Source organism: Nelumbo nucifera, chromosome 6 (assembly GCF_055504915.1).
Source record: "Nelumbo nucifera cultivar China Antique chromosome 6, China Antique-T2T, whole genome shotgun sequence".
In the NCBI taxonomy this organism is placed as follows: Eukaryota; Viridiplantae; Streptophyta; class Magnoliopsida; order Proteales; family Nelumbonaceae; genus Nelumbo; species Nelumbo nucifera.
Window position 1 is genome coordinate 24,484,404 of NC_142654.1, and position 53,409 is coordinate 24,537,812.

Sequence of the window (53,409 nt, forward strand, 5' to 3'; positions counted from 1 at the left end):
AATTTAGATATTTTTGCGTGGTCTGCGACAGAGATGCCTGGTATAGACCCCGAACTCATAACTCACAAACTGAACACTAATCCTGTAGTTAGGCCCGTTAGACAGAAGAAACGCAACCTAGCCCTGGAGTGGTGGAAAGCGGTTGACAAGGAGGTCGAAAAGCTCCTCGCAGCTGACTTCATAAGAGAAGTCCACTACCCGAGCTGGGTAGCCAACCCCGTCCTGGTAAAGAAGGCCAACGGCAAGCGGCGCATGTGCGTCGACTACACCGACCTGAACCGGGCTTGCCCAAAAGACTGCTTCTCGCTCCTAGAATCGACCGCTTGGTGGACGCAACCTCGGGGCACGAGTTGCTAAGTTTCTTGGATGCCTATTCAGGCTATAACCAAATCAAGATGGACCCGACGGACGAAGAAAATATTGCCTTCATCACGGAATTCGGCCTATACTGTTACAAGGTTATGCCCTTCGGGTTGAAAAACGCAGGGGCAACCTTTCAAAGGCTTGTAAATAAGTTGTTTGCGCCGTTGATCGGCAGAAAAGTAGAATGTTATGTAAACGACATGGTCGTCAAAACTCAATTCTCACATGAATTAATACAAGATTTGCATCGTTAACCAGCGCGACATCGAAGCCAACCCAAATATGATTAAGGCCATTATAGATATGAGGCCACTCCGGAAGCTGAAGGAGGTTCAGAGGTTGAATGGCCGCATAGCCGCCCTGAGCCGCTTCATGTCTAAATCGGCGGACCGCTGTCTGTCGTTCTTTAAGGCAATTAAGAGCAAAGGGTTCGAATGGACCCAAGACTGCCAGCTCGCGTTCGACGAGCTCAAGAAATACCTCGCTAGTGTGCCGACCTTAACCCGGCCCGAGAAGGGCGATTTTTAGAACTGTACCTCTCGACGAGCGACGAAGTGGTCAGTTCGGTACTAATAAAGGAAGTAGGTCGGGTCCAACGACCCATCTATTATGTTAGTAAAGTATTGTAGGGAGTAGAAACGATATACCCGGAGATGGAAAAGCTAGCATACGCACTGATAATCGCAGCTCGGAAGCTCCGCTCATACTTCCAAGCTCATACTATTATCGTCCTCACCAACAAACCTCTGAGGCAAGTGTTGCTTAAACCCGAGGTCTCTGGTCGGTTGACGAAGTGGGCCGTTGAGCTCAGCGAGTACGACCTCCAGTACAAGCTGCGAACTGCCATTAAGGCCCAAGCTTTAGCAGATTTTATAGCCGAATGTACATTCAGCTCCGAAGTTCCCAAGCCGGTTGAGCACGAGGCTCCCAGCTCGGATGAGCCCGAAGCTCCCAGGCCGATCGAGTCCGAACCCCATGAAGTAGCAGCCAGTGTGGCATCTCTCCTAGCTCGGCCAATCGCGAGCTGGGATGAGGAGCCCTGGACCCTTCACGTAAATGGCTCCTCAAACCAATAGGGCAGCGGAGCCGGAATAGTTCTACACGACCCAAGCGGCATGAAACTGGAATACGCACTACGCTTCGAGTTCGCAGTGTCTAACAATGAAGCAGAGTACGAGGCGTTGATAGCTGGACTAGCCCTAGTCAGAGAAGTAAAAGCAAAGCACATTGTTATCTGCAGCGACTCCCAGCTTGTGGTTAACCAAGTCACCGGCGAGTATGAAGCTCGCAAGCCAACCATGATTGCCTACTTGACCAAGGTTAGAGAGGCCCTACTCGACTTCCAGTCACACTTCATCAGACAGTTATTTGGCTCGACCTTGTAGTTCAGGTACACGTGGGCGTGACCTTACTCAAACAGTGACAGCATGACAGCGCAACGGACGTGAGCACAACTCGGAGGGAAAATCCCGCCGAGTTCAGCACGGCAACTCGACAGGCAAACTACTCACCGAAAGCCACCTTGCCCGCACCTCCCCGGGGTTAAGGCACTTCAAGGGGTCCCGTGGTCGGGGCACCCTGACCCCTTTTGAGGCCCGAGCTCCTCTCAATGGACCTCAGGCCACTCCCAAGCAAGAACGCACCGATTCTTCTTCGGACGCCCCAAGGCACAAAGACCTCGGGTCGGCTAGCTCGGCATAACCGGCTACAGGCAGCCCGTCACTCAAAGGACAGCCCAGTTCAAGGTAATTCGCAAGAGAACAGTTTGGTATACCATAGGAGGGCTTCCTGCCCAACCGTTGTACCCAACAAACCTGTGGACAACAGGCATGTCCCCCTCGCTGTGCCTACCACCTTTAGAAAGGCATCCCACACCTGACAGACACGTACCCTGCACGACGGCCCCGCACGTGCCACCTCAGCCCTGCCTGTAACGGCTGTGGCAGACAAACAATGGTGGTTATACCTACCCTGTCAGAAGTAAGAGGGCCTGAAGCAACGGAATTCAATTATAAGGGGCTTATTCTAAAGGAACAAAATATCTTCGAATCACCTGCGTAACCTACACTCTTAGCCTTCGTTCTCCTTTTGCTTCTTACACTCAATACTAACTTAAGCATCGGAGCGTTCCCGCCGAAAAACCCCCCGAGAGTTCTTCCTCTTTCCTCTCGTCTCAGGTACCTCTCACGAACCACGCAAGCGCCAGATAGGAGTGACCGGATTGCACTACATCAACATCTTTTGAGTTTTGACTGAAAAAAGAAACCACCACAACCAGAATTCCGAGGGGCTCCCATCAGGCGCGCTCCACAGCACTGATCTGATTTCCTGCCCACAACTCTCTACCCGCCTTAAATTGCAACCATACCCCCCTAAAAGGTGACAAATTTAATTCCATCCCCATACAGGTGTTAGAATCATTTTCCTTTGCCATCTTAAGACCTGCGTGTGTTCTTGTCATGCGGCATGCTATTGTCAATGTCATACATGTAGCTACTTATGCATGCACTCACACAAAATGATTGGTGGGATGCTTCCTTAATCCTTAATGAGCCATGACCATAACCGAGTATTCTTATGTCGTATATATCCAATTATCAAGGTTATATGAATTCCTTGGCCATTAGTCGCCATCCTTCCCATTGTGGAGGTGTGGGTTCAAACCCGCAAATGTCTAATTCTTTGCATGCTTAGATATAATATTATACTTTGGAAAAGGTTTTCTGTCTTAACTTGGCTGCCTATAAACCACCTCCCTTGTTCAAATTTGCCCAAGAGCCAACCATGTTTAATCATAAACATACAGAAACCAAGTAATCCTTAGGATAACAAATATGTCTAGATGGAAACAAGTCCAAACTGTAGTCAACACCTACTTATATGGCTTTAGCTGTTTCCCGAACCAAAGAAAGCTTAGCCAAGAGACCAGAGAGCTGAAGGAGTGAGCCAACTCCATCGCAGATTCTCATGTGAGCAAACCCAGTTTCCTGTAAGTACAAGCAGAAGAGGTATTGTTTGAAACGGTGGCAGAACCGCAGAATGTTGCAGAGAAATATATGACAAAATAAACATTTGACCGGCGATATATACAAACCTTCAAAAATTCCAATTTTAGATACTCAGCCATGTCGTAATTTTTTATTATCCGGAAAAGAGTTGTAATTATGTCAGTCGGGGAATAACCCAAATCATATAGTTGCTTCAGACCAGAACAGGCATCATCAAATTTCCCTTCAAGTATATTGCGCACCATATTCTTCACATGCAAAGGGTGAGGCTGGTCACAGACCTGCAAACCAATAAAATGTTAATTGGGAAGTTCCCCACGGTGCAAGTGTTGTCATCCAACAATGAGAGGTTAAAGATATTTCTAGTTCTTACCTTGAACACATTTTCTTGATTAACAAACCGGAAGCCACTATATGTAGCTTGCAAGTTGTTTAATGCTTGCCTCATGTCACCATCAGCCGTGAAAATGATGGCTTCAAGACCTTCAGGCACATAGGGAACCTTCAGTTGACACAGGAGCAGATGAAATTAATCATTTCATCATTTTGCTCAGACTAATATTTCTGCTGAGTACATGAAGAAAATAAAATCATAGAAATTTAATAAAAGAAACTGCACCGGCAATTTCCTTATAGACAACATGATAAGGTCCAGGTACAAAAACTCCTTTGTTAAAAGTCCATGCTCGATTTCAAAGGAAAGAAAAGGAGAAGAGAGGTTTCAACAGCACCTCACATGGTAGGAATTAAAAAAGAAAAGAAATTCATTTAGTAGTTAAACCATCAATTCATAAACCAAAAAGGAGAAAATATAAATAGGAGACAAAGGGCCCAATTGAGGAGGTGAGCATGCAAGAACTGCATTAAACCCAGACCATGAGGTGGAGAAAGACTCACAAGTCACAAGTTGTAATTGGGTGAACGATAAACAGGATTTTGGGTCCTCCGCAGCATCACCATACCATGAGAGGAGCAAGATCCTTAGCTAGAGGCCTGAATGCCTCATTCAGTTGGTGCTAAGGTTTGCAAATTCCATGACAGCTTCACTTTCTAGAGATGTAAACAAACAGGAATTGTATTGGGGACCATATCCCCTGGGGTATTATAATTCTGTATGGTAAGGGACCAAGCTTCAATTTGAGTTCAGCAGCCAATTGACTGGCTCTATTTAGTATTTATCTGCTTCTTTGGGATGGGTGGAAGCCTATTTTATTGCCTGTACTTTATCCTCATTTTCATTTTTTAATAAAACTCTGATTAGTTGCTAATCAAAACACTACTGATTATATTGAGGATAGGAGCTAGGCTAGCCCTAGGAATACAGAAGCATTTTATGCCATTGAATGATTGAACTAAAGAAAACCAGCCAAGAAAAACTGTCATTCAACTGGGCTAACAGTCAGCAGTTCTCGACATGGATTAAGATTTTGGCACATGCATCCTCCTGCCTTTGGTTAGTGTCTCCAACTTTCATGCAAATCCTTCATCAGTACCCTAATACAATTCAAAAGCTTGGAGGTGAATTTTCTGGTGAAAGAGATTTGGAGCAAACCTATCCCACCTAAAGTTCAAGCTTTCTATTGGGAAGTGTTCCTTGGAAAGATCAATACCTACTGCATGCTCCAAAAAAGAAGGCCCAATAAATGCCTGTCTTTTCATGTGCATATTACGCAAAGAAAGCGGTGAGACCATTCCCCTTTGTGTTTTTTTTTTTGATGAATTACCATTCCCCTTTGTGTTTGGGAGTACCTCTGCTCTCTCTTTGGTTGCAAGTTGGCTCCTCCTCGAAATGTGGTAAGTCTCTCTAGTCTAAGCTTCCTAAAGCAGCCTAAGAAGAGAGGGAGAATTATGTGGAGGGCAGTTAAAGCAGCGGTGGCAAGGACTGTATAAGAAGAAAGGAATGAGAGAATATTTAATGAGAAAAGCATATGCAAGTAAGAGATATTGGAGAATATAAAGATTAAAATTGTGCATTGGATAAAAACGTTGGAGTTCTTTCATATATTTTTAGTTGATGATATAATAAATGGGCTCAAGAGGCACTCATCCAAAGCAATACACAGAGTGATCACGGAACAGAAATCTCCAGCAAACAGCAGAATAAAGCTGAATTTTGATGGAAGTTTTATGGGTAATCCAGGTTCAGCAGGCATAGGAGTCTAGGGGGTGTGTTCAGATATTCTTTAGGCAAGGTGGTGGCTACATGCTTAGGACCAGTTGGAATTGGGAACTTGATGAGAGCTGAAGATTTGGCTCTGATGCAAGGATTAAGTTCAGATGGACATGGAAGAAGATTCTAAGCTAGTTATTTTATGGACAAGATGTAGTACTTCAGTTTCCTGAGTTTACAGGCATATATTTAGGAAGATAGAAAGCCTACCAAGGAAGACGGATGTCACATTCAATTGGGTTAGAAGGACAGAAAATGGGATGGCAGACTCATTAGCTAAATAGGGGGTTCACAGACAGCAATTGTTTTCGGCCAAAGTGCAATCCAATTTATGCCATGAAACATGGGTTGTTGGAATCTTCTAACATGCTTGTATTAAGTTTTGAACTAAATCAATTAAGAAAGTTTCTTCTTTACTGATCAAGAAAAGGAAATATGATGAAGCTGGGATTTAATAAGGGTATGTTATTATACCCCAAGTTAGCAAACGGAATAGAGATAGGAATAGATTTTCTTGGTAAACAATATAGGAATAGCTTTTCTTGGTAAACAATATAGGAATAGCTTTAAGTGAATTCAATTTCTAGAATTTTAACTTAAAAATGACTGGACAAACAAGTATAGTTATGGAAAACAGCGCATTCTGGACTTCTTGCATCAGTAGCAAGGCATAGGCTTAAGTAAAAGGGGTAAAGATTATTGGTAACCTGTGCTACATGCAGTAATGTGGGGAGTTTGGGATGAAAGAAATAAACGCCCCTTTGACAATAAATTCAGGCCCCTTGAAGAGTTAATTTCAGACATTACTTACCTTTGCAACCTCTGGCCTGTCAATTCAAATCTGTTCAAAGGACTCTCAGTCAATGACCTCAATAGAGATGCTCACCCCTTTCTGTTTCTCCCTCACCCTCATCAAATAACCTTGAGACAACCAGATTTTCTCAATGATGGAGTGGTGACCCTAAACTTCGATGGAAGTGCTTTTGGAAACTCTGGCTTAGCTGGAATTGGAGGCATAGTAAGGTGTTAAAAGCTGTTATTTGTGTAAGTATAGTACCGCAGGGGTGCTATTGTAATTCTACCCTTTTATTTTTTAGTTGCTGTCGCCCTAGTTTATATAACAAAAAGCTAGCGCCGCCAGCAACCTTTTGAGCTCTCACATCTTTCTCCTTTCTTCTCCTCTCTCTCTTCTTTCTTCCTCTCTTCTTCTCTCCTGCATCACAGCACTGATAACATGGTATCAGAGCGGGACCATCAGATCTGAAAAGGAGAGATCGCACCAGACTTCGCCACCATCATCTACAGATCGAGTGATTGAAGATCAAGTCTCCTCACGCCTGAAATAATCTCTCTCCTTCCCTCTTTTTTTTCTGGTCGTGCGCCAGGGAAGAACCTGTACTAGGTCTGCTGGTTGGATGTGAGGTGACTAGCACCTCTGTCTTTCCTTTTTTGTGGGGTCGGCTGACCCCTGTAAAAATCTGTAGGTCGGTGAAGACCTTTTATGTGCTGCAATAGCAGTTTTTTTTATGCTGAATCTGAAGGTCAGAGTGACCTGTACTTGCTATAACAGCATCTATGTTTGATGTGTAGATCAAGAATTGACCTGTCCGCCCTGTAACAGCACCTGTATTTATCAAAAAAGGGGCCTGTCAATACTGTAACAGCACCTGTGTTTTTCAAAAAGGGGGGTAACAGCACCTGGTGTTATCAAAAGGGGTTGTGTTTCTGAAGAAAAAAAGGGGGTTTCCTTTCTCCCTTGGTGTTAGCCTTTTTTTAAAGGTTTTGCTCCCACCTTACGCTTTTTTTGAATCTGTAACCATGAGCGGTGAAGATTCTGCTACGTCCGGTGTTTCCTCAATGCAGAATGGAATGAATGGGGATGCGGACCTATCATTTCCCATGGCTGTTATTCCTCTCGATGGTTCAAATTATTTGGAATGGTCAAGAGGGATCAAGTTGTACATTACTGCAAGGGGAAATATAGGTTATATAAATGGGAGAATCAAAAAACCCAATTCTGGGAGTGTTGAATATGACAGATGGAACCAAGAAAACAGCATGGTCATGTCCTAGCTTTTAGTGTCTATGCAACCCCAAATAAGAAGGAACTTTATGTGGGCTGAAACGGCAACTGAAATCTAGGAACAGGCAAAATCAACATATTCTGAGTTGTGTCACTATGCAAAGATTTATCAGTTATAGGCAAAACCGTCCACTTGTAAACAAGGGGAGAGGTGCCTTTCTGTGTACTACTCAGACTTGACCTCTGTCTAGAAGGAGTTAGATCATTATCAGAGTGTGGACTAGAAGTGTGATGAAGATGCAAAGTAATACAAGAAACTTGTTTCTCAATAGAGAGTGTTTGTTTTCCTACATGGCTTGAATCCTACATACAAAGTTCAGATCCTAGGTAACAAGGATCTTCCCTCCGTCCAAGAAGTTTATGCTCTTGTACATTCAGAAGAAAGTAGAAGGAATTTGAGGAACAGTTCTAGAGGGGATGTTAGGTTGGTAGCAAAAGGGAGTGTGATTACAGGTGGTGGAAATACCTTTAAGAGGGGGGACTCTCAAAAAAGGGCGGATGACAAAGACAAATTATGGTGTACTCATTGCTAGAAACCCCGACACACCCGAAATACATGTTGGGATCTTCACGGGGAGCCGAAATGGGCTCAAGATTTGAGTAAGAAGCAAGGTTCAAATCTGAATAAAAAGTTAGGACAGCAAAGTACAAGAAAGAACACAGTTGCAAACATGGCTTCTCAGGAAAATCAGCCCCCCATTACTACTATGACTCCGACTCATGCCTCTGGATTTGACCCAAGGGAGGATATTATTAATTCCTTTCGTGACCATTTAGAGATCTATGGTAGAGCAATTCGTCAGATGGATGCCCCTCCCTCAACTTCATTTGCGTCTACATCAAGTAACTCAGCCACAGCTTTCCATGTAACATCTCAGACCCCTGACACCCCTTGGATCATTGATTTTGGAGCGTCTAAACACATGACTACTACGTCCTCTTACTTTCAAACCTACCACCTTCTTTCTGGAAGAGACAAGGTGAGACTAGCTAATGGATCATACACTACCATAGCTGGTCAAGGAACCATTTCTCTTCCTTTTAGCCTTACCTTGTCTAATGTTTTACATGTCCCAAAATTTCCCATTAATTTGTTCTCTGTTAGTAGTACTACTAATTCCTTAAACTGCTTAGTGACCTTTTTCCCTTCTTACTGTGTGAGAAACAAGTTTCAGACTTGACCTCTGTCTAGAAGGAGTTAGATCATTATCAGAGTGTGGACTAGAAGTGTGATGAAGATGCAAAGTAATACAAGAAACTTGTTTCTCAATAGAGAGTGTTTGTTTTCCTACATGGCTTGAATCCTACATACAAAGTTCAGATCCTAGGTAACAAGGATCTTCCCTCCGTCCAAGAAGTTTATGCTCTTGTACATTCAGAAGAAAGTAGAAGGAATTTGAGGAACAGTTCTAGAGGGGATGTTAGGTTGGTAGCAAAAGGGAGTGTGATTACAGGTGGTGGAAATACCTTTAAGAGGGGGGACTCTCAAAAAAGGGCGGATGACAAAGACAAATTATGGTGTACTCATTGCTAGAAACCCCGACACACCCGAAATACATGTTGGGATCTTCACGGGGAGCCGAAATGGGCTCAAGATTTGAGTAAGAAGCAAGGTTCAAATCTGAATAAAAAGTTAGGACAGCAAAGTACAAGAAAGAACACAGTTGCAAACATGGCTTCTCAGGAAAATCAGCCCCCCATTACTACTATGACTCCGACTCATGCCTCTGGATTTGACCCAAGGGAGGATATTATTAATTCCTTTCGTGACCATTTAGAGATCTATGGTAGAGCAATTCGTCAGATGGATGCCCCTCCCTCAACTTCATTTGCGTCTACATCAAGTAACTCAGCCACAGCTTTCCATGTAACATCTCAGACCCCTGACACCCCTTGGATCATTGATTTTGGAGCGTCTAAACACATGACTACTACGTCCTCTTACTTTCAAACCTACCACCTTCTTTCTGGAAGAGACAAGGTGAGACTAGCTAATGGATCATACACTACCATAGCTGGTCAAGGAACCATTTCTCTTCCTTTTAGCCTTACCTTGTCTAATGTTTTACATGTCCCAAAATTTCCCATTAATTTGTTCTCTGTTAGTAGTACTACTAATTCCTTAAACTGCTTAGTGACCTTTTTCCCTTCTTACTGTGTGAGAAACAAGTTTCAGACTTGACCTCTGTCTAGAAGGAGTTAGATCATTATCAGAGTGTGGACTAGAAGTGTGATGAAGATGCAAAGTAATACAAGAAACTTGTTTCTCAATAGAGAGTGTTTGTTTTCCTACATGGCTTGAATCCTACATACAAAGTTCAGATCCTAGGTAACAAGGATCTTCCCTCCGTCCAAGAAGTTTATGCTCTTGTACATTCAGAAGAAAGTAGAAGGAATTTGAGGAACAGTTCTAGAGGGGATGTTAGGTTGGTAGCAAAAGGGAGTGTGATTACAGGTGGTGGAAATACCTTTAAGAGGGGGGACTCTCAAAAAAGGGCGGATGACAAAGACAAATTATGGTGTACTCATTGCTAGAAACCCCGACACACCCGAAATACATGTTGGGATCTTCACGGGGAGCCGAAATGGGCTCAAGATTTGAGTAAGAAGCAAGGTTCAAATCTGAATAAAAAGTTAGGACAGCAAAGTACAAGAAAGAACACAGTTGCAAACATGGCTTCTCAGGAAAATCAGCCCCCCATTACTACTATGACTCCGACTCATGCCTCTGGATTTGACCCAAGGGAGGATATTATTAATTCCTTTCGTGACCATTTAGAGATCTATGGTAGAGCAATTCGTCAGATGGATGCCCCTCCCTCAACTTCATTTGCGTCTACATCAAGTAACTCAGCCACAGCTTTCCATGTAACATCTCAGACCCCTGACACCCCTTGGATCATTGATTTTGGAGCGTCTAAACACATGACTACTACGTCCTCTTACTTTCAAACCTACCACCTTCTTTCTGGAAGAGACAAGGTGAGACTAGCTAATGGATCATACACTACCATAGCTGGTCAAGGAACCATTTCTCTTCCTTTTAGCCTTACCTTGTCTAATGTTTTACATGTCCCAAAATTTCCCATTAATTTGTTCTCTGTTAGTAGTACTACTAATTCCTTAAACTGCTTAGTGACCTTTTTCCCTTCTTACTGTGTGATCCAAGATCTGGCCTCGGGGAAGACGATTGGTAGAGGATGTATGGTGAATGGACTTTACATGCTGGAGAATAAGGCTGGTCTTCAAGTCACAGAGTTTAAGGGTCAGTCTTATAAGAGTTAGGTCTATTTATGGCATTGTCGTCTTGGTCATTTATCTTTTGAATCTTTAAAAGTGGTGTTTCCAGAGTTGTTTAAGTCAGTGTCAGTTTCAGATTTTTCTTGTCAAACTTGTCAATTAAGTAAGCAATGTAGAACTCATTTTCCTTCAAAGAATAATAAATCTGAATTTCCTTTCCACATTGTTCATTCTAATGTTTGGGGCCCTATTACTTTACCTTCTGAGAATGGCTACAAGTATTTTATTACCATTATCGATGATTATTCTAGATATACATGGGTATATCCCATGCGAACCAAGGACAAAGTACCAAAAATTATCCAAGATTTTCAGCGGATGATCTTCACCCAATTTCAAACTGAAATCCAAATATTTCAATCAAATAATGCCAATGAATATTTTCATAGTGATCTCACGGAATTTTTTGCTTCACGTGGTTCACTTCACCGTAGTTCTAGTGCCCGAATACCACAACAAAATGGTGTGGCTGAAAGAAAGAACTGACACCTCCTTGAAGTGGCTTGGAGTTTACTAATTCATATGAATGTCCCGAAATGATTTTGGCTTGAGGATGTCCTTTGTGCTACCTATCTCATCAATCGTATGCCCTCTCGTTGGTTAGAGTGCAAAGCCCCACATCAACTTATTTTTCCTAAGGCTCCCCTTCTTTCCATTCCTCCTCATGTGTTTGGTTTTCGTTGTTTTGTTCAAAACCTATCACCCACTCATGGAAAATTAGATCATCGTGCTATTCCTTGCATCTTCTTGGGGTATTCTTTCACTCAAAAGGGATACCGTTGGTTTGATCCTATTTCTCAGAAATCGGAAGTTTTATGTTTCCATGGACGTCTCTTTCTTTGAAAATGAGCCTTTTTTTCCCTGTTTCTCCTCAGGGGGGTGTAGGAATGAAGAGAAACCGGTTCAGCCCCCTCCTCTTCCTGATCCTCCTCCTTTTCGTGTCTTCTTTCGTCATCACAAAGGCCAACCATGTTCAAGAGCTGTGGAGAACCTAGAAGTTGTACCTCCAATGCCATGAAACTCTTCGGGGGCGGATCATACTCACACAGGTATCTTGGTTCCTATCGATGTTCCCGACCCTATTGTTATTGATATTCCTGTTGCAAATGACCTTGACCTTCCTATTGCTCACCAGAAAGGTGTTAGATCTTGCACCACTAAACACCCCATTTCCCACTTTGTTTCCTATGAAAACATTTCACCCCCTTTTCGGGCCTTTCTCACTTCCATTGACAGTGTGCCTATCCCTAAGAATGTGGCAGAATCTCTTTCAATCCCTGAATGGACAGATGCTATGAAAGAAGAAATTAATGCTCTACATAAAAATGGCACATGGGAACTAGTAGATCTTCCTAAGGGAAATGATCCAATTGGATGTAAATGGGTTTTCACAGTCAAACATAGAGCTGATGGCACGGTGGAGCGGTATAAAGCTCGTTTAGTGGAAAAGGGGTTTACACAAGTGTATGGAGTTTATCAACATTTGCACCCGTTGCCAAGATGAACTCCATTAGAGTCCTTTTCTCCCTTGCTGTTAATCTTGACTAGGATCTGCATCAACTCAATATCAAAAATGCCTTCCTGAATGGTGACCTTGAAGAGGAAATTTACATGGTACAACTCCCTGGTTTTCAGGCTCAAGGTAATGAACAGTAAGTGTGCAAGTTGAAGAAATCATTATATGGGCTGAAACAATCACTGAGAGTCTGGTTCAGCAGGTTTCATGTAGTGGTTCAGCAGAAAGGATACAAACAGTGTCAATATGATCACACATTGTTTGTGAAAAGAGGGGAAGGAAAAATTGCAACACTAATAGTATATGTTGATGATATAATTATCACTAGCGATTGGAATGATGAAATTCAAAAGTTGAAGATTTTTCTTGCTACACAGTTTGAAATAAAGGATCTAGGTCCTCTAAGGTACTTCCTTAGAATTGAAGTTGCCCGCTCACAAAAGGGTATATTCATTTCCCAAAGAAAGCATGTCCTAGATCTACTCCAAGATACAAGAAAATTGGGAGTGAAGCCAGTTGATTCCCCTATTGATCCTAACCACAAATTAGGTGACTACCAAGGTGAACCTATCAAGGATGTGAAACAGTTTCAAAGACTTATAGGAAGATTGTTATATCTTTCTATGACCCATCCCGGCATTGCTTATGCAGTGGGTGTTCTTAGTCAGTTCATGCATGCTCCCAAGACCACTCATCTTGAAGCAGCAGAAAGAGTTCTAAGATATCTTAAGAAGTTCCCAAGTGCAAGCTTGTTGTTTCAAAAGCACGGGCATTTGAAAGTTGAAGTGTACACTGATGCAGATTGGGCAGGATCCCTGAATGACAAAAAGTCAACTAGTGGCTATTGTACCTTTATAGGAGGAAATCTAGTTACCTGGAGAAGCAAAAAGCAAAATGTGGTAGATAGATCTAGTGCTGAAGCTGAATATTGGGTAATGGCTCGTGGAGTGGCTGAAATTATGTGACTAAAAAATTTGTTGAGTGAGTTGGGTTTTACAGTGGACAGACCTATGACCCTATTCTGTGATAACAAAGCAGCCATAAACATTGCTGCTAATCCAGTGCTACATAATAGAACTAAACACATCGAAATCGACAAACACTTTATCAGAGAAAAGGTTGTCACGGAGGAAGTGTGTGCTCCTTATGTTAGCTTTGAATATCAACTTGCAGACATCTTTACGAAAGGGCTACACCACTCAAGGCATCATGATTTATGTGACAAGTTGGGCATGATTGACATCTATGTCCCAACTTGAAGGGGAGTGTTAAAAGTTGTTATTTTTCTAAGTATAGTACTGCAGGGGTACTATTGTAATTCTACCCTTTTATTTTTTAGTTGTTGTTGCCCTAGTATATATAACAAAAAGCTGGCGCCACCAGCAACCTTTTGAGCTCTCACATCTTTTTCCTCCCTCTCTTCTTTCTTCCTCTCTTCTTCTCTCCTACATCACAGCACTGATAACATAAGGGATGAAAGGGGTAACATATGCTGGACTTTCAGTGGTTCAATTGGATTGGCTGATTCCACAAACGCTGAAGTGATGGCTGCTCTCACAGGAATCAGAATAATAAAAATTTGGGAATCCAAAACTTAATCATTGCAGGTGACTCAGCAAATACTATAAAATGGTTAAGGAATAAGGAGGGGGACCTTGGAGATTGAGCCACTACTTGGAAGAGGCTAGGGACTACTGTTTAAATGCAAAATTAGCTTGGATTCCCAGGGAACTAAATCATATAGCAGATGGCTTAGCCAAATGTGGTGTATTTTTGGATCATTTGTATAGTGACAAGCTTCCTCCTCTATAATCTTTTGAGGTTCTTCCCCTGTTTTGTACATCTTCTCATGTACTTCATACCCCTTCTTTCTTTAATGAAATCTGGTTAAATTCCTCTCAAAAAAAAGGAATTAAGAATAACAGATCAACATTCACTTGTACCAACAGATCAACCGACACTTTAGATGACTCTTTGGTAGAGATACAACTTGGGAAGGCTCAGATTGGGAAATTGTTAAATTTCAATGTAAACTCTTCAAGTTGGGTAGCCATCTTGCGTCCCTACTCTTTGGTGAGGCAAGCAGTTAATAGAACTGAATTAAAATGGGGGTGATCAACCAGGAAAGTAGACTGTAACTTGTAAGCAAAATGGTGGAAAAGGAGGATTAGGTAGTAGGAGCTAGCCTAAACATGAACATTAATAGCATTCCATTTTAACATAAATAAAATATTGACTGGTTACTGATCAGGAAAAAAAATCTTTGATCAGTAAAAAACATAGCATCTTTAATTGTTAATAGATTTTTTTGGTAAAATAATCGTTGATAGTTTTATGACATGCAATCGATTCATCAAATACTTAAGATATTGCATTACTGCACCTGAAATATTGAAATTAATAGATCTAATATGCTATTGTCCCCTTGGATATGATGGTTTACCATGTTTTGATATAAATATTCACAAGAACATTGATACTTTCAATTTGTATAACTGCTTAATGGTATATAAAACTAGGAATTTAACCTGGAACTTGGTTCTTTTTTTCCTTTGTCAAATTCCATCACCTAGGCAACTAGTAACACCAACGTTGTCTTCCCTTGAGAACCATGCAAAGGATACAAACGGAAATAGATAGCTCTAAGTGAGTTCAATGTTTTAATTGAAAAGGGGCTGGACAAACAGTTAGCGATTCAGTTACTGGATTAAATGAACTAAAACAGAAAATGAACAAAAGAAAATAATAAGAGTAGAAAAAATGTATAAATATGGAGCAGAAGTATGCTCCACAAGATTTGTAAGGATTTCCAGGAAATGACAACATACCACAGATATCATTTTTCTCCAATAGAACATCGCTATTTAGAGTAGAAGTAACACTATAACTTTTCTTTTCAACAGAAAACAAAATATTATGCAAAATAAAAGAAGCATGTAAGTTTGTATATATGGGCTATCTAATCCAATTTGGAATGAAACTACAACAGGCTGCTACCATTTTTTGCTGGTTTTTTGCACACCTTTCTACTCATCATATCACTTTTTTGGGGGGTGTTCTTTGAAGGGATAGGATATCCATCACATAGACGCCCAAAGATTGCGGAATAAGGGGCGAATTTCAAAAATTTTTTTCTCCCTTCAACTGGGAATCGCATTCCCTATTTTAGAAAAACATATTTTTCAAGGATCAATCTTGAACCATTAACCAAACCAGATCTGAACCAAAAGGAGTAAGAGGGAGGATATACCTGATACGGAGAAATAATATCTTTCAATGGAGTTCACACCCAAGGAAGGATCCAAAGACTGCTCCCACTGAAGATGGCGCAGTGCAGGATGGAGCAAAATCAGCAATGTTCTTCAAAAGAACTTGACCCTTCGCAAGAATCAACTGGATGGCTTGTGAGTACAACTCCAATCAATCTTTTCCCAAAAGATTGATATCAAGATCAGATATTGATTTCTCCCAAGAACTGGAGATCGAACTGGAGATAATGGCGACAGCAGGAAGGAGGCGGCAAGAGAGATTTCGCAGGGTGCAAAATTCTCCCTTTTTTATTTCAGCTCTAAAGACAAGAGTTTTTGGGTTGCATGTGTAAAAGCTGCCCCCCCCCCCCCCCCCCCCCTCCTCCTTTTATAGATTTAAAGGGATCAGCTCCTAATCCTATTAGGAGCTGCTGATCCAAATTATATTTGGATTAGAAGTCCCTTTAAGTGATAAGGGAGAACCCTTATCTTATCTGCAGATCAGATCAGCCATCTCCTAATCTAATTAGGAGGCTTCCAGATCTAAATCTTATTTAGATCTTGGACTCTCTAAGTGGATAGGGTCTAGGTCCAATCCTATGAGCTGATCCACATCAGAATTCGCCCTTTTAATTGACTGATCAAATCAGCACAATTCGAAATGGGCTTAAGGCCCAATTAAGGTTATGTACTCACTTAGTCTTCCAAACTGCTACCCAGTTGGGCTTCCTTGTATGGCGTGGGACCCAAACAATGATCTACACATCAGCCACATGGGTTCAGCCCAGCCTTTGTTACAAGGCCTAGCCGAATACACTGTTATGGACAGTGCACCCCCTGAAACCCATCAAATGGGCTCTATGGGCCCAACACTTACCCTAAGTGGTCCCTGGACCAAGCCACCTTGTAACACGCAGGGACTGTGGGCAGATGCAAGATTAGCCCATCAGGTATTATCCTCAATGGTCTTACACTTAACCTCTCTGCCCATAATGATCATACACTGCCCGACAAGAGAGGACCTCTCCCTCGGCTGCAAGGAACAGTGTTGCGCTCTCTGCTTGCATGGATCCCGGGAATTTAAACCTTTTGCAAATCATTTCGAAACCATAGTATATATATATATTGCAAAACAAAATCTCAACAATTGAAATCAGCTGCCGGCAATCTTGGTTTCCATCAGAGAGAGTGCATCCCCGATCATTACCTTTGTCCGACAAAGGGGCTGATCCTGTCACTATGATCACCCACTCAGATGAATTCTCAGACTGTCCCAATATACCCAGGTTTTGACCCCCGCTAAGAATCTCACTAATTGGTATATCAAAGACAACCCAATCCGACACCTAGTGCAGTATCATAATCAAGTCTAAGGGTCGGGTGTAACTTTCCAGTTTTGCCCATCAATCTCCAAGGTCCAGGGCAATACTGGAAATCTGGTCCAGTTCAAAGATTCAATTAATCCTACACTGCATGTGCCTAGGGTCTCACCCTGGCAACTGAGACAGACCACCCCAACCGACTTGGTGGCACCACAGTGTCAGCCTTGTCAGAATAGGTCTCCCCAGACCGACTCACTGGCTGTGAACATTCTAAACTAACACAAGTCTCATTAAGTGTCCAGTTTAAGGGTATTACACAGAAACATACCAAGGGAACATGAATCAAATATGCACCTTTATTCATTTACAATAAACTCATAAAGTACATCATTCTCATTGAAGCTAAGGGCATACAAACTGTCTAACATTCTTGGTTGTACAGCTTTAGTAAACTCTTTCAGTTTTATACTGCAATAAGGTTTTCTCACTTGTTCGAAAAATGGATAGGAATTAGAGACAATAGGAAATACAACCCTCAAAGTACCAAACAACAGGATGTTTCCCTAAAACTAATGTCTTTACAAAATTATTTCCTTGAGTATTCCACCAAAAGAAAATGTTTCTGCATGTAGAATTTTGCATCTTCATTAAAGTTCTCTTAGTAATGAAACAAATAACAAGATTCTTATATTAGTTAAGTACAAAGTACACACCATAATAGCAATATATCTTCCATTTGGTCTTGCATTCAGTAAAAGATGTCTATCATTCTAAGTCCTATTTCAACTGCTTGATCTCAAATGCATGAACTCTTTTCCAGAAACCTAGTAACCAGGGCCATATATGTGAACCATTTTTTAGCCACTTAAATATCCTATTCACTCTTGTTCATTGTAGGAGTGCAACTTTGGTTGGCCCGAGTTAGGATTTTACACTGCTTCAGGCTTGAGCCTTCAGACCATGCCCATTTAAATTTGGACAAAAGCCCAACCCAAGCCCACCCAAGTTGCACCCCGTAGTTCATTGGAGCTTTGAACTTTCTCCAAACCATTGCAATTGATCTTTGTTGCATATAACTAGAAGATTATACTTGAAAATACCCTACAACTGCATCATAGCTTGGCAATTTCTTACCTGGGGAGATATTGATGTATGGAAGAATACAACCCCTGACCAGAGGATCTGGAAACTTAATCCTGCCTGCAAGTTCTCCACTAACTCCTTTTTCAAGGCTCTAGTATCGGAAGATCGGGGTTCTCCCTTTCCGGTTAAGAAGGTCTGGAGCTCATGTATCCCCCTTAGAGTCTCCTTCTTTATTTGGGAGGCTTGCTTAAAGAGAATCAACACTTGTGATCTGATCGAGAAAAAGTCTAGAGGCAGATTATGTATCTCCCCCCATATCTGTACTCTTTGCCTCTGTGATGGAGAGACAGCTAAACACATTCTTCTCTGCTGTCCTGTCACAAGGAAGGTCTGGTGCTATTTCCTGAACTTAGTGGGTTACAGGTGGGTGTTCCCAGAGAAGGTGGTGGACCTCCTACGGCAATGGCAAGGCAAAAGGCTAGGAAAAAGAGGAAGACTCTACTGGAGCACGGTGACTCATGCAGTCCTGTGGGGCATTTGGGAAGAAAGGAACAATAGAATTTTTGAAAAATATAGCTATAAATGTTGAAGACCTAGCTTCCTACATTACTTTTCTCTGTAACCTTTGGGTGGCTAATTCTGAAGTATTCAAAGGTCTCTCCTTAAATGATCTTCAGAGCAACCTTTTAGCAGTCCTGCACTCTACAATAACTGAATCGACTATGAGACTTTTTTCTAGAGAGGAAGGAGTGATGACTCTAAGCTTTGATGGTAGGGCCCAAGGCTCTACAAGTAAAGCAGGAATTGGAGGTGTTATCCATGAGGAAAGGGGGAATATCTGCTGGGATTTTAGTGGTCCAATTGGGAGGGCAGATGTTTCAAAGGCAGAGGCCTTGGCTGCACTCACAGCCAAGATTTAGGAGAGTAGCATCAAACTGGCAGTTTGCATAGAACTTGGCTGAGGCCATTGTGAAACTCTTACAAACATGAAGATCAATGTAAATCACACAAATACAATTCCATGATTTGCTATTGTTATTAGAAATCATCTCCATTGCAAATTATAATTTATAATTATTTCATAATTAATTTATCAAAAAAAATATTTCATAATTATAATTTATCAAAAAATCATTTCATAATTATATGAGCTTTTCTAAAAAGTGCTAATTCAAGAACTGTTAATAGAATAGGACAAAGGAGGAAAATTCTTACTTTCTCAGCCTCAACCACTACCATGAGACGACCAAGGATTTCTTGGTCTGATAGTCTTGAAAAACGAACAAGTGCACATCTACTCTGAATGGGCTCAATAATCTTAGAAGATGTATTGCATGCAAGTGCAAACCGTGTGGAATTTGAATATATTTCCATTGTCCGTCTCAAAGCCTGTTGTGCTCCAGATGTCATACTGAACTTGTTCAAGACAAATACAGCACCAGGGAAAAAATGTGATTAGACTGCAATAGAAGGCTGGCAAACAAAACCCAAGCATCTAATTCTGAAATAAATAGAATACATAGAAGCAGAGAATATCCAATTGTTTAGGAAAGTAAAGCAGAGCAAATACAGCACCAGGGAAAAAATGTGATTAGACTGCAATAGAAGGCTGGCAAACAAAACCCAAGCATCTAATTCTGAAATAAATAGAATACATAGAAGCAGAGAATATCCAATTGTTTAGGAAAGTAAAGCAGAGCAAATATAAAACCTACATGAGAAACATGAAACATTTTGAATTTTCTCAAAACAAGTCATTATCATCAGCAATTACCTGTCAGCTTCATCCAAAATTATTATTTTGTGTCGCCCCGGGGGCAGTGTTACTTTCTTCTGGGCAAACATTTTAATTTTGTTTCTTACAACATCAATTCCCCTGAAATAAGAAATAATCAGTAATAAAATAATTGAGAAAAGGGATAAAACAGAATGGCTAAAAGCACCTATAGAAACAATTCATGTTACCTGTCATCTGATGCATTTAGCTCTAAAACAGCCTCCTTGCAATTTGCTCCTAATAGCTCATGTGCAAGGGCCAGTATACTTGTTGTTTTTCCAGTTCCTGGAGGACCCTGAACATTGCACAAGAAAAGGAAAAAACAAAATAAGCAAAGTTCTTTATGTTTGCATATGTACATTGAGAGAGAAACGAGGGGAGAGATTCTTTATTGTGTTTTTGGATGTTTATGGAGCTTGGATACATTAACTTAAATATTGGTGGATGTTCCCTAGCTAGCTTATTTTGAACTGATCGGTGCCGGGGAATGGAGATTGGCGATAACTGAATTTATCCCCCCATCGGATGGTTTCATATTAACAGCTTCTTTGTACTCCAGGAAGAATCATATCCATTATTTCTTAACAACTTGAATGACCCAACTATAAATTATGAAAATGTGGGTTTAACTGCTATCAGAAACTACGATAAAGTGAGTTCGTTCACAGCGTGAAACCCAAGTCCTTCTCTATTGAGGTTGTGCAGTGTATATGCAAGAAGAATAAGAAGAATTTAAACGAATGACTGGTGGGTCTACCAATTTACGGAATAAATTTATATACATATGAGAGAGAGAGAGAGAGAGTAAAATACATAAGAAAGGGGGGTGGGTTAAGGGAAAGTGAAGCAGGGCCACTCGCTAAGCTCCAGTGTCAATATAGAAGTAATAGACGAATCAGAAATGGAAGATTTTCTTACAGATAAGATGAGATTAGGCATGTTCCCGTCTTTTGCAATGACTTGGAGCCTTGAGACGGCATCTTCGTTGCCAACCACGTCGGCTACTTTGGTGGGTCTATATTTCTCCACCCATGGAATCTCGTAGCTGCCATTTGATGACGAAGAAGAAGAAGAAGCAGCAGCAGCCATTGACGAGTACCGAACAGAAACAGCTGCCTATCAATGCTAATAGAGATCAGTTCCTCTTACTCTATAGCTCTCCCGCAGAAATAAACTGCAAACCCTTGAAAATGGAGGGAAACGCAATAATGGGCAAGGCTTTTCTTTCGCTACGCTTTTTTCAGATTTACCCCTCTATGTTTATCTATTCTATTTATGCCCCCTCTCCTGTCCAACCATAGACTGACTAGACACTTTACGTAGATGTGGTGTCACGGGATGTCAACGGGTCGAGTTTGGCACGGGTTTGCCTCAACCCTAACTCGACCATCCAGCACTCCGAATCGAACCCGACCCGATTCGATTGTACTTTATTTTTAAACCCGAACCTGTGGGCTTAATCCGATCCCGACCCATCTCGACTCGTATAATTTTATATATATTTTTTAACACATTTTGAATACCTAAAATATATTAATTTAAGTAAGGAAATTGTTCTATAAATTCTAATATATTATTTTTTTTATTTAAAAACAAATCAAAATCAACATATAAATAAATTATAAATTTTAAACCTATAAAATTAAAAATCAAAAAATTATAAGAACACGATATATATACAAAATATCATGACCCAGTGGGTAATTCAACCAAAACCTGATTCTAATTCGAATCAAAAATCAAAACCCTAACCCAATCCTAACCCGACCCTATAGGATGCCGAATTTACCATTTAATTCGATCCATTGACATCCTTACGTGGTAACACTAAAGCCCCCAAACTTGTGGATTGCACCGCTAGTCTGCTAGCGCTAGGTAGCTGCCTAGCATCCTACTCACATGCCAAATAAAGCATGATTGGTAATCGGGTCGGATCTATCCAACAAAACCGAACCAATCCAACCGATTATGTCGGTTCTAATTCTATGGTTTTGTCCCTATTAATAAGTGGGTTGAACTGGTTCTTGCTGAACTAGAACTCTAAACAGGTAGGTTCTGGGTTGGGATAGGGTGGCCCCAATCCTATTAATTGAGACAAAATCAGACCCAAAATCGTTCTCATAGGAACCATACTGTGTTAATAGTCAGGTAGACTAAGTCCAAATTCGTTATACCTGATTAATTATATTGAAAATTACATTCATATATTTATTTAATAATTTAAAATTAAAAAATTGATGATATAATCTAAATAAAAATGATATTAAAATGTTAAAGTATTTATATGTTAATAAATTAAATATTTTTAACTAATATTATGTTAAATATTATCTATCATATTTACCATTTAAACATAAAATATGATAAAAATTATAAAAAATAAGAAATCTGTTTATATATATAATAAATAATTGGTTCTAGATCTGAATTGGGTCAAGACAAAATATCGAGAAATGACCCAATTATTAATCAGAACAAAATCACAGAAACATAAACAGATTTAATCGGTTCAATTTGGTTTGGTTCGGGCTGTCGGGAAGAACTGACCCATTGATAGCCATATTCTAAACCGATCTATATCCAAAATGATTATATGGTCAACAATATACAAAGATTTTTTTTTTTACAAAACCGATTACATTTTATGGAAAAGTACAGACAGGCCCATTGCAAATTTATGGATTCCACTGCATACCTATAAACATTCAAAATGTCAAACACCCCCACTTCTATGCACTCGTAAATAGGCATCAATTTTGAGCTAACACTTACCCCCACTGTACTTTGGGCCTAAAAATTGTGATGGGCTGAACCATCGTTCTTCCTATATTTTATGTCTAAAAAGTAAGTTTATAAGAGCATATAAGATAATTATGGTTAAAAACACATTTTATGATTAAAATATCGATACGGTACGCCCGATACGGGGTGTATTGTATCGATATCAGACCTAACAGGAACAAGATACGTCACGACTAAATACATACTTTGCCAGTCATACGTATCGGTCCGATACCGCCATTATACCGACGCGTATCATATAGTATCAAACGCATCGATACAACAACGTATTACAGGTCCGCGTCCATACCATCGTATAAACCACGTCTCACTTAAAAATGTTGAGGCCAGCATGATTTGAACATAAAACTAACCTTACAAAACGAACCAGGAGCATGCCTCTTCAACCACCAAACCACTTAAAACATTTTGATAAAAGGAGAAACACATTAATATTTATTACATGTCTACTAGTCTACATATAACCCAAATAAATAATATATATCAACAATTCCAACTATAAATTGAAAAGAATAATTTTTAAAATTAGTATTTTAAGAACAATGGAATAAATAATTTGTCAAATTTACATATATACCAAATTTTGATTTTTTATTTCAAGATATTTATACAAATAAAATTATTATTAGTAGAATAATTATTTTAATACTTTAAATTTATAAATTTGCACATTATATATATATATATGTATATTCAATTTTTTATAAATTATTAATTAATATTTTAATTTGCACTAAATAATAATGTCCTTACTATTGAAAAAATAAAAGCATTATTTACAAAATATTTGAGAATATAACATAAATTGAATTGTTCAACTCCACTAGTCTACATTTATATAAAAATAAAATAATTTTATATTTTAGAAATTTTATAAAATAAAATATTAATAATGGAATAATTATTTTAGTAATTAAAGTTTATGAATTTTAATATGATATATATCTTTCAAATTTTAATAGATTTGGTATATTTTAAGTTAAGATTATATATTTTTATAAATTATTAATTAATACTTTAATTTATATTTTATAATAACATATTTATTTTTTATAATAACATATTTATTTTTTATAATAACATATTTACTTGAGAACTTTTTTTGTTGATTTTTTATTAATATTAAAAATAAAATTAGTAAAATAGAAATATTGATATAGTAATTAAAATATAATAGTTGCATATGTTTTGTGCACTGGACTTTAATAGAAAATAAAATAATAATGACTTTGTGCATGTATTAATTTCTAAGCATATATATAATATGTCTTATATTCTTGATTGATGCACTATCAATAAAATTGCATAATATCTATGCATCTCTCTATATTAATGGTAATATATCTCTTCATATATACCATTAAATATAAAGCTCCTATGTATTTATATATTATTTATAATTATTTTGACATTAAACTTAATATTATTAATATATTTATGGAATTTCTGTGCATTTTCCTAGTATATCCAAGCGTTTCTATATTTTTTCGTCCGTATCCATGCGTTTCCTAAACGTATATGTATCCAAATTATCCGATACTGATACTTTGATCATTGATTTTATCAGCATATTTAGCAAGGCTTTTAAAACCATACCGGACATGGAATCGTTATGGGGATCGGTTTTCGGGCCAACCGGTCCAATCATCTGATCCGAATGGATGACCTGCTTTGACAAAAATTAAAAAATAAAATAAAAACAAAAAACAGCCAAAAACCATTGTTTAGATTGACGGCTTGACCGCCCAATTCACTAACCAAATCAACTGATTTTGGCAAAAAAACCTGTCTTTGGAATAATCAAAATGAAACTATAAATTATTATTATTATCATTGGTAATTATAATCATTAAATATAATTCGGTCCAATCAGATCAAATCCAATTGTCCAAATTAATAATTGGTTCAATTTTGAATATTTGTTGTAGTCCTGATTAATAATTATAGTTGGACTTGCTACCATGATAGTAATTATAGTTGGACTTGCTATCCCCTATCATGAACAAACCCCAACCCATTGATTCGAGCTTGCACATGGACACTGCCTAGATGAAGCATATTGAACAGGGGACGTGGTACGTGGAGACTCTGTGGTGCCAACAACCCAAAACATTTGGTTGTTAACTGCTCATCGACAACAGAAGAGGAGAGAGAGGGTAGAGTTCAGCAAAGGAGGAGAGAGAGGGCGCAGTCATGTAAAAATGGAAAAGAAGAAGAGAGAGAGAGGGGGTACCCACAACAGCGGAGTGTTATTTAATAATTTAAGTGATAATTTGAGGGGGTAAATTTGTAAAATGCACATTTTTCAGATGTTAAATCATTCACATTGCCTGATAACTTCGTCACATTCCGAAATGTACAAAAGTAGAAAAGCAAATTTTCTTTAAAATATTTTCAGAACTTTTTCAAAGATTTTTTTTGCTTTTTAAACTTATGACTTCAGATTTACTGAACACCACCTTAGCTTCACATTTGTGCCAGGGGGGCAACTCAGCTTGTCTCGAATTAGTATTTTACATTGCTTTAAGTTCAGGCATCAAGCTGGGCCCATTAAAATTTTTGGCAAAAAAACCTAACCTGAATCCGCCCAAATTGCACCCCTAAATTATATGTATAAATATCATGTAAACATTTGTTTATGTATACAAATGTTTATGTATACAAGTGTTTATGTATATATGTATGTATTGATATAGCATGTATGTATGTATGTGTGCGGTTATACATCCACTAATGTATATATGCATCTATGTAGTTATTTATTCATGAATTTATATATTTATCTATCTATTTGCATGTATATGACAACAATTTTACGTTTGAAGAGCAAAAAAAAAAATCTCAGCATGATAAGTATGTCCTTTTACATTTAATAATGGTAAAACCAAATTCGCCTCAACAACTAAATGAAAATATATATAGAGAGAAGTTGTGACAACTCGAGCCCAACCAAACCCCAAGAAGTTTGGATTTGGTTAAGCTTACGTTTGAGGGCCCCATAGCTTGGGTTGGGTTAGGGTGTTGACCTGAAACCCGACTTGCATCCCTGTTATCTATATGCAAAATATGGATACTAAAGTTATTTTGGAGGCAAACAATAAAAAGAGAAGCATTTAGGCATGTTTTACACTTGTTTTCATCAAATCCATGTTAAGGGTTTTATCATCCTATATATGTTTCCATCAAACCCATGTTTATGGTTTCATTCCTATGATTTATTGTTGTTTATATCCATTTATCCATTTATATATAACATTTAGGCACATGCCACGCATCTCTAATATCATATATTATCATATTAAATAAAAAATATGTATGATAATAATAACAATAATTATTGTTATTGTTGTAGGTTGGGTGGTAAGGCTATAGAGAGGGGTTTCCTTGAAAGATAGAGGATGACTGGATAGGTAATACAAGGAAAGGGTGCTTAGTGTGGGAAAAGTAAGGGAATTAGTAAGAACATGGGAGCAAAAGGTTGGGATGTAAGGATTCTCTTAGTACTCTTGAGATAATCTCATGTGGAGGGTTTCAGGCCTCCCTTATTTATAGAGGAAGGGATAAGGCTATAAAGGGAGACAAGAAAATGGCAGGAAGGAATTTTCCTATCCCAAAAATGCGGTTGTGATTCATTAAGCATATAACGAGTAAGTAGGGCTGTTCACGGGTCGGGTTGGGTCGGTTTATTGAGGTTTTTCCAACTGACCCGACCTGGTCAAGTTACCTGAGATAGAAATCGAAACCGACCCAGTGTTAAGCAAAACCGACCTGGTCGGTTTGAGTCGGGTTGGGTCGGTTTCGGTTCTAAGTTCATCCATGCCTCCCATGGCCCATGTGCCTGTATGGTACAAGTTTGGGTTGTCAGATATTTCAGTTTTTATGTAAAACTAAAATATCTTTATTTAATAGTTTTAAATATAAAATATATTTAAATTAAAATCGAAATATATATTTAAATAGTTAAGTAGGAATTAAGTCGGTTCGGTTTCGGTTTTCACACAAAAAAACTGAAACCGACCCGAACCATCGGTTTATAAATTTGTACAACCCGAAACCGAACGGTGCTAATGAAAACCCGGCCGACTCGAGTTGGTCGGGTTGGGCCTTCTTATGAACAGCCCTACGAGTAAGCTCCATTATTCTTTTGGGATTAGGATTTCTTATTCTTAAGACCCTTACATGGGCACACTTATATCTATAACCACTTTCAGTAGCTCACTCGTAATAATGTGGTTTAAGTGATGCTCCTTTGTTGAACATGTAACATGGTGAGTAGAATGTTGTCGTCACTGTTAGAGTGGCACTCTGTGCTGCCAACCTAACATGAGAGCATTAATGGGTGTGACCCTTGCTTATTAATGACATCATATATTGCATTCTTTTGCATTTGTTTGTTCGAAATATCATCTTTGTAAGGTTACGCAATTTTCGATTGTAATGCCTCTGGTGATGGATATAGTGTTCATCATGTTGTGGTTGCTTTTGTATTATCATGATCCTCATTGCAAACTCTATAAGAGTGATCTACATGTACTTGTAATCACCACCATCATCTCTCCAACACCCAATCACCTTCAATCATTTTTACCCCTTTCCAATGAGCCCTAAATTTGATTTCATTCAACAATTCAGTCATAATTACAAGTCATTCTCTAAGGTTATGTTTGGTTTGAAGGAAAAGGCAGGGAAAGGAAGGGAAAAAAAGAGAAACCTATACAAGTTTTGTAAAAATTTCCTTACATTTCCCTTCCTTTCCCTACCTTTTCTTTCAAACCAAACATAGCCTAAGGAATAAACATGAAAGAGGAAACATAATCCCAATTGAAATAACTACTTTTTTTTTTGTATTTAAATGCAACGATGTGCAACTAGATGAATTGTAAGTTTTAGGGGTACAACCATACAATGGATTAAGCAAGGAGGCTGATTGAGTAACATCTTATATGTGGCTTTTAAGCATTTACTCACGGGTAAAACCTTGGGCTGTGTAAGGTAGAGAACCCTACCTTTTTCCCTTCAAACCAAACACAAATGAAAGCTCAAGGATAATTGTCACTGCACCCAAAGTATATGGTAGTAATATGTAATTTACCCTATATAAGATAAATATGATATGACATTCAAAGAATGGTGAAATATGGTTCGTAAGTTTCCAATCATTCAAAGAATTATATGACATAAAATTGATAGTGTTGCTCTTCCCAATAATGTTATAGAGGCTTTATTGCTCCCTAAATGAACAAATGCAATGAAAGAAGAGATAAATGCCTTACATAAAGATGATGCACGAGAGTTAGTGGGTGAATGAAATGAACCAATTGGATGTAAATGGGTGTTATTTTCAAGTAAAATATGGTTTACAAGTTTGTTCTTTTCAAGGAAACCCCTCTCTATGGCTTTACCACCCAACCCATAACAACAACAACAACAAACAATAATAATAATAATAAGAAGAAGAAGGAGAAAATGACGCCCTTATGGTCCTTTTGAGAAGTTAGGATCTAGAAGATTGTGAGGTGGTAGATGATGGATGTAGCACCGATGACGGCAATGGTGGTAAATGGTAATAAGATACGACAAATTCAAGAAGACTCTTAATCAGTTGAGTTATATTTTGAATATTTAAGGAATATTGATGGATAAATTCAATATTCCCTTTTTTTCATTAGTACTTAACTAACGATAATGGATAGTTTAAGATAATATATAAACAATTAAGGTAAAAATAAGGGTAAAATACAAAAACCTCCCTTGAGTTTTTTGACAATCATAAAAACCTCCTCTACATTTTTACTTTAACAAAAACCTCCCCTATACTTTTTAGAAAATATATAACCACCTCCAATCCTAGACAAAAAAGCCAACCTAATGTATTTGTTTTTCCAAAATGCCTATTTTGCCCTCACATTTATTTATTTAAATATATATTTATTAAAATGTCATAAAAAACATTGTTCATTTTCTTAATTAAGAACTAGAGTCGCCAACCTTCTCGTCCATCTGGGAAGGTCAATCCACGACACATCACTCTTGGAGTAGTGGAAGCAGGGGAATCATCCCATGAGATTGCATCCTCTCTATGGGTTGGCTAGTGGGGGCCTCACCGCCAAACTTCAAGCTCTCCGTAGGATGGCTATTGGCTAGTCAACCTCACGTCTACCTTGCTCTGTCTCCACTCCAACAATTGAACACAGTGAGAAATAGGGCCATTGGTACTCGTAGGTTGCAACAAAAGAAAAGGGCGGGAAAAGATCACTACAAGGAAGGCCATTGCCCATTGGAGTTAAATATATATTCCAATCTAATGGCATGAGAGTGTGTAGTTCCTCCTCTCACGAAAAAGGAAGGCGGCTCCTCCCAATCTAATTTCTCAAACCTTTCATGAAAAAGGTTGGAGTCAAAAGAAAAATAGTAGAAAAATTGGAACTATGCCTGCCTAAAAAAGGTTTAAGCAAGGAAGGAATTGGGAGCAAGGATGTCTAAAACCATAAACGATGGAAAGAGAAGTGGAAGGATGAAGAATCGGAAGGTGGATTTCAAAAACGTGCGGGAGGAAATCATCTTCCTAATCCTTGTGTAGTAAAGAAAATGACTTAGAATTGAGTTCTAAATGGTTAAATCAATCTATTGCTTAACCAATCCTTCAAGCTTTGGCTACAAAAGCTCTTCATCTTCTTCAACGTTGAAGGATATCCGACGATGAGTTTCTTGTGGAACCCAGGACCAATGGAATACATATGTGGAACCCAAGATTGGAGATCTCTTCTTCTCTTAACGCCTTTCCTTGGTCCTCATTTGCATCCAAATGCTAAAACCGATAAAATTTAGAGAACAAAATGTTTGAGAGATGGAAAATCTTACTTGGTGCTTGTTCAAACCTGATGAGGGCAGATTTGGCCCTCAACTGACATCATGACACATGGCATAGTAGAACAGTTGGACTACATCCCAACATCACTTAGGTAATAACTTGCCTTAGCCAAAATGGGGTCCCAACTGGCGACCTGCCTCTATTGCCGACCTATCGACCTACTTCTGTTGCCAACCTGGCAACCTGCCTCTATTGCCAATCGGGAGACCTACTTCTGCTGTTGACCTAGCAACCTGCCTCTTTGCCGCTGACCTGGTGACCTGCCTCTGCTGCCGACTTGGCGACCTACCTCTCTAGAAGCTTAACAGCTGTCTCCAAACCTTTTCGGGATCATGTTGCGTAACCGTAGGCCTTGTCCACATCCCATCCGAATCGGAGGGAAACGGTAAGCCTTATTAACTGGCACGTTATCCTCCTTCCAAAGCGGAACAGATCCCTATGTCGTGGGCCGAGGATTTTGGGAACGTTTCGCGAGACTCACAACAGCCCAACTATATAAGGGTGTCAGCCCCTAAGACCTAGGTAGATGTGCAATTTAGTTTTCGCAGCTCTCCAGCTCTCTCACATTTAGCTATCTTAAAATCTCTAATTTGCTAACTTAAGCATCGAAGTGTCCACCCCAAGTAAAGCAACCCGGGAACTCTAACACTGTTTTCTTGCAGGTCGTATTAGAGTCACCTCTCTAGCTCGTCACCACTCAGCCAGGCATTAGAGCCACCTCTCCAGCTCATCACCATTAAGTTAGGCATCAGAACTACCTCTCCAGCTCATCACAACTTAGTTAGGCATCATAGCCACCTCTCCAGCTCATCACCACTTAGTTAGGCATCATAGCCACCTCTCCAGCTCATCACCACTTAGTTAGGCATCATAGCCACCTCTCCAGCTCATCACCACTTAGTTAGGCATCAGAGCCACCTCTCTAGCTCGTCACCATTCAGCTAGGCATCAGAGCCACCTCTCTAGCTCGTCACCATTCAGCTAGGCATCAGAGCCACCTCTTCAGCTCGTCACCACTCAGCTAAGCATCAGAGCCACCTCTCTAGTTCGTCACCATTCAGCTATGCATTAGAGCCACCTCTCCAGCTCGTCACCACTTAGCTAGGCATCAGATCCACCTCTCTAGCTCGTCACCACTCAGTTAGGCATCAAAGCCACTTCTCTAGTTTGTCACCATTTAGTCAGGCATCAGAGCCACATCTCCAACTTGTCACCACTCAGTTAGGCATCAAAGCCACTTCTCAAACTCGTCATCACTCAATTAGGCATCAAAGCCACCTATCCAGCTCGTCACCATTTAACTACGCATCAGAGCCACCTTCTAGGTAGGAACCATTCAGCTAGGCGTCCAAGCCACATTCCAGGCAGGGATTATTCAACCAGGCATCCGAGTCACCTGCCAGTCGAGAGCTGCCAAAATGCGCATCATCAAAACCTTTGTTCCACCGTTTGCATATCAAGGGAAGAAGATGACAATAAAAAATATATTTTTTTCTATAAGTTTTAGTCACATTTTAAGATGATGTGGTGAGTTGTTATTGGAGGTTGCATGTAGGTGGACTGAAGGGTATAATGCATCAGAGAGAGAGAGAGAGACGATGACTCTAATTCTTAGTTCCGGGGATGAAAATGAACAATATTTTGGAGAGTATTTAAATAGATAGGTATAAGGGCAAAATAGGCATTTAAAAAAACAAACACATTAGATTGGCTTTTTTGTTTAGGAATGGCGGTTGTTGCATATTTTTTTAAAAGTAAATGAGAGATTTTTGTTAAAATGAAAATACAGTGGAGATTTTATGATTGTCAGAAAACTCAGGGGAGGTTTTTGTATTTTACCCTAAAATTAATCAATTAGCTAAACCATAAAATTATGTTTGGTTTGAAGGAAAAAGTTTAAGACAATATTTCGCTTTTTCCCTTCCTTTCCCTACCTTTTCCTCCAAACCAAACACAGCCTAAGGGTACAACAAATTTGCCCAAAAAAAAATTTTGATTCACATCATATCCGGTTCGATTCGATAAGATTCGATTGCAATTCCATACATGTTCTCAAGTGAAGACGTTCATCTGTCCGGAAGTGTCCATTTGTTTTTGTCGTTGTTTCCACCGATCGTGAATTAACAATCGTGTTTACCTATCTTTAATTGCAGAAAGTGTATTGACTGAAATTCGGGAGAAAGTAATTTCTTATTTTACTTGCTTTATTTTTTTTGGCTTCACTTGATGAAGTCGACTCGAATCGGGCAGCAGGAGCTGTGGGATTGATTAGAGTTAGGGTTTCTGTCATCCGAAGGGAAGAGTTCGAGGATGGCAACAACGAGGTATCCGAATTCAAATCCCGATGATATTGTTGATTCGACACCGTTGCTCGGAAATTCGGACAGAAGTGGAGATGAAGATCGAAGTCGTAGGATTGGCCGGAGGCCGAGTTTACGCGGAGCTGCTCGGTTTCTCCAAAGAGCGAGCAGCCGTCGGATGTTGAGGGAGCCATCGATGCTGGTCCGAGAGACGGCGGCAGAGCAATTGGAAGAGCGACAGAGCGATTGGGCTTATTCAAGACCAGTTGTTGTTCTGGACATGGTTTGGAATATGGCTTTTGTGATTGTGGCGGTTGCGTTTCTGATCTTGAGCAGAAATGAATCCCCGTCAATGCCTTTGAGGTTGTGGATTATGGGGTATGCTGTGCAATGTATCCTGCACATGGTATGCGTCTATGCTGAGTATAGACGCCGGCACCCATCACATCGATCGACATCATTGGAGCAAGGTGGAGACGGGAGTAGTGGGAATTTGAGTACAAGCTATCGAGATGATGCAGGGGATGCTGGCGATTATACGACGGCGATGCGGCAGGATGAGGAGGGAACCGGGTATTGTCACTAACAATATTATTAGTAAGAGGAAAATCTTGCATTTCCATCCTTTGATTACAAGTTTACAACCAATTATTTTTTCTGATAACCACTCAGACGTTGTTAGTACTGATGTGGAAGTTGGGTTGGGTAGACATCCCTAACTCAATGCAATCAAGGAATCATCACATACTATACCTTGTGGAACACCATTCACTTGTTCACAGTTCACTTCCTTTGCAGCAGTGTGGCAAAACATCTGGAATCCGCAAATACAATGTTTTCATTTATATGGTGGATCATTGGGTTCTACTGGGTATCCGCTGGTGGCCAAGCTTTGATACGTGATTCTCCTCAGCTTTACTGGTTGGCATACCTCTCTATTTATGCTGTTTGAACTCGTGAAGCTTAGTTTAACTTTGACAAATGTTTCTCAATCGACCTTTTTTTTTGTTTTTTATTGGCAGGCTTTGTATAATTTTTCTAGCATTTGATGTCTTCTTTGTGATTTTCTGCGTTGCCTTGGCATGTGTGATTGGTATTGCTGTTTGCTGCTGTCTTCCATGTATAATTGCAGTCTTGTATGCTGTAGCAGACCAGGTATCTTACCCGATCCTTGTTCCTAGTTAGTTCCACAGATAATGCTAATATGTTGATTGTGATTTTAGCTGTTCCTTATTAACTTGAAGTTTGCTTCCCCCCCTGATTTGGCTAGAGTACACAAAGAAAATTGGGCAACACGATTTTGGAGTATTTAACTCAGGAAATCAATTTTCAAATTGTGCATCTAATGAAGCCATGCAGTATGTTTAAATGGGTCATTATAACTTATGATTCGTTTCATTTCCATGAATCTTATTACCTCTGGATGTATTCAACAAGCATCTTAATTCTACAATTTTCAATAAAAATCTTGAGTGGTTTGAGGAAATTTCAGGGCATATTTGTTTATGGGGTAACAATTTGTTTTCTTGATATCCATCCCTACTTCACCTCCATGAAACTTTGCAGGTTTTATCCGTGTCACATTTGATTCCACCTAAGTCCTAACAAACACAAAGTGATCACTTAATCTATTTATTAGAGTGATATAGGACCATCAACTGAGAAACCCAATTTTCCTATTAAGTTTTTAATCCCATAAAACTTCAGCAACACCATGGGACATAGCCTTGTATTTTGCCTCCATACTAGACCTTGCCACAACACTGTTTCTTACTCTGCCAAGTAACAAGATTTCCTCCCACAAAGGTACAATAGCCACTAGTAGATTTTCTGTCATCCATTGAACTAGCCCAATTTGCATCAGTACAGACGTCATTGTCATATTGCCCATGCTTCTTAAAAAGAAGCCTTGTTCCTAGGAATTGCTTTAAATATCTGAGCACTCTCTCTGCTACCTCTAGGTGAGCGGCCTTAAGAGCATTCATAAACTGACTGAGAACACTCACTGCATAAGCTATGCTAGGCCGAATCATGGACAAGTATAAGAGCCTCACCACAAGTCTTTGATATTGTATAACATCTTTTATTGGTTCCCCTTGACAATCACCTAGTTTGTGATTCATATCCATAGGGGTGTCATATGGTTTTGCCCCTAACTTGCCTGTATCATTCAATAGATCTAGGATGTATTTCCTTTGGGAAATGAAGATCCCTTGTGAGTGGGCAACTTTAAATCCAAGAAAGTAACGTAATGGATCCAGATCCTTCACCTCAAATTGTGTGGTGTATATACGTGGCTAGGAACCTTTTATTTGACTCCCATATTCCCATTTGCTGCGTAGCCTGATGAAATCTGCTAAACCAAGCCCTTGGAGATTGTTTAGGCCATACAAAGACTTCTTCAATTTGCACACCTTTTGTTCACTACCTCTAGCATAAAAAACAGGCGGTTGGACCGTGTACACCTCTTCCTCTAAATCCCCATTTAAAAAGGCATTATTAATATCTAATTGATGAAGTTCCTAGTCCAGATTTGCAGCCAAGGAGAGTAGAGCTCTAATGGAGTCCATCTTTGCAGTTGGAGCAAAGGTCTCTATATAATCTATTCCATACACTTGTGTAAATCCCTTTGCAACTAATTGGGCTTTATACCTCTCTACTGTACCATCTGCCTTATGTTTTACAGAGAACATATCCATTTACATCCAATTGGTTCCTTTCCTTCATCCACTAACTCCTGTGCATCATCTTTATGTAAGGCATTTATCTCTTCTTTCATTGCATTTGTCCATTTAGGGAGCAATAAAGCCTCTATAACATTCTTGGGAAGGGCGACACTGTCAATGGCTAAAAGGAAAGGATGAAATGAGGGTGGGGTGTTTTCATAAGACAAGAAATGGGCCATGGATGGTGAATGGTATATGATCTGACACTTTTCCTCTTTGTAGTAGGAGGGTCCAAATCATTGATAGAGGTATCAATGTGAATAGGTTTAGGAATATTAATCAGAATATCAATGAGTACAACTACTCATTGTACACAAGACCTTTTATTAATATAAATATACTTTACCTTTTCTAAAAAAAAAGAATTTTAATAGGAATAATAATACCTAGATGGGAGGGATTTGTCCCCTAAGAGTATGATGGTATTGTTGCAAAGTTGTAGGGTGTTCCACGACTTTTAAATTCATTGGCTTTGGCCTTTTTGACGTTGAAGAAAGACACATAATGGAGGAGGGTTAGGAACAAGAGATAAGAGAATCTATTTCTCCTCAAACTTACTCTCCCCCTGAGGAGGAATTGGAAATAAAGGCTCATTCCCAAAGAATACATCCATAGAAGTGAAGTATTTCTGGGACATTGGGTCAAAACATCGATATCCCTTTTGAGATGAGGGGTAACCAAGAAAAACACAACTTATAGCTTTGGGATTGAATTTACCACGATTAGGAGACAAGTAATGGACAAAACATTGATAACCAAAGACAGGCATGGGTATGGGAAACAATGGTGCTTTAGGGAGGAGAAGTTGATGTGGAGCCTTATATTCCAATACCCAAGAAGGCATATAATTTATAATGTAGGCATCAACCATAACAACATCCATCCAAAACCTCTTTGCTACATGCATATGTAAAAACATCCCTCTAGCAACTTCAAGGAGATGGCAATTCATCCTCTTTGCAGCCCTGTTCTACTGGGGGGTTTTGGCACTGGTGGTGAGAACCACAAGAAGAAAAAAATTTAGTAAGATCACCATGGAAATACTCCTTCACATTATCAGATTGGAAAATTTGGATCTTGGTTTGGAACTGCATAAAAACCATGTGCAGTTTGAAATTGGATATCAGGCGTATAGTTTGGTGGTGCCAGCTATATTATTTATATGTATGGCAACCTGAGGCATATAAACTGAAGAGAGAGAGAGAAGGAGGGAGATCAAAAGAAGACCAAAAGAATAGGCTGGTGGCGCCAGCTATATTATTTATATGTAGGGCAACCTGAGGCACATAAACCAGAGAGAGAGAGAGAATAGTCTGGTGGTGTCAGCTATATATGTAGGGCAACCTATGGAAGATTACATCAGTACAAAAGACACATAGACTGATCTTGGTGAAAGAATGTCATGGATAAACTACTGATAAAATAAGAAAGATGTCGTGAATGAACTGTAAAAAGGTGCCTCATCTAATGTGTATACAGTGTTTCCAAAACGCATAGTCAATGGAGCAGCCTAGGCATGCAGGTGACGTTGTAATAGGTACATCATATCTGATATTTCTTATGATATTTAACAGTGTTTAGGAAACCGGATCGGACCATCCGGTCATTCTGGCTGAACTGTGACCCAGGCATATATCTGGTTTGGTCATACCCTAGAAACTGGAATAGGTAGAAAACCGCCTAAAACCGGCTGACTGGATGGTTTAACTGGGAAACCAGTGAACCAGTCTCAGTTTCGTAAAACTGCCCAGGTCTCAAATGTGTGGAATTTTTAAAATGCAAGTGGCACGATTTGAACCCATAAGCTTTTTCCCATGCATATTGTCTTGTCACCATTAGTCCACTTCATTATGTGTTGATTATGAATTTTTAATGTGCATATTGCATCAATGCACATGTATTTTAAAATGTGAGTTAAGAGGTTTGAACCCTGGTCAATTACTTTAAAAATCAAATAATTAGCCATCTATCCACCACATTCAAGTATAACATTAGTTTTATAATATATTATTTATAGTTTTTATGTGATCTGTGGTATATATATGTATATTTCACATCATCACATTCGACCGTCGTTGAACCTTTGACCTGTGAACCTCTCCCTATTTAATTTAGGACATTGTCTTTATGCATGCTCACTTGCTCACTTGCTCACTCCATCTGTAAACTGTAATAGGGACCGGGTTTCAGTTGACCCTGTCTGAATCAGACTTAATTGTCCAAAGTATTTATTGGATTGGATTGGACCTGGTCCATCTGTAATGGATTCATGTTGGGCCAATATCTGGTCCATTGACAACCCCAGTGCCCTACGTGCATGCACACGTGCGAATTGGTTACTTTGTCATCAAGTACCAGGTGTTCCGTACCGGTAAAGTGGACACCAACAAATGTGCACCAAATTGAACTAGACTTTGATGGCTTCCAACAACTATAATGGAAGCAAGTGTGTGTGTGTGTGTGTTTGCAATCATAGACCAGCAAATGGAGTATCTGGTGCATTGACCATGCAAGGGGTGAATGGGGGGGGTCATCTGTTTTAGGGAAATTTGTAACATAACATGGTAAGGACGGGCTAGGTGGCTTTGTGCCAACCTAATACAATGGTTTTGCTAGGCATCTTTTAAGAACAATATTCTTTTTCATTAATTAATAATAAATAAATTTGAGTCTGAAGGACCTTGCCGGTTTCCATGTTTTCATAATGAGCCTTTTCTTTATGGAAGTTTAATGTTAAAAATTTGATGTCTCATTGAGTCTCTTAAGAATATTTTTTGGATCCTCTCAAGATTGTGGGATCTGGTGTACTTGCCCCATGGGGATTTTTTACTTGTGTCTCATTCACCTTTGGGGCAATTTCTACTATCTAGGTAACGAGCTATCTTGACAACAGATCTGGGAATATAAACAAAAAAGACATGGTCAAACCACAATCTTTCTTCAAGTATATCACAAAAAATAGGGCAGACATCACTTGGTAAACTCAGGGAGTTATCATTCAGAGGCTTCAGTAGAATATGAGTATCTGAGCTGATTGAAATAGCTCTCTTCCCCAGATTTTTAGCAAAACACAAACCCAAGAGTAAAGCATGAACCTTCAAGAACAGAGCATTTCTAGGAATAACTTCCAAAGACGTGGCAGCCAAAAATTTCTGAGATTCATCAAAAAGAGCAATTCCACAACCTACATACACCGTCCACTAGAAGTGAAGCAAAATATGTGTGGGGAATTCTTCTTCGTTATCAACTGGTGGCTAGATTGAGACTGACCCAGCTGAGTTGAGATGTGCTGCAGTAATCTGTTTCTATTTTCAATGGTATGCACAGGATTAGGAGTCTGATCATGATGGACAATTTTTTTTGGAAAGGTAAGGTAAGAATTTGTTAATTATAGAAAAGAAAAGATTCCAACAACTTCCCAGTACACCTCATTGGACAGAGAGGGGAACCTCATTACCGGCTCCAAATAGACTGAGAATAAAGTGTCAAATACATTTTGATGCTTAAACTCAGATCTTACAGACATCCAAGAAGCAAGTTTGCACACAGAAATATGTACCAAATCTTCTGTGTTTTTTGCTTTGTTACAGAAAATTCAACTGTTTCTCTCAGACCAAATGGACACCAGAACAGCCATATGTATGGTTCTCCAGATCAGCTTCCCCTTTTTCTTCAGGCCAGGCAGCTTCCAGCAACATTACAGGTCTTTGACAGAGCTGGGCATGACCCAGTCAACCCCTGCAGCTTTGAGAATGTGGTCCCAAATCTTAGCAGAAATGTGGCAGTGGATACTGAGGTGATCTATTGTCTCTGGTACAAGTCCACACAGCCCACAGTTCAGATCAGGGATCTGCAACCCTCTCCTATCCAAATTGACTTTTGAGAGACACTTGTTTAGGGTCAAAACCCAGACAAGTTTGCCTTGGAAGGGCTGATTGGGTTCCACACCTGTTTTCTTGGGAAGCCAACAACCCCTGTCTTACTATGCTTAGACGCCATAGACTTGACTGAAAGCATACCATCTGCACTCCACTTCCAACTCCAATCATCATCCAAATTTACTGAAATGCTTTGCCTCTGTAAAAGTTGCATGAACTCCATAAGATGATCCAACTCCCAGTCAAAACGATTTCTCCTAAAGAGAGGACTCCAGGAGATGGAGCCACCATTCGTGTCATAAGATTCAGCAACTGTGATTTCTGGGTTTGCAGCACACTAATAGAGCAGGGGGAAAGCTTCTGCAAGAGGAGTGTCCATGCACCAGGGATCCTTCCAGAATTTTATTCTGTTTCCTCTACCAATCTTAAAGCCTAACCCAGCTGAGAAAGCAGGGAGGGACTTCAGAATTCCTTTCCAAAGAGAACAACCCCGATTTTGCAGAGGGTCCAAAGAAGTCCAATTACCACAGTCCACGTCAAATTATTTGCAATTAAAATCCTCCACCAAGCATTCCTTTCAGCTCCAAATCTCCATATCCACTTACTCAGGAGGGCAGTATTAAAAGTTTTTAATTTCCTTAAACCCAGACCTCCTCCCTCTAAAGGCAAGCACACCTGATCCCACATAACAAGATGATTTTTCTTTTCATCTTCCCACCCTCTCCAAAGGAAGTTCCACTGAAGGGATTCCAATTTTTTTTGCCATCTTGGATGGGATGGGGGGGGGAGAGAGAATAGGTGGGGAGATTAGAGAGAGTACTCTTCAAAAGTGCTACTCTACCTCCAGCAGAGAGGTATTCTGCCTTCTAAGAGGCCAACTTTCTTTCCATCCGCTCGATTACAGGGGAGCCCCAGGTATTCCCGTGGAAGGTAATTAACATGACAGGCCAGCACTTCAGCTAAAGCTTCCGAGTTGTCAACCTGGTCCACAAGAAAGACTACACTGTTCCCCAGATTTACTTTCAGTCCAGTAACCACTTCAAACCAGCATAGGATACCAAGCATCAATTCCAACTGATCAGGAGCAGCATCAATAAAACAGAGAGTATCATCAGCAAATTGGAGCATGTGCATTCCCCACCCCCCCCACGGACAGATTTCAAAGCCATCCAAAATTCATCTTTGCCAGTACAAAATCAAGATATCTCCAATTGACATTGTAGAGAACACTAATGTGGACCCCACTAAGGTGGTCCCCACTGTTCGTATGTCAGCAATAAGTTATGATTAGGATTAGTTCTTTATGATAAGACTAATCCTAATCTTATAAAAGACTAGGCCTAATCTTATCATAAAGAACTAATCCTAATCATAACTTATTGCTGACATACGAACAGTGGGGACCACCTTAGTGGGGTCCACATTACTGTTCTCTACAGACATGATCATAGGCCTTCTAAATATCCAATTTACAAATCAGACCAGGTTTTCCATCCCTTCTTCTAGAGTCAATTAGTTCATTTGCAATCAGGACACTGTCCAACATTTGTCTACCAGGAACAAATGGACAATGATTGTCAGAAATTACATTGGATAGAACCTTCTTCATCCTCTCAGCCAGCACCTTTGCCAGAATCTTATAAAAGCTATTTAGGAGACTAATGGGTCTGAATCTTTTAAGTTTGTAGCTCCAACAACCTTAGGAATGAGAGAGATAAAGGTGTTATTCATACTTCTTTGTAAGGATGCCGATTTGTGAAAGTTCTGAAAAACATTTAGTAGATCTTGCTTGATAATGTCCCAACATTTTATATAAAAGAGATTAGTCAAACCATCTGGTCCAGGGGATTTCTCTGTCTCTAGATTTCTGATTGTATCCTTAGTCTCCTCCTCAGTGAAAGGCCTTTCTAAGGGAGACTCTGCTCATCTGACAGTCTCTTAAAAGGCGCATTAATTGGAAGAGGTCTGGAAGTACAAGGCTCTTTATATAAGTTTTTGTAGAAAGATGTAGCAATGGCCTTGATTTCTTCATTTGTTTCTCCTAGTCTTCCTTCACATTCCTTATTTGCTGATTTCCTTGAATCTGTTTCGGGCATTTGCGATTTTATGAAGGAAGTTTGTGTTCCTGTCCCCAACCTTCAGCCAAGTTGTTTTTCTCTCTGCCTCCATCTGATCTCATATCAAAGACTGCCTTAGCATGATTTCTCTTCAACCTTTTATATTGAGAAATAGGACCTACCTCTTCTGCTCTGTTATTCCAGATATGCCATGTAATAATAGAGAAATGCAAACATAATTTGTTTTTTCCCCCTGTTTTGACAGAGAATTATTCCCTAACAGCTGTACCAATAAGCTTCTAAGAGAGGCATTTGGTTCATAAGAAAAACAGAAGTCCAGTTATGAACCAAACCAGATAGGGATTGCCACTGGGCAGAAAAGAATAGCATGTTCTGTGGTTTCTATGTTTTCATGGCACAAAGACAGGAGGAGATGGTGCCAATACCACACTTGATCAGATTACCCCTTACCAGAAGACTGTTATGGATGGCTATCCACATAAAGTTCTTTGTTCTAGGTCCAGATATGTTTCCATATAGTAGCTTTACCATTAGGAATACCGACCTGTACTACACCCTGTTCTTGAGAGTTTGCAAGAAAAAATCTGACCCGACTGAGAACATGCCGTTTCTTTCACAGCTCCATACGAGCTTATCCTCAACTTCCTGATGCGGGATGTAGATTCTAGTGATTTCCATTGGAAAATAGAATTAATCTTTCCAACATCCGATATTCTATTCTGCTGTCAATGAGATTCCTTACAACGTGCACCTCAACATTAGCAGGTTGGTCCATGGGAAGAAGGACCCAAGGTTCATGTTTTAATTGCCTCATCAGTACCAACTTGCCAAAACAGACCTTTAGTGAGAAGCTCACAACCTTTAATCAAGTTTCTCCATCCCCAAGAAATGGACTAAGGACATTGGGCATGCAAGAAGGAAGAGTTTGCATGGTATTTGGCCTTAAAAAATCTTGCTATCAGAGATTGAGAAATCTCTAAGGTTATGTTTGGTTTGAAGGAAAAAGTAGGGAAAGGTAGGGTAACCTTTACAGACCTTGTATAGGTTTTCCTACTTTTCCCTTCCTTTCCCTACCTTCTTCAAACCAAACATAACTTAAGAGACTATAACCTTGCTTAGATAGGAGAGCCAAATTCATATTTCTTAAATCTCTAAGACCCAGCCCCTCCTTTTTTGATTATAATAGAGTCTTCCAACTAAATTATAACTTTTGGATCTTGAGGGAGCTTCCCCACCAAAACCTTCTTTGGGCTTTCATGATATCATCACACAGAGAGCTAGGCAAAAGGAAACATGACATGATATAGTTGGTAAGGGCACTGAGTACAGATTTTATAAGAACTTCCTTGCCTGCATAGAAAAGGAATTTATCTTCCCATCCTTGGGTCCTCTTGATAATTATCTCGAAAATAAAATTAAAGGCTTCTCTCTTGGATCTACCAATGTCTGAGGGAAGGCCGAGATACACTCCGGGATTCAATGCTCTTCTAATTTTCAAAGATTTGGAAAGCACTCGTTGAGTTCCGGGAAGAGTATTGACACTAAAAGACATTTCAGTTTTGGAGAGGTTAACTTTTTGTCCTGAAGCTCTCCCATACAATTTCAAAATTGAGAGAATAGTCTCATCCTCACTAAAGTTTGCTTTGCAAAAAATATAGCTATCATCAGCAAAGAGCAGATGCAATCATGGGGGAGCCAGCCTACAAATTTTCACCCCGTTAATCTTTTTTCTGATTCATTATGTCTCAAAACTGCAGAGAGCTTCTGAAACTAGCAGAAATAGAAAAAGATATAGTGGGTTACCTTGTCTGATATTTTCTCTTGAAAGCACATATTCATTTGTTTTCCTGTGTGTGTGTGGCTCTCTTTCTTACCCTCCTTAGGAAAGGAAATGACAAATACAATGATGAAGCTAAATTCATTCAAGGGGATCACATTAGAATAAAAGGAAGAACAAAGCAATTGATGATTTAATTTCCATCTTACATTATCTAATTTAGAAAGAGCTGAAATGATTAGTGAGAATTGTAATTAGATTCTCCAGTTTTGTCATTAAAGCTAGTTTCATTTGCAGTGACAGTCTTTATGATAATTATCCCTTTTTTTTAATCTTAACCATAATATGAGGAATGCTTGATTATTTATTCTTGTACATAGAAAGTTGATGTATTCCTTGTTGTGTGTTTCTTTTCTTATTAGCATATTGGGCAATGCTAGTTAAACCAATTTGGGGTTGAATTTCTATCAGTTAGTTCCAGCCTCTATTTCTGGATGCTGTGCAATGGTAAATTCACAGACCATTGCTTGGTGTAATGGTAAAATCTCAGGCTGGAAGTGTGAAAACTTTGGTTTCAATCTGAGAGTGGTCACTTAGTGCAAAAAATGCTAAAAGTTAGGACTGTATCCAGTCTACCCCTCCCAAGACCCCACATAGCTAGGACAACATTAGGTGATGGTCCTTTTTTTATTTCTAAATGCTGTGTATAATCTTATTTTTGAAAGCAGGAAGGTGCTTCCAAGGAGGATATTGACCAACTACCAAAATATAAATTCCAGAGGATTGGTAATTTTGAGAAAATTACTGGTGAGATACAAGGCCCTTTTGGAGGAATAATGACCAAGTGTGTGTCTGACACTGAAACACCAATTGAACATGTTCTCTCACTGGAAGATGCTGTAAGTTGTTTGGTTCTTATTTTTTTTATCATTGATTAAAAATCTGATTTTCACATATTGAATTATATTGGCACTTCAACATGTTAATTTGTTCTCTTGTATTAGTATCCCACTGTTCTTATATGGAAGTACTACAGCTTGTACTACAAAAATATTACAAATATTACTTGTGAAAGATTCATTATAGAAGTACTTCAGAGAAGAAGATACATAGGGTTTTAGATAGCAACCCCTGCCCACATGACTTACCAATTGGTATGCAGTTGCAAGTTGCAACTTGGGTCAGGCTCAAACCCAGACCCAGTTAACCATGTTGGAATTTATCTGACAGTTTTAGACCCTGGATTAAACTTGGATTGATTCTGTTGGTAAACCTGACGCAACCTGGACCCGGTAATGAATATTAATGTTTTACTTCATAATTATTCTCTTTGTATGTTTAGAACTTACAATGGACTGGTTTTGCCTACCTGACATATCTGGGCAATCAGAATTCCAAAGACAGATAAGGTGGCTGCTTCTTTCTTGGGCTTAAGTTCAGACCATTTTTTTCTCTTCCAATTGGATTGGTTCTGCTATTTCAGTGCCATGGAATCATGACTGGTTTTGCCTACCTGACACCAAGTGCTTCTGTCTGATGTCATGTAGAATGCCCCATATCATGCTCCCATGGCACTGAAATAGCAGGTCATTAGAAATGGAGTCTCAGTGACCCATTTAGAGTCCTTTTTTTTACGTTTTGATTATGATGGGTAAAGATCACTTCAGAAAAATCTATTCCTAGATTTAAATATCTGTATTATTTTGTTTTTTGCAACAGCTTATTTGCCTCTTTATGAATGAAATCTTAACCATTTCTTCTCAACAAAATTTAAATGACAAAGTTGCATGGTTTTAGTAGTGGCAGGTGTCAAACTGTGAGGATGTGATCTTATAATCACATGTATTTCTTTTATTCTTTTTAGCAGTAAGGATATTCTTTTCCAAGCCTAGCATAATCCACCCCACTTATCCGGTTATGCCAACCCAGACCAACCCAACCTTATCCAACCTGGATTATCCTTTATGTGATTTATCTTATGGTCAAGCACCCTGCACTGGGTCAAGCAACAGGTTCAATTTCTATATTGGGCTTTGATAGGCTCCAACCTGGATTAGCAGTAAGGACTTGCCCTAAGTTGCATTTGTAATCTAATTTTGGTACATGTGGTATTCTATTAGGAATGTTGTATCTGCCTTTCGACCTATGATGATGGAGCTGAACTGCGCAAACTTCCCTGCAGTCATCATTTTCACTGTTCCTGCATAGACAAGTGGTTGTACATTAATGCTACTTGCCCCCTCTGCAAGTACAACATCATAAGGAGTGGCAATCAAGGTAGGGAAGAAGTATAGAAGGTGGGCTCTTAAGCAATTGTAGTGACATTTCCTCTTCCTATCCTCTGGTATATGTGCTTGTAGGCTGACACAAGTTCAAGTTGTGTATAATATTTTGTTCTGTAGCCTGTCTTTCTGTCTTGCATAGTTGGGCATAGGGCTGGCATTTGAAATATTGATGCTGCCAGCTGCTTCAGCATAAAGGGTGTTGGTGCAGGTACTATTATAGTTGTGGGTGTCTTCATTATTCATTGCCTTTGTATTTTTGGTTTTGTGTTCTAATCCTATACCAGCTTGTGTATAATGTCTTGTAAGTTACAAAGGAACCAACCGGCTGGGTTAATGTGGAGGCTATTTGTTCTCTCTTTTATTCACGAAAACGGAAATAGTCTAGTTCTTTAAATGAAAATTTATTGTTTGCACAAGTTGGAAAAGCAGATTCAAGATACATGGGAAAGAATGGGAAAGGGTAGTGATTCAGAAAGCTCTTATTTGAAATGATCTATAAGCCATCGTGTTTTAGTCTGTGTTTGGAAACGATGCATTTAAGTGTGAATGCAAATATGTAGAGTGTAAAATGGTCCATATAAATTGCAAAGTTGGGTTAGTTTTGCACCGACAAATTTAACTTTTTACCAAGTAGACTTTTAGTGGTAATGGATGCAAACACAAATTCCAATAAAGCATATCTTTTTCTTTTTCTTTTATTTTTTTTATCAAAAGCCCACTTGAATGCAAATTTACTTCTTTTTTATTGATGTACTTTTACATCTTATTATCAATGTAAATATGCATTGGAAAATGTGTTTTCTATCATTTGTCAATGCATAAATGTAATGTTGCTAAAGCAAAAGTGAACCAGAGTGCAATTTTACCCTGAATCTGGATTTACACTCCATTTGCATCGTTTCCAAACGCAGCCTTAGAAGCAAGAAGTGAGCACAATACATTTCTTAGAGCCTAATGCTGTGTTTCGTTGCAGTACAATTTTATTTGTACTAGTACAAATGCATGGGAGTGTAAATGAAAAAAAAAATGCAAATTCTCTATTGATTTTGTTTTGGGTATTATTTTATTCTGCTTTATGTCTCAATTTACATAAATTGCACTGCAATCAAACAAAATACGCTAAAATTTGAAATAAAAATTGGTCAGAATTTACACTTGAATCATTTGCACCGCCGTAGTTTTACATTTGTGCAAATTTATTTGCATTGCAACCTGAGGTACAACTGTGCAATATCGGGAATTCAGGATTGGAGGTGCAAATTGGGTGGGCTAAGTCACACAAATGTGCATCTAAACAAAGTGAGAGACCACTTTTGGAGAAAAGGAATTAGTAAAGCAAAGCTTGCCCCGTTTGGCATTGTTCTGTGGGAACACTCCTTTTGTTCCCAATGTTCCTGCAGTACAGAAGTATGTTTGGTACGCAAAAAAAATGAAGAAAGAACTTATTCTAGAACAAGAACAAGGCCTGAAGAACTTAGAACACGAAGTGAGAAATGTGGTATTAAGATGTGTGACTGGGTTTCATATGTTAATAGGGGTATTGTTGTAATTTCAGACAATAAAAGAAAATCGTCTTTCTCTAAACTCTAGAGCCCCTCTCTCCATCAACAACCCTCTCTAGTGGCAAACGCTGAGAAGAGAGATCTGACTCCCCCTTCTCCGGTAACAATATCCATGTACTAACACATCACCATGTTCTTGTTTTTTTTTTCCCCCTTTTTTTTGTTGTATCTTTTCTCGCAATAATGCCCTTTAAGGCATCACAAACCCGTAACCTTATTGTAAACATGGGGTGAGCACTCCGATGCTTAAATCAGTCGAGTTAGTAGAGTAGGAGAGCAAGAGAATAAGATCTATGTTTGCATTGGATTGCACATACTTTGTAAAGGAGGGTAGAGTCCCTTTTATAGGCGTTGGGGGTCCAAATTCCGTGTTCGAGATATTTGGGGATGTCAAACCTTATCGGCTTGTTATCTTCAAGGCACGTTTCTCCCACGTTGGTGGGGATCCTCATCCAATATCTCTGAATTGTATGGAGACCGAGGTTATCCATGTTGAGTGAGCGATGTGCTACCGCCCGACTCGGAAGCAATAGGCGTGTTACTCTAGGTAAAGGTCAATCTGCCACACAGGTTGGTACCCCAGAGGCGGTTGCTTGAATCGTTCGTTGCCCGGGTTAGAGGAGTGCAAGTTGGTCTTCAAGGTCCTTGACTTTGACTCCCAAGGTGGAAAATGTTGTTCTATTGCAGAGTGTCTGGTTGGTCTCCCTAGGTCGAGATACGCACCCCATGTGGCGTTGAGGTGTCATCAGATGGTTCGGTGTGCCACGTGTCTCTTTGTGACTAGTTGGCTAAGTTTCCCTCCATCAATTACCCCCACTCCCGAGGTTGAGGTCGACGAGCTCAGAGAGAGAGAGTAGTTTGATCAGGGGCGAGTCCGGCCAGAGTTTTGACATAGGATCTTCAGTGGACCATCAGTTCAAGGTTGGAAAGATCCAATTTGTGTTGGGCCATCTAATAGGTCGCGTCCTAGGCACAAGCAGACGCTACGCGAAAATTAAGCTCCGCAGACGTAAAAAATGTGCTCAATTGATTTAGCCTCAGAATACGTGCCATTGCAGTCTCTTGGCTGTTGGATCGTTCCAATCTCAGTCATTTGTAGGTCGAGTTCCCCACCTATAAACAGCCCCCCCGGGGGTCCATTTGCACCTGTTGAGAACTTTGAGCAAAGTTGGAGTGTTTGAAACCTCATGCAGATCGGTATTCTCATCGAGTCAGGTTGGTTTTAGTCACCCTTTCCTCAGTTCAATGAGTCTTCTTCCCTTCCTTTTTCTTTCTTTTAATTTTATCATATCGAGTGGTTCGTTTGAGGGAGAGGACCGGAGGGGTGCACGTGCCAAGGTAGGGTCTTCGGCATAGAAGCGACAAGGTTCCCACAAAGAAGTCCCTAATCAACGAATTTCTGGCTGAGGAGATGATGATCCACTTCGGACTTAGTCCTCCAGGTAGGTTTTTGTCACAACACCTAGGTCATTTTTGTTATTGTACATCACTTATGTTGATGCTTTTGCTGACCACGTGTTATACTTGCAAGAAAAGATATGGCAGATATGGACGTCGTTGAGCTCTTCGCTAGGATGTAGAGCAAGAAGAAAAAGACTTCCGAAAAAGGATGCCCCCCGAGCAAGGGCCTCAAAGGTGACGCAGTCGACGGATGAGGAGGGGATCCCGATGGTCGTCATCAAGAACAAGCCGCAGGTCAAGTCTAGAAGGGAGCCTGTAGAGGGCCAAACACTCGAGGACCATTGTACCGCTCCATCGAGTAGAGAGCCTACCATCCTAGGGACCGGAACCTTAGGGAGACATTCTGTCTTTGACCTAGCAATGGTGCTAGAACTAAGCAAGGTAGTCGTGATCCCTAAGGATGTCATCGAGCACCACAAGAAGTGCCCTATCGTCACCGGTAGCATCACCTTGCACCATCTCAATGTGGCAAGTACCCGAGATCTTCCTCAAGCAATGCAATTGTTTCCTCCGGTTTGCCCTATGCTGTCATCCCTTCTCTTTTCTTTTCATTTAGTCCAACACTTAAACACATGCCCTAATGGATTGGGCTGAGGTGAGCTTCCGCCGATGCGAGGTCTTAGAGAAGGAGGTTGAGGAGTCTGCTACTGAAATTAGGGATTTGAGGGCTGAGGTGGCTCGAGGGATGGTTGAGCAAGCGAGGTAGATGAAGAGGGTGGAGGATTTATGGGTGAGCTGGAGCAAGTGAAGACTGAGCTCGAGGAGTGTAGGTCCAAATTCTCTAATGAGCTCTGCTAAGCAAAGGAGAAGGTCATCCAGGAGTACATCACCTTGCTCGCATGCCAAGAGGCCAAGGATGATTATGCTCTCTCAGCCTTTCGGAAGGGCTTCAAAGTTTGCCACATGTTGGCCAAGTCCCTCTTCCCAGAGACCAAATTCAGTAGCTGGAACAGCTACAATGTCCTCAATGCTATGCTTGTTGGCAAGGAGTCAGACTCTGAACCCAAAGGGAGCAACGGCGATGAGGAGGGCCATGGAAGCAGCGACAACGAGTTGGTTGAGGGGGAGGAGGCATCAAAGGTCAGCGACGACCAACCTCCCACTAAAGAATGAAACTTTTACATCTGTTCTTTAGACCCCCCATGTAAATACTATGTATTCTGATCCCCTGAGCTCGATCCTTCATGCTTTTGCTTTTTTTTTGTTTGAAGTATCGATGTACTTGTCTTCATTTTGCTAAGTAATGGGAATTTCTTTTGCCGACATGAATACCTTGTTGCACCCTTTTATTTTCTAAGTCCTTAGACTTTTGGGAAATATGCTAAGTTAAAAAACGTTTGTCGATGTGCTTTTATGTTGATGTGCCCCCGAGAGGTCGGCTTTTGAATTAATGAGTAGAAGTGCATAAAGAGGGTGGACCTTTGCTTCAAATCGGACCGAACTGCTCATAGTGGGTTGGTAAGACCAAATTGCATAGTGGGTTGTCGCATGGGCCAGCTTGGAATTTTGAGTTGGCTGTTGCTAACACAGAATTTTTTTTTGATCCTATGGGCTTGGAACCACCTCAAACTTAATACATCTTTATGCTATTAGCATTCCACATCTAGGGGACTTGACACCCCTCCAAGGTTTCAAGTTCATAGGTCCTGACCTGATTACCTCAGTCACCTTATAGGGACCTTCCTAGTTCGGGCCAAGCTTTTTGGCTCCTAGTTCAGGCACCATGACTTTTCACAATTTGGAAATGTCTCTTGACCTTAGCGTTGTAGTACCGAGCTACCCTCTTCTGGTAGGCAGTAGTTCTAATTTGCGTCACGTCACGAACTTCTTCTACTAAGTCCATATTAGTGTGCAGGTCACCATCATTCTCTTCGTCATTATAGGTTTCCGACCTGAGGGTCGGTACCTCGATTTCAGTTGGGATAATGACTTCTGTCTCGTACGTCAGGTTGAAGGGTGTTTTGCTAGTTGGCATCCTACTCATTGTATGATACACCCAGACACTGGGGAGCTCATCTACCCACAAGCCCTTAGCTCGGGCAAGTCAGGCTTTTAGACCTTAGAGGATTGCTTTGTTGGTCACCTCGGTTTGCCAATTTTCTTGCAGATGTGCGATCAACATGAAATTTTGCTTAATCCCCATATCACCACACCAATCTTGAAACTTGATGTCCTCAAACTGCTTCTTGTTATCCGAGGTCAAGACCCGAGGCATTCCATATTAGCATATGATACTCTTCTAAAAGAAGGTTTGTACATTCCGACCTGTAATGGTCGCCAACAACTCATTCTCCACTGATTTTGTAAAGTATTCCACTACCACGACCAAGAACCTTCTTTGCCCGATTGCCGGTGGGAAAGGATCGAGAATGTCTATCCTCTAATGTGTAAATGGTCATGGGTTGATGAGGTACTGTAGGTATGGTGGTGTGCCTCTAGCACCAATCATAATGTTGTACAGACTGGATTGCATCGGTCTTCATGGTGGGCCAATAGTAGCCTTGTCTAAGGTTTTTCTGGGCCAGCACCTTACCCCCTATGTATTCACCACAAAGACCTTCATGGATCTCGTGGAGCATGTATTTGGCTTCATTGGATCAGAGGTAGTGCAAGTACAGAAGGGTGAACGACTTCTTGTACAATTTTTTGCTGATGATGACGTAGTGAGTTGCCTTGCGATAAAGTTTTTGAGTCGCGTTCTGATCTGATGGCAACGCTCCACTCTTTAGATACTCGAAGATGGGGTCCATCCAGGATGGTTCAACGATTTGCATAGGAGTGACTTCCTCTTCTATTGTCCTCTTTATGCTAGGACGTGGTGGGTCTTCTATGTAGACTGTCCTCTTCATGTTGCCCATGGCATCGACCAACTTTGAAAGTGCATCGATCTGGTCGTTCTTCGTCCTCAAAATCTGGTGGATGGATAATGAATTAAATTGACGTATAAGCTCTCGAACCTTTTCTAAGTACTTTGCCATCGTTGGCTCCCAAGCCTCATAATGGTCGTTCCCCTGGTTCACCACAAGCTGGGAGTCGTTGCATGCTTCCATATTCCTCATGCTAAGCTCTTTAGATAATGATAGGCCGGTTATCAAAGCCTCATACTCAACTTCATTACTTGACGCTTGAAATTTGAACCAAAGGGCGTACTCTAGCATTACTTCATCGGGCCCCAGCAGGATCAATCTAGCTTTACTACCTCCCTAGTTTGACGACTTGTCCACATGGAGGACTCAAGGTTCCTCTTCCCAATTTGGGGAAGGGCCCGTGTTGGTAGATGCTTCCGAAATGGGTTCAAGCTTGTCAAGTTCCGAGGTCAGCGAGCTGAATGTGAACTCTGCCATGAAGTTTGACAGTATTTGTGCCTTGATCGTCAATCATGGTTCAAACCATATGTCATACTTGTTGAGCTCTATGGCCCACTTTGTTAGTCAACCCAAGACCTCAGGCTTCTAAAAAACTTGTCAAAGGGGTCGATTGGTGAGGATGACGATGGTATGAGATTGGAAATAGGGTCTTAGCTTCCGAGCCGAGATGATTAGTGCGAAGGCGAGCTTTTTAATGTTCGGATATTTGGTCTCAATCGCGTGCAAGACTTTGCTTACGTAGTAGACTGGTCACTACACTTGTCAACAACCCAGAAATTTACGTGATGTGATATCGAAGGCACACTTGTTTGAGTTGAGCTTTAGGTTGTATTTTCTTAAGATGGTAAAAACCTTGATTAAATCATAAATAAGAGAATTAGTTGACCTACTTTTTGCAACCATATCATTAACATAAACTTCTATTTTATTTTCAATTAAATCAAAAAATATTTTGTTTACAAGATGCTGGTAGGTCGCCTTGGCATTTTTCAAGCCAAAGGGCATAGCTTTATAATAGTATAGGTCAGTCTCGGTTACAAAGGAGGTTTTTTCTTCATCTTCAAGATCCATCTGGATTTGGTTGTAGTTGGAGTATGTGTCCATGAAACTCAATAACTTGATCCTTGAGGCCACGTCTACCAGTTTGAGGTCATTGTAGTCAATACATAGTCACCACTTCCCATTTGCCTCTTTAACGAGCACCATGTTTTCTAACCAGCTCAGGTAGCAATGGTCCTCCATGTTGAGGAGCTTCCCAACCTCCTCATCAATGGTCATCCACTACTTTGGGGCGAAGTTCCTCTTTATTTGCCTTACAGGTTAGTTTGGAGTACAAAGGTTCTTCGAGTTTTGACCCGATCTGTACCATCTTCTCGGGGTCGGTATCAGAGACCCACACCACGACAACTTTTTGCACTGAACGAGCTCGATCCTTGTGTTCTAGGAGTGGTTCTAACTCTGCTACCATAGATTGTTTGCCCTTTCCTATAAGGTTTGCCACGTAACACTTTATAGATTCCAATTGATCCCTCGGAACTATGCCGACCCCATAATCGGTCGAGAATTTCAAAGCAAGGTGGTATGTAGACACCACCGCTCGGAGGGCATGCAAGATAGGGCGTCCAAAGATGGCATTATATGGGGAACTGTTGTTGATGACAAGAAAGTCATGGTTGAAACTTACCCTATTCGGCGCGGTCCTTGCTGAAACCAAGATGTTGACTCTTCCCAATGGTCTAATGACATCCCCACTAAAATTGACCATATGCATGTTGGTAGGGACAAGATCCTCCTTACAAAGGTCCATCTTCTCGAAGGCTTCTAAGAATAGAATATCAAGTGAGCTACCACTGTCCACTAGGATTCTCTTTACCTCAAAATCGTTAATAACCAACTTGACAACAAGGGCGTCATCTTGCAGGTATTGCACTCCATGTGCGTTGTCGTTAGTGAAGGAGATCACTGGTTCGATGTTTGGCATCTTCGGCGGGTTCTCCTCTTCATTGACGAGGTCTTGGACAGCGGCCTTGCCAGGCGACAAGCTATAATTGGCCACAATGGAGCCATCAGTAATGATGTTAGTGACCCCTTTGATTGGTTGATTGGCTTCTTGGTTCCTCGGGGGATCTCTGGGTGGCTGGTCACTGGGTTTCTCTCTTTGCTAATCGACAACTTAGTCTTCTCTCTTGATGAATTGCCTTAGGTACCCTCCGCAGATTAACTCTTCACTCTTCAATTTTGTCCTTGAGGTTACAAAAATTCTCCATGTCGTGACCTCGCTTTCTATGGAAATGGCAATGCTGGTCCTGATTTCATTTGGATGGGTTGCTCTTCAAGTAGTCGACCGACTTGATCTCCATTAAGACCTCCCCTCTCCTCGCGTCTCAACAACGTGTAGTTCTGGTACTTCATCGGGGGAGTATGAGATTTTCGGGACGATGACCCAGAATGCCGAGTAGGTGATTGGGAACGTTGGGTAGGGGAGTTGGAACGCCTAGATGACCTACAATCCTGCTTGCCTCGCTTCCTACCTCCTTTAGTGTGATCCTCATCCTAGTCATCTTCCTCTCTACGTCTTTTGTTGTTGCTTTCTGCTAGGTCTTTTCGGGATCCGACTGCCTCTTCTACTTTGATGTACTTGCTAGCCTAATCAAGGAATTCCTCCATGGTAGGTGGGGGATTCAACTCGATCATCTAGCACAGGTTGGGGTGTTGGACGTCGTTGATCGCTGTGGTGAGTTGAACAGCAGGGTCAAGGTTCGAGACTTGAAACCTCTCTAGGTTGAACTATTTGATGTAGTCTTTGAGCGGCTGGTCTCAGTGTTGGATTACATTCATTAAACTAGAGGTGAACTTGGCAAAATGTGTGATGAACAGGTCGACAAACTGTCTCCACGTCTAAATGAGGCCTACGATCAACCTGTAGTACCAC

The 53,409-nt window shown here is 40.2% G+C and overlaps 3 protein-coding genes across 6 annotated transcripts; 1 reads left to right on the plus strand and 2 right to left on the minus strand.

Moving 5' to 3' along the window:
• Positions 1–3,034: 3,034 nt before the first annotated feature.
• Positions 3,035–21,121, minus strand: RFC2 (replication factor C 2). The gene is made up of 7 exons (XM_010280285.3): positions 20,789–21,121; positions 20,059–20,165; positions 19,868–19,969; positions 19,309–19,504; positions 3,745–3,873; positions 3,458–3,652; positions 3,035–3,350 (listed from the first exon to the last, which is right to left on the minus strand). The coding sequence occupies exons 1-7, from the start codon at positions 20,957–20,959 to the stop codon at positions 3,240–3,242; spliced, it is 1,011 nt and encodes a 336-aa protein (XP_010278587.1). The 5' UTR covers positions 20,960–21,121; the 3' UTR covers positions 3,035–3,239.
• A 10,451-nt stretch (positions 21,122–31,572) lies between these two features.
• On the plus strand, positions 31,573–45,003 carry LOC104612732 (E3 ubiquitin-protein ligase At4g11680). Of its 4 annotated transcripts, none has more exons than XM_010280287.3 (5): positions 31,573–32,416; positions 32,642–32,764; positions 32,866–32,998; positions 43,031–43,201; positions 44,423–45,003. In XM_010280287.3, exons 1-5 carry the CDS (start codon positions 31,854–31,856, stop codon positions 44,594–44,596), a joined length of 1,164 nt encoding a protein of 387 aa, XP_010278589.1. In that variant the 5' UTR covers positions 31,573–31,853; the 3' UTR covers positions 44,597–45,003. The 4 variants fall into 4 exon arrangements, with proteins under 4 accessions (XP_010278589.1, XP_088745899.1, XP_088745900.1 ...); XM_088889773.1 differs by having other exon boundaries at positions 31,580–32,416; positions 43,028–43,201; XM_088889774.1 differs by having other exon boundaries at positions 31,588–32,416; positions 32,645–32,764; positions 43,028–43,201.
• A 5,204-nt stretch (positions 45,004–50,207) lies between these two features.
• LOC148790676 (uncharacterized) lies at positions 50,208–50,768 on the minus strand. Its single transcript, XM_088890328.1, has one exon. It carries the CDS (start codon positions 50,766–50,768, stop codon positions 50,208–50,210), a length of 561 nt encoding a protein of 186 aa, XP_088746454.1.
• Positions 50,769–53,409: the final 2,641 nt, after the last annotated feature.

Excerpts from the sequence above, each read along its gene's own strand:
- LOC148790676 (XM_088890328.1), bottom strand. The coding sequence starts at position 50,768 with ATGCTAGAGTACGCCCTTTGGTTCAAATTTCAAGCGTCAAGTAATGAA.
- RFC2 (XM_010280285.3), bottom strand. The coding sequence starts at position 20,959 with ATGGCTGCTGCTGCTTCTTCTTCTTCTTCGTCATCAAATGGCAGCTAC. Across the intron at positions 19,505-19,867 it reads ATTTTGGATGAAGCTGACAG|TATGACATCTGGAGCACAAC; the intron begins GTAATTGCTGAT and ends GAACAAGTTCAG. Across the intron at positions 3,874-19,308 it reads TAGTGGTTGAGGCTGAGAAA|GTTCCCTATGTGCCTGAAGG; the intron begins GTAAGAATTTTC and ends TGTCAACTGAAG.
- LOC104612732 (XM_088889773.1), top strand. The coding sequence starts at position 31,854 with ATGGCAACAACGAGGTATCCGAATTCAAATCCCGATGATATTGTTGAT. Across the intron at positions 32,417-32,641 it reads CAGGATGAGGAGGGAACCGG|CAGTGTGGCAAAACATCTGG; the intron begins GTATTGTCACTA and ends CTTCCTTTGCAG. Across the intron at positions 32,999-43,027 it reads TGTATGCTGTAGCAGACCAG|CAGGAAGGTGCTTCCAAGGA; the intron begins GTATCTTACCCG and ends TATTTTTGAAAG.